This window comes from Gastrolobium bilobum, unplaced genomic scaffold (assembly GCF_033153095.1).
Source record: "Gastrolobium bilobum isolate Gb01-03AN ecotype WA unplaced genomic scaffold, APGP_CSIRO_Gbil_v1 utg8825, whole genome shotgun sequence".
NCBI lineage: Eukaryota > Viridiplantae > Streptophyta > Magnoliopsida > Fabales > Fabaceae > Gastrolobium > Gastrolobium bilobum.
In genome coordinates, this window is record NW_026899710.1 from 28,106 (window position 1) to 90,243 (window position 62,138).

At 37.9% G+C, this 62,138-nt stretch overlaps 2 protein-coding genes across 3 annotated transcripts; one reads left to right on the forward strand and one right to left on the reverse strand.

The window, feature by feature from the left end:
* Positions 1 to 28,303: 28,303 nt before the first annotated feature.
* Positions 28,304 to 30,621, reverse strand: LOC133292807 (uncharacterized). Of its 2 annotated transcripts, XR_009748976.1 has the most exons (3): positions 29,665 to 30,621; positions 29,383 to 29,458; positions 28,795 to 28,891 (listed from the first exon to the last, which is right to left on the reverse strand). XR_009748976.1 is itself a non-coding variant. In XM_061491256.1 (2 exons), the coding sequence occupies exons 1-2, from the start codon at positions 30,558 to 30,560 to the stop codon at positions 28,819 to 28,821; spliced, it is 969 nt and encodes a 322-aa protein (XP_061347240.1). In that variant the 5' UTR covers positions 30,561 to 30,621; the 3' UTR covers positions 28,304 to 28,818. The 2 variants fall into 2 exon arrangements, 1 of the variants encoding a protein (XP_061347240.1); XM_061491256.1 differs by lacking the exon at positions 29,383 to 29,458 and having other exon boundaries at positions 28,304 to 28,891.
* A 16,130-nt stretch (positions 30,622 to 46,751) lies between these two features.
* Positions 46,752 to 47,294, forward strand: LOC133292810 (uncharacterized). The gene has a single exon (XM_061491259.1). The coding sequence runs from the start codon at positions 46,752 to 46,754 to the stop codon at positions 47,292 to 47,294; it is 543 nt and encodes a 180-aa protein (XP_061347243.1).
* The last annotated feature ends 14,844 nt before the right edge of the window (positions 47,295 to 62,138 follow it).

Genomic DNA, 62,138 nt, shown 5'->3' on the forward strand with positions numbered 1-62,138 from the left:
GTCTTGTGTATCACTCGCTACACAGCTCGATTTAGCAAGCAAGTTAGCGAGGAGCTTGTATTTGCTCGCTGAATCGAGGAACTCAGCGAGGAAGGTAAAAATCTAGGCAGTAGCTACTGTCATATGTGGAATTAGCTCGCTAGATTGCTTGCTCAAGTGAGCAATTCAGCGAATATGCCGTTTTATTGGCCTTTAATTCCATTGGTAATATGCTACCAAGGTGGGAAACCATTTGACTCACTAGGACACCTAATTGCACACTCGTAAACCCCATGTTTGGCATAACTTGTTATACACCATTCCATGGAATTATTAGATCTCATACATACTTCCTAGGCATTAAGCCATTTATTTATCACATTGCTTGCATGTCAAGTTATTGAATCATGCATTCTTCAATTTAATCATAACTTACATAAATGCTTAAACTTACACACTTACGTTCTCAATGTCTCGACTTCATATATTATGTACTAAGAGAGAACATCCTCAAATTTGATGTCTCATCTTAGACATTGTTCCTTTCATTATGCATTCTTCATTTTACACTCTAAACATATAAACTTAAGGCATTTGCCATTCATGTTTAAACATAAACATACCTTCTTTGTACTTGTATGATACAAGTAATAAATTCTTGTACACATACTTTTATTTTACATGATCTTATTCATGCATTAATAACAGGAAAATCATTATTAAGCTTAATATCTCAACTTAGATCAACATCATTCTTGTTGGTTACTATACAATTTCTTTAATGTTCCTATTTCTTACATTATCCATGATAATTCATTATCAACATTTTACCTATATGAATGAACATGGTCATAATAACCCACACTATTGAGTCTTGAAAATATAAGATGATTATGAAGTTGATAGTAAGTTTTGCAAATTTGGAGATAAGTAAGCTATTGATGCAAGTTTTGATAAGTTAATCATGTGATTAGCATAATAAAGTGAGTAAGATTACAATTCATGCCAAATAAGTCAATTAGGACCCAAATGGTATTATTAGAAAAGTTTGTGGATCAAAGTCTAAATATGTGAAAGTTTAGGGATCATTTTGCAAATAGGCAAAACTTGATTTTGATGTAATAATCAAATAGTTTAGAAAAATCTATGGGTTTAAAGTGGTCTTCAATTTAGTTAATTGTGATTGGAGAAATAAATAAAAATAAGTCAAAGATGTAAAAAAATATGAACCAATAGAAATTATTTTAATAGCAAAAGTCAACAAAACACGTTATAAGACACCAGTGTGTGCCTTATGTAACACCCCATTTGCAACTGCTTTGTTAACAAACATATGGTAACAAATGCGATAGCATCTTAATTGATTCAAATAGCGGAAGACTTCATGTAAGTATCACAATAGTTCTCTAGAAACTACGTGAGTTAACTTTTTCCTTTATGTTCACATTATGTAAATTACCATGCAAACTTATTTTTCTAATTATTATAAATTGTACAGTCTCATACTTGCATATCATCCATACTTAACAAACTCATGATCAAATCATTATCTAAAGATAATGACAGATACCTTTTCTGACATAGTTTACAGACAACATAACAGTTGTATATTGGACTGACAAGAATCAAATTTCCACAATTTATCTTAAAAACTGAAATCCAGAAAATCCAATACATAATTATCCATATTAATGGCTTCAGAATCTGTCCATAGATTCTCACTCAATTTGACTCGGAGCCATTTCTTATCAAACTTAAAACTTACATACATAAAACCTGAACATATCAAAATCCAAACATATAACTGCATAACCTCATATATAGATATTTCTCTCAAAACATATACATAACATGTTCATTATACATGCACATATATCCTCATACCAAATATATGCAGATGTACAAAACTACATCTGCCTCTCAAAGTACATATCAGATTGTATATAGATAGATGACCATAGCATATCATGCTCTCAAAACTAAACAATCATCCACTGCTCAAAACACGAAATATGCATATATATAATCTCCAAACTAAAAGACTAGCTAAAAACTCCTGCTATTTTTGCTAACCATCTTGAACATGTCTCTTACCCTTTGAAGGCTCACCATCCATTGGAGCACCTAAAAAACATGTCCCCAAACGGCGCAAGATATAAAATCTTAGTAAACTCAAGGTTTATGGAGAGATTCTCCGCCCATAAATTCACTTCTTGCATGAAAGGTTAGAACACATAGTATAGCAAAAAACATATAGCTTAATTCATCAAAATCCTAAATACACAACATCATACCAACAGATCCTAAATACACAACTTCTAAACCATTTCCTCATCATATAGCTTAACTCGTACATATCAAAATCTTCTACAGGTCTTCTCGTAGGATAACAACCTGAAATTATACCTCAAACATCATATTACTTCAAAGTACTGAATCCTAAACATTTCTTGGCGGATTCTACAATAACCATACCCTTAAGATTTGAATATGATTACTATGTTATGTAAGTTTTAAAAGATAAGTAAGTCCTTAAGAAAGATGTGATCAGTTAATCATTAGATTAACATGATAAAAATTATGGGAATACAATTCATGTCAAGCAAGTCAATTAGAATCCTAATGGTAATATTTGAAAAGTCTATGGGTAAAAAATTAATTATGTGAAAGTTGAGGGATCTTTTTGCAGTTAAGCAAAACTTGGCCCAAACTTGTTTTAGATGGTGTAATTAAATTCTTTAGGAAATTTTATGGGATTTAAGTGGTCTTAATTTAAGTTAATTATTCTTAGAGTTAAAATTAGGTCAAAGTTTAAGTAAAATCAACCAATAGAATCATTTATAAGTTAAATGTGTTGAAAAGTTAAATTTTGTGTGCTATAAGTCATTTAACTTTCTTTTTTGGATACAAGATGAAAAAATAAAAACAAACAGGAAAAAATAAAAAAGAACAACCTAAGCACAGAGCCTAGGCTAGTGAGTTCCTGTGAAGTCACTCTACAAATGATGCAAACACTCCTGAGGTGGAAGATCTAGAAGCTGAACGTTCCAAGAGAAGTTGCTAGCATAAGCAGCTAACCAATCGGCCACCTCATTCCCTTCATGATGGATATGAGAAATAGTAACATTCCAATCCTTGGCCAGAAGCTCCCTGATGCGACTAATCAAACCAGAAGATGGGTGAGATTGGCTACACCCCTTATGGATCAATTGTTGAGCAGACTGAGAGTCTCTTTCTAACCACGCATTTCTAAAACCTTTGCTCCAAGCTACTTCTAGACCCACCAATAGAGCCCATACTTCTGCATTCAAAGCTGTTTCGCTACCCAGATTCGTACAGAAACCAATAACCCAATTACCCGAGCTATCTCGAAGGACATCACCACAGCATGAATGTAATCCATCAATTGAGCTAGCCCCATCAACATTTATCTTAATGTAATTCAAAGGAGGAAAGGACCAAGCTATAAGTTTCTCCGTTCGAGTTGTCGACTACACTCGTGTCACCGAGAACGTCTCTTTAGCCAATAGAACATTATCCTTATAAGACATAGCTACACACAATATAGCAAAAGGACTACAACTAGAACCATTAACAATAAAATCATTCCTATATTTCCATAAAAACCAAGCTATAATACCGAAAATTAGCTGCCATTGCGGATCACAGCTCCAACGATTGGCACCTTTGATATTCTACATAATCCACTCTTGAAGATCCAAATTCACAAAATTATGCAATCAGTTTTGGTCTACGAGTAACTCCCAAACCTCCCTAGAAACTTTGCTGACCCTGATAGCATGAAGAATCATCTCTCTATCAAGGTTGCATCTAGGACAAATCTCGATTGATGAAATTCTGCACTCGAATCTTCTGTAGTTTTTCATGAGTTTATTCCTTAACACTAACCAGAGAAAAGTTTGAATTCTCTCTGGACCATCCCATCTCCAAATACAATCCCAAGGAATGCCGATATTTGTGGATTCATTATGAGTGAGAACCCTATATGCTGTTCGAACGGAGAAAAGTCCATAAGAAGATTCACCTCAAATAACTCGATCCTGGCTATCCATCGATAGGGGAGGCACCAAATTCATGACACGCCTATTGATATGATCCGGTAACAAGTATTGGAATTGATCCCAGGCCCATTGACCAGCTTCTTCAACATAATCTGCAACTCGAAGATTTATAGCCTCATTAGGAACTTGACTCAAAACCTGCTCAAGAAGAAGACTGGTGTGCCTCTGGCAAGTGTGGTTTTTCAAGTTAAAATTGATAAGAATTGAGTCATAAAAGAGCATATTTAAATACATATTTGCTAATTATATTGATTCTTTCTTGGTCAATAATATTTCTCACCTATTGATTGTGTTTTTACAGGAAAAAGAAATAAAAATTATAAAAAGCCTTTTAACGCAATTCCAGACGGGTGTAGCACACTACAAATTCCAGCAACATGGCGCGGACCGGCATCACACTCGCGCGGATCCGCGCCAGTTTACGAATGTGAAGCGGACAATTGCAAGTGGCGCCTAGTGACGCCAAAATGGCGCCAACTAGCGCAAAAAATTCATGCTACCTAGCGCCACATGAAGCCAACTGGCGCCACTTTCCGAGGGAATTGCACCGGTTTGTCATTCGGACAGAGGCGTGGCGCGGAGTGGCGCCACACCGACGCCAACTGGCGCCGGGTTGCGGGAAAGAAGTACCGTGTTTTCTTAAGGGTATTTTTAGAAGAAGGAAAAGAGGCTTATAAATAGGATCCTTATGAAAAAATTAGGTATCCAGACCTAACCTATTGAAGAGAGACGACGGCGGTGCTCAGAGATGATTCTGCAGATCAAGTTCTTCTTCATCTTCTCTTTTAATTTTATGTTTTTATTGAATATTGGATTTTTAGCCATGATTATGGTTGGCTAGTTTACTTTTTATTGTAGTTAGGGTCACAAACCTTATGTGAACCCTTGTTACGACGGATTGGTTTACTTTTACTCGTTTATATAAATTGTCTTTATCTCTATCCTGTGCGTATTTATATTCTCTTTATTAGAATTGATCAATCTGATAGTTGAGGATAGTTTGAGGGTTAGAACCCTAGATAGGAATATTGGGGTTTTCATCCTGAAAGGGGTAGGATAACAGTTCGTATGCATGCTACGAATAGATGTGTATTGAATTGCGGATGCCTAAATTATTGAGTTCATTACTTAATACCATGAGGAACATTACAAGGAATCGGGTTTCCAATTGGGTTTAAAGGATTAACCTTGCAAGGAATTGAGGGTTAACTATTAATATTTTTTAGATAATAATTTATCCGAGTAATTTTATAATTGAATATTGTAAATCAATCCAGAGTAAGAAGTGAGGATCATATGGTGAGTGTATCCTAGCTACAATGTTTTTATTGAATATTGGATTTTTGCTTATTCTTATGTTTATTCTTCAAGATAAAAATTCAAAAATAAGTCTTTACTTTTAATTTTACTCAAATCGACATTATTTGTCACAAACAAACCCTCTTTGAACTCCTCCAATCTTGAAAGGACTATTAATTGATATACGATCACAATCCATGTGGAGACGATACACTACTTATCATTATATCACTTGTGCGACTGGTATACTTGCCGGTGAGAATCAAGTTTTTGGCACCGTTGCCGGGGATTAGCGTATCTTTTATCAATTAATTTTGATTTTTAAGATTGGATTTTTATTTTATTTTTATTTTTGAATTCTCTGTGATTCTAAAACAGTGCTACTAATCCCTTTTCTGAGTTGTATGCGAGGTAAAGAGCCGGAATTTCCACTTAACTTGCAGATTACAAAAACAGAAAAGAGGAACAGAAAACTTGCTCGGAAGAAGCTTGAATTCGACGAGTCAGCAATTCTGTCTGAAAAAGTACACAAGATGGCAGGGAATAATGACGCGGACAATCCACTCATGGACACCATTCTGACGCCACTATTTAACAGGCCCAATTCAAGTATTGTCCATCCTGAAGTTGGCAACAATAATTGGGAGCTCAAGTTTGATAATATTCGATTGGTGGAGAGAGCTCAGTTTGGTGGAGAGGATGATGAAGACCCTCATAGGTTCATAAACAGATTCCTGATGATCTGTGACTCGACTAAACATCCTCAAGTGTCCAATGATGCAGTCCGGCTGAGACTGTTTCCTTTTGCTCTTAAAGGAAAAGCTTTGAATTGGTTGGAGAGTGCCAAACTGTAGCACTTACTGAAGAGTGCAGTGCCATCATTACAAGGAAATTTCCTCCTAAGCTTCGTGATCCTGGGAGTTTCAATATTCCTATTGAAATTGGGAACACTAAAATTGGCAGAGCATTATGCAATCTTGGGGCTAGCATTAATTTGATGCCCCTTTCTGTCTGTAAATCCTTGGGGATCACCGAATTGAAGCCTACTTTGGCATCTCTTCAACTTGCTGATAAGTCTTTAAGGAAGCCTAGTGGTATTATTGAAGATGTTCTTGTTAAAGTGGACAAGTTCATCTTCCTTGCTGATTTTGTGGTGTTGGACATGGAAGGGGGAAACTGAGATGCCTCTTTTGCTGGGTAGACCTTTCTTAGCTACATCTCGTGCAATGATTGATGTTGAAAATGGGAAGCTCGAGCTAAGAATGAATGATAAGACTGTTACTATCAATGTCTTTGATTCTATAAAACAGTCTTCTCACAAAGACGATTGTTTTAGTCTTGAAGCACTGAAGGAGTAGGAGACTGGTTTGGAAGATAAAGGTCTCTCTTCCCGTACCCACAAAATTCTCAATGAAGATGATGACAAACCTGGGAGGAAACCCCAAGGGAGGCGTCATCCTATACTGAAGAAGGTACTGAAAAAGGAGGTGGTCAAACTTTTTGATACTGGATGGACGATGTGTGCGGATCACCGACAAATAAAGGCCTCAAAAAGAAGAGTCTTTGACAAGAGACACCGAGACTCTATTTCTCAGAAAAATCAATGCTTCAAAGAGTTCTTAACATGGCTTCATGGTTTGGACCAAATTTGGGAATGGTGGTCTCATACACTAAGGCATTCAGTACCACCGGATCCTCTATTTGCTGAGTCATCCCATGCTGCTGAGGGGGATGACATGGATGATTGATATTTCCTTGCTGACGGAGATTTTGTATATTAGTTTATTTTTCAGTTTCGTATTTTTAATTACTTTGTGTTGGTATATCTCTCTCTCTCTGATATTTTAATGTGCGCATTATAGTTATCCTATATGCCACTGTTTGTTCCATTGTGCAGGTTTTTCTTCTTTCTTGTGGTTTAATTATTGTTGAGGACAGCAATTCTCTAAATCTGGGAATGGTAGGCTTGCATCCTAGAATTGCAATTCTTCAATCAGGGGATATATTCTAACTTTTTTAATTTTCTTAGTTATTTTTGTAGTTATTTTGTGTGCTATATAAAAAAATAAAAATAATAGTGATCTGTTTTTCAAGCAATTCTCAGGTTTAAATGTGCTTATCTAGTTAATGTGCTTGACTGAATTTTTGGAAGTATGTTATATGAACTTCTGGCATGATATTGTATGGGCATGAGTAGATTTCATGATTGCTCATTTGTCTGAATTTTGTGCTTGAATGATTAATGATGCCTGATGTTTCTTTTGGAAGTCTAGCTTGACATCATAGCTGGTGAGGTTTTATGCTTAAACACTTATTTTATTTTGAGAGACCTCACTGTGATAGCATACTAGAACTTGCTCTGTTTCTCTGAGATGCATGCATTGATTGAAATGATTAAGGCAATTTTATTCTGTTAGCCATGGCCAGATAGCCCACCTGCTTGATTTCTCCATTGTTAACCCCTTTGAGCCTGAGCCTTTTTGTTCATAATTCCTGCTGATTACTTAGCCACATTCCTATTGTCTTACCTTTGTTGAGATTGAAATACTTGAAAAGAAAAGAAAAATCGATTGGGGTAAGTTTCATTGAAGCTAAGTAATATGTCAAAAAGAAAAGAAGAAATATAAAATATTTCTTTGAAATTTTTTGAAAGGGTCTATAGCAATGTAAAAAAGAAAAAGAAAAAGAAAAGAAGGTGGAAAATAAAAGGGATGGACCCCTGATCTTAAAGAATATTGGAGCTGAAATTTATTTGAGATTTGATTATTTTCAAGAATATATCAGTATTTCAATCTCAACTCATAATTTTAGTTACTTCCCATAAATTCCTACCCTTAAGCCCGGCCAAATTATATCCATGACAAGTCCTTTTGATCAATTGTGCATGTGTTAATGTTCCTCATCTTTAGGAACTTGAGAATATGACCAAGCTTATGGTAGTGTTATTGTTGTGATGGATTGGGTGATTGTTACTCCCCCAAACACTTGAGTGCTGAGCGTTATATGTTTATCTTGGTGAGGGGTGTTCAAGCTAGATTCTGATATTTTCATTTTCATGAGAATATAAGGCATTGTTAGGAGTTCTTTGCATTGATTCAGTCATGCTTAGCATAGTGATCTATTGATTTTCTGTGTGATGTTATGTTGGAATAGTTGAATATTTCCTGAATTGAGTCTTGTACATTGCTGGGGACAGCAACGTTTAAATCTGGGAATGGTTTGATGTGCCTCTGGCAAGTGTGAATTTTCAAGTTAAAATTGATAAGAATTGAGTCATAAAAGAGCATATTTAAATACATATTTGCTAATTATATTGATTCTTTCTTTGTCAATAATATTTCTCACCTATTGATTGTGTTTTTACAGGAAAAATAAATAAAAATTATAAAAAACCTGTTAACGCAATTCCAGACGGGTGTAGCACACTACAAATTCCAGCAACATGGCGCGGACCGGCATCACACTAGCGCGGACCAGCGCCAGTTTACGAACTGTGAAGCGGACAATTGCAAGGGGCGCCTAGTGGCGCCAAAATGGCGCCAAAAATTCATGCTACCTAGCACCACATGAAGCCAACTAGCGCCAAAAATTCATGCTATCTAGCGCCACATGAAGCCAACTGGCGCCACTTTCCGAGGGAATTGCACCAGTTTGTCATTTGAACAGAGGTGTGGCGCGGAGTGGCGCCACACCGGCGCCAACTGGCACCGGGTTGCGGGAAAGAAGTACCGTGTTTTTTGAAGGGTATTTTTGGAAGAAGGAAAATAGGCTTATAAATAGGATCCTTATGACAGAATTAAGTATCCAGACCTAACCTATTGAAGAGAGACGAGGAGGTGCTCAGAGAGGATTCTGCAGATCAAGTTCTTCTTCATCTTCTCTTTTAATTTTATGTTTTTATTCAATATTGGAATTTTAGCCATGATTATGATTGGCTAGTTTACTTTTTATTGTAGTTAGGGTCACAAACCCTATGTGAACCCTTGTTACGACGGATTGGTTTACCTTTACTCGTTTATATAAATTGTCTTTATCTCTATCCTGCGCGTATTTATATTCTCTTTATTAGAATTGATCAATCTGATAGTTAAGGATAGTTTGAGGGTTAGAACCCTAGATGGGAATATTGGGGTTTTCATCCTGAAATGGGGTAGGATAACAGTTTGTATGCATGCTAGGAATAGATGTGTATTAAATTGCGGATGCCTAAATTATTGAGTTCATTGCTTAATACCATGAGGAACATTGCAAGGAATTGGGGTTCCAATTGGGTTTAAAGGGTTAACCTTGCAAGGAATTGAGGGTTAACTATTAATATTTTTTAGATAATAATTTATCCGAGTAATTTTATAATTGAATATTGTAAATCAATCCAGAGTAAGAAGTGAGGATCATATGGTGAGTGTATCCTAGCTACAATGCTTTTCTCATTTTTACAAATCAATTCATTCTTATTCTTATTTTTATTCTTGAAGATAAAAATACAAAAACAAGTCTTTACTTTTAATTTTACTCAAATTGACATTATTTGTCACAAACAAACCCTCTTTGAACTCCTCCAATCTTGAAAGGACTATTAATTGATATACGATCACAATCCCTGTGGAGACGATACTCTACTTATCATTATATTACTTGTGTGATCGGTATACTTGTCGGTGTGGCGCCACTTCGCGCAATGCCTCTGTCCGAATGACAAATCGGTGCAATTTCCTCGGAAAGTGGCGCCAGTTGGCTTCATGTGGCGCTAGGTAGCATGAATTTTTGGCGCTAGTTGGCCCCATTTTGGCGCCACTAGGCGCCACTTGCAATTGTCCGCTTCACAGTTCGTAAACTGGCGCGGGTCCGCGCCAGTGTGATGCCGGTCCGCGCCATGTTGCTGGAATTTGTAGTGTGCTACACCTGTCTGGAATTGCGTTAACAGGCATTTTATAATTTTTATTTCTTTTCTTGTAAAAACACAATCAATAGGTGAGAAATTTTATTGACAAAGAAAGAATCAATATAATTAGCAAATATGTATTTAAATATGCTCTTTTATGACTCAATTCTTATCAATTTTAACTTGAAAAACCACACTTGTCAGAGGCACATCAAGGACCAGACCCTGGAAGCCATGGGTCTAACCAGAATGAAGATCTCTTACCATCTCCCAAAAGAATACGACTATGTGTCAGGATAAGAGTCCAATAATGAACAATACCTCTCCAAAGAGCAGAATTATTCTTTGAAGCCTTAGTTTCAGGAAGAAAATTTGAGCCCATATTGTATTTTACCTTCAGGATTTTAACCCACCAAGCCTCAGGATTGGTAATAAGACTATGACCAAGCTTCATGATAAAAGCCGTATTCATATCTCTCACTGATCGAATCCCCAGACCCCATCCTTTCTATTCCGGCTAACTTGATTCCAGGCAACAAGATGATAAGGAAGGAATCTGTCTTTCAATATCATCACACACACTACGGGGCAGAATACAAACCTGCATTAGGTAGGTAGGAATAGCATGGAGGACCGCCTTAGAGAGAGTGACTTTACCTGCAAGAGATAAGGAAGTATGACTCCAAGAGTTTAAATGGGTGTGTAAGCGGTCTAAGATGTAGGAGAAAGTTTCCCTCCCAACCTTCTGATGATGAAGGGGAATTCCAAGATATCTACCAAGATCAGCGGTCAAAAGATACGCCAATTGATTGCTCAAATCTGTAGCTTTAGAAAGACAAACATTTCGAGAAAAGAAGATTCTGGTCTTATTATGATTTACTCGCTGGCCTGAGGATGCACAAAATAAATCCATCACATATTGAATTACAGTAGCTTGGTCTTAGGAAGCCTTAGCAAAAAGAAGCAAATCATCTGCAAAAAACAAATGAGAGACTGGGAGGGCTCCCTTCTTAACAACAATCGGTTTCCAACTCTTCTTCTCCATATACAAAGTAATAAGATGAGCTAGATGTTCCAGACACAAGACAAAAAGATAAGGGGATAATGGATCCCCTTGTCCGAGTCCCCTAGTAGGATGGAATTCTTCTGTGGTCTTCCCGTTCCATAACACATTCATAGAGCATGACGTTGTGCACCACATAAGTCATTTAACTTTTGTAGGTCGATTCCTTTTCTTTTCTTCAACCATGATTAGCTCTTATTTTCTTCTCCAAGGTCGTGCCTCCGTGGAAGTATGAATGAGCTTAAGAGCTTGAGTTGTAGCCATTAAAATCTATAGCTTCTTTGAGAGAAAACATTCCTTGGAGCCTTAGGAAGATAATCTACCCTTTGGGTCCTTGCGAGGAGCTGAGTCTGTGGAGTTCTCTTCTCTGTTTCCATGTGACCATGATGCTATCTATGGTCATGAAGTGGACTGTTTTGATGTCTAATTGATGGGAAAGTGATCATTTGGTCTCTAAGAAGCTTTATAAGGTAATAAGACTATGATTCAGTGGTTCTTTCTTCAATTTTTAGTTTAGGTCATGGTATTCTTGGGCTGAATATGATGGTATTTTACCATCATTATGTGATATGGTTTGATGTCCATTAATGATGATTAAGCCTTGTCTTTGATTATTGTTGGAAAATTCTATGGAAAATGGATGACCTAAGATACATGATATGCATCGGCCTTGGTGTGTTAAAATATGTAGACTAAGTGTTTGATGTTTGGTCAAAGTGAAATTGAAATCATTGGATGAATTATTGATGATACAAGTGATGTAATATGGTTGGAACTTTGTAAGATAATTAGTTAACTTAATATGTTCAATTCAGCCATATGATCTGAAACACATGTGGAATTATGTTTTATGATGTTTATTGGTGTTTTTTTATGCTTAAGGATGGATTAAGTTGTATGGATCATGGTTGAGTCATGTTGAATTGATAAAATGCATAATTCCCTTGTTATGTCTAGGGTTCGGCCATGAGTATATTTATGAAGTAAATGTCTATTTTGTTGGAATTCCAATGAGGATTAAGGTTTATTAGTAAGTATTATGATGATTGGATGTCTTTAGAACTAAGGAAATTATGTAAAACCTGATTAGGTTTTGTTTGTGAAATTTCGGCTATGTTAAGGTTTATTATGAAGGAAGTTTATGTTATGGTTTGTAAGTGTAAGTTAAGGTTACTTGATGATCAAGTAGGTGTTTTATCAAGTTGTTATGTGAAGAAAATGAGTTAAGCTATGGTTTTGCATAAATGGTTGAATTAGGCCATTGTAAGTATTATGACCAAAATTTGAATTCATTTAAGTGCCTTGATGTAAGAATCAAGCAAGGTTATGTTTATGTCATGTAAGTTTAAAGCATGAAAACCTAAGTAAACCTAGGGTTAAGTTAAGTATGTTATTAGGTAAGATTCTTGGTTTATGTCAAGATATATTTATTGACTTGTGTGGTGGCATGAATTGGCATGAATTGGTATGAAATGTCTTAAATAAGGAAAGTATGTTTCTTATGGAATATTGGCTTGTAAGTCAATGGTTGTTATAAGATATGTCATTGATACACGATCATGTTTGATTAGTTGATCTTGACGGTTAAGGATACTTGGATAGTTTTTGTGACGTACGAGCAAGTTAGAAGGAGAGCTATTTGCAGGTAAGTTTTTGGTTTAAGGAATTTTCTCCTTTATGTTTTTTCCACCATAATCAATTGGATTGTGGTTCTGATATGAATATAATGTGATGAATGTAGATAAATAGTTGCATTCCTAATACCACTTGTAACACCCGGCCACTTCAAGAATCAATGACTATCCCCACATACTAACACGAGACTTTTCAGCGTGCTTTTTCCTCTCTCGCACTCTTCCCGGGAAAACTTCCCAGGAGGTCACCAATCCCAAAATTTTCCCAAGTCAAGCACGCTTAACTATGGAGTTCTTCCGTTCCGGGCTACCGAAAAGTAGATGCATCTTGTTAGTATCAATTAATTCTTAGAAGTTACCCCAAACTGTGTAGTCTCATGCCTGCTCAGTCATTGGAATCTCTCTCTTTCAGGTGTCGACTCGATTCATTCATTCATGTATCGCCCCGCTGAAAGCCTGTCAGAAGTCGCTCCTTGTCCATGCCCTTTCGCACTGGCGATCACTCTCTGCCCTCGTTAGCGCTTGGGATGTTACAAGGATTCCCAGCTTTGAGTTCGCTTCTGTCTCAATTTTATTTAGCTCGTTCGCCTCCTCACTCCAACGAGCTCGCCAGCGAGAAGAGTCTTGATTTCAGCATGACCTATATGTTTCAAGGGTCAACTCTCACATGTGTGGCACACCAATTGGGTACCTAATAGATATGGAAAGGCAACCACTAGCCCAACAAACTAGGGTGCACTTATATCCCAACAATCCTCACAATTTAAGATACTTATACATTGTCAACATGTAAAAGTAAAGTACATAGGCAATGGACTCCAAGTCATGCAAAATAGGCATCCATGCCTTTTTCATCATACATGCATAAAGTCCATAATTACAAATGTTCATGTACATCAATATTCCCCAAAATATAGACATTGGAACTTAGCTATACAACATACTATGATCAAATCATTGGCTCCCTCCAACAACAAGAGACACCAAAGGGAAATGAGCATAGACATTGTATGCATGTATGTATGTATAAACTAACTGTCTAATATTCCTGCTAGTGCCTCGCACCGTCCTAACAATATAAATGATCGTATCCTAGCCATCATTCGTGGTAAACATACCTTAAACAAGACGCTTAGGACAAAATCCAAAGGCCAAGAGAACGGTGTATGAATTATGCAACTGTGCAACATACCGTATAAATTACACAAGGATCCCCCTTGCCACATACTCGTGTAAGAATCCCTCTTACACCACACAATAGGCATCACACAACATGTATTATATTCAATCTATTGCACAACAATATAAACCAAAACTCACACGAGTTTGGTGAAATAGTAAAGGGATAAATCTCAAGGTCTGAAAGTTTACATCGGAAGCCTAACACCTCGCATTTCTAAATTATATGTGAATATATTAAATGAGGATTAATGGGAAGGATTAGTGCAAATCCTGGAAATTAGGCTAAAATACAAGGAAAGGGTAAAACGGTAATTAGTCAAACACACAACCCTAGGAAAGAAAAATTGAGTAGGAGGTCTCAAATGATAAAAATAACCCTGAAAATGGATTCAGAACGAAAAATTGAGTGGATAGGCAAGTTTCAGAAAATTCAGTGAATAGTGTTTTTACCGGGTAAAAATACTGGGGTACAGTTGCACCGTAAAACGTGCCGATTGAGTTTTGAGCTTTAGGTTTTGAATACAAGTTATAAATGGTGTATAGGACTAGGAAATATGATTTTTGATGAAAATTGACGGAAATTAGTAAGTTTGGGGAAGCGTGCCTATGGCGCACGTAACAGCTTAAAACTGCATTTTCTCCGAACGATCGAAAAACTCAGGATTCATCTGATCAAGAGTAATTAAAGGACAATGGTTAATGTTAAAAATTAGAGTTTCTAAATAGGTTATGAATTTATGAACGTTTAGTGGAATCAGAGGGAAATTCAAATTAGTTTAAAATCGCGTGAGGTGGCGGTGACACCCACCCCACTTAAATCACTTAAGCCACATGGCATAGCACTATTCATGTTCATCTTCCCCTCCCTTTCTCTCTCTCAAAACCAAGCTTCCACCCTCCATGGCCAAAAAATTGCTTGAAACTTCAATCTCTCATAACTTCATCAAATCTTAACCGAATCGAGTGATTTTTGTCTTGAAATTCGATGGAAACCACCACCCGAACCCATCTCACCGATTAGTTTCCCTTGAATCCCTCTCTATTCTAAGAAAAGAGGAAAAGACAACCACGAAATTGGGGGGGGATTGGGGTTTTGTTGTTGTTGCTCAAGCTTTGCTTAGGGATCAATTAGAGGAGCCTTTGTGACTTATTTGTGGGTTAGTTTTAACACTTTTAATGGTTAGATTGAATGATTTATTCTCATGAACCCTAAAGGGGCTTTGGATGATTTGTGTTGTTAGAGAGCTCAAATGGAAAATGTGTATTAGATGATTATGTCTTAGAATGATGTGTTAGAGCTAGAAATGCAATTAAAATTATTGATGAAAATGTGATTTTAACTTAGGAAATTTTGGATGATGCCATGACTTTGTGTTTTGGAATTGTGTTAGGATTGTGTAATTGGATTGTTGAATAGTTGTATGATGTTATAATGAGATTGTATGTGATGTGGAATAATTGAATTAGATTGAAAGTCTCTTGGGGTGCACCTATGATGATTTCGGCCAAGAGAAGGAAAATTGGGAAATTGAGCTTGTGAAATTGTTGGTTGATGTGTTGTGTGATTAAATGGTAATTAGAAGGGTTGTGTGATGTTTGGATGTGTTGAAAATCAATGGGAAAAATGGTTGGACTATGTAAAAATGGAAATTGTGCCTAGAGCGAATTAATTGGCAAAATGACGTTTGGATGATGTAGGATGCGAATTGGCACCTAAAATGACATTGGGGTAACCTTGGGATGCTTAAGAAAAATTAAAATAAATCTTTGGAAATTATTTTGCAAAAATGGCCTTGTTTGGCCGAACCTACATAGTGGGAGGTAGGAGATTTTGATGTTTTGGATTTTGATAGAATTGTCGTGTTCTGACGATCCGTATATGGTCGTTGTAGGTTGTCGTACGTAGATTTGAACCCCGACCCATGAGCTCGATGGATTACCCTTGGTCCCGGACCAAGTGGGATTGAGGTGAGTAATTGGAACCATGCTTGTATAATTGGTAACTTGCATGTGTTGTATGAATTGTAAGTAATTGGGAATGTCCTCTGTGTAGGCATTTCTGTTGAGAAACGAGCTCGGAGAATATAATACTTTGGAGCTAAGAGGAGAGGACTATACAGGTAACCTCTTGGTACTAGGGCTTGATCCCCTTGTGTGTTCCACCATGCCCGTTGAGGGTGATGGTAGGAAGTGTATGTAAGTAATGTAGAATAACATGATCATGCATGTAGTATGTATGTTGGTACATAGGATGTACCGAGTCTCTGGACAGTAGACAGTTTGCCTTCGGGCGTTACAGACTTCCACTGGATATGTCTCCGAGAGGGAGTTCCAGTTGACCTAGGGTCGTGGTGTGTGATCCAGATAGGAGCACACTAGGAAGTCTCGGGTGTATATGGATGGAGGGGTGCCTTGGTTGGATGTTCTAGGAACACGCCTTGGTTGAGACCCGTAGGCTTATATGCCGAGCCATTAGGCTGGACGTTGGGTGGTATTGGCATCGATCATTCCAGCTTCGTCGTATTTTGTATCCCTATGTTCCCCGGTTTCTCTAAATCCCTTGCTTTATCCTGTTTTCAAGATGTTATTTTATGTTATTTATATGCATCGAAGGGAGCCATTGGGCGGAATATTCTCCGGAACCTCTGGGTTACTGAGATATATTTGTATATCTCACCCCGTCTTGGGGGCTTTATTTCAAGAGGTAGCAATGGTGCAGGAGCGGCAGGCAAGAAGCTCGTAGGATGATTAGATGGAGGATTATACATTTTTCTTTTTGGTGGCCATTGGGCCTAGGCTAGACTTAGGGCATGAACATTGCATATGTATTTAGGAGGAGATTCATTGTCATATTTGTTCATGTCATTTTGCCTAAGTCCAGTTGTATATGTCATTTTAAGGTTCATGCTTTATGTTGTAATTGAAGGTTATGAATTGTAATATGTAATTGAGAAGTTGTAATTGTACATGTATACTTGATGTAATATGATGAAAGGGCAATAGGCCTATTTTAGGATTACTATTATTATGTGTATGTTTAGAAAATGCATGCAAATCGACATTGGTAATTGAAATGTGCTAAGTGTAATAAAGTAAGCAATATGGTATGTATTGAGTAAATTGATATAAACTGTGAAGGGCTGTAAGAGTCTCAAGGCATTGTTGGTCCTTGTATGTGCCACCCTATGATTATTAGGTACAATTTGAGGTCTTAGATCACTTCGCAAATTTGGGGATTTTTGTAAAAACAAAGGAAACTCTGGCGAATTTTCTAGAAATTGGCATAATTTAGGAAAACTTTGGGAGAGCATATCTCCCTCCATAGAGGTCCGATAGGGACGTTCCATACGCCGTTTTGAAGCTTGAGATGTCCTCTATCTTGTGGTAAAATTTGGTAAAAATCTGGGTTGGAAGTAGGCCTGTAGGAGGCAGAGAACGCGGACTGTTTAGTGGGCTACTGCACATTGGGCAGTTCTAGACCAAGTTTGGGAAATTTATTCCCGCTTCATTCCTTGGTCAAATTAAGTGTATGATATATCAAATTGAAGCTTGAGGTGTCTAGTTTGTTGTATAAAAATTTGAGAGCAATTTGTTAAGTGTATTTTCTGCAGTAATTCGTTGAGTGAGGGATGTTTGGAGCTGTTTTGGGGTTGGCTGACAGCTTTGCTTGTCCAACTTCAAACAGCGATATCCGGAGCAAACGAGCTCTAAATAACTCGTGTGATAGCTTCCTAGAAAGTTAATTGAGTGTAGAATAACATATCAAAAGATGGGAGGCTTGTAGAATGCAGTTTGTCCACAGAAAATTAATGACCGAACTATGTTCGGATAGGTAGAAAACGCAAAAGTGAGAAATTAGCTAAGTGAGTTTATGGGAACCCCTTAGTGACTTGTAGGAAGTCGAATATGTTATAAAATTAGTTTAAATAATTATTCCGCAAAGAGTTTACAGTTACGGTCAAAACTTTTATTTATTACGCCTTTTATTGTTTTGAATGTTCGCGTAATAAACGAAAAAAGTTTACTCGCATTTTTATAAATGAATTGTTGTGATTGTAACTGCACTTAATATCATAATTAATGTTAACAATACCGGTGTACAACGAGCTGTTACAGGAAGCCTCATAGCATAATGTTTTCTCCAAGCACCAAAATTCCACACCAAGGAATTCAAACCAACCTTTGCTCAATATCCAAAATACCGCAAGACAATGTGCTATGAATAATACATATTCACAAAGCAAGTTTGCAATCTGTTCTGGATAGCCCACTTACACAGGCCCAACCGTTAGGCCCAGCCTAAAGAGCCCTCTTCTAGAAGGCAACTTAGGGCTCCCCCTCTTCCCAAGGCACAAGGCTGCCCCTGCACAAGGGCAGGGGTTCAGCATGCCTAGCCTGAAAAGGCTAGGCTGGCTAGGTGGACCAAGTCCAACACTAAATACCCTCTCTCACATTGAGGAAGGGGACTTCTTGTTCTCCATTCAGCCTTTACGGTTGTGACCATGGAGAGCCACCTTAGCCACTTCCACACACACCCCCCCTTATGCATCATGGGAAGCTCCACTAGTGCTTGGTCTCTACTATTGTCACTATGGACACTCCCTATATCAACATACTTCACCCTATATGGGAGACATCTATGTACCACTATGAGTACACAATCAATCAAATGCAAACATATGAATATACATCTACATTCATACCCACATAGGCAATTCCATCATATAACCACAATGATTTAGGAACTTACCTACACTTGATTTCAATCAAGTTTCAACATCCATATTCATTGGCTCCTCCAATGCTTGGTCGACTAATGATGGTCCACGAATCTCACACCTAGAAACACCATGTACACCATCAATACAAGTCATTCACATACTTGTGACACAAGCAACACCAACACATAGGCATGCAATTTAAGGAAAACTAGGAAGATTATTCAAATGTTTTTCTAATCACATCACTGATTAAATATAACCCTAAGCATATTTTCCAACATACACTAAGCCTCAATCTCTCTCCAACATAATCTATCCACATTATCATAAAACCTTAACTTTGCATTTCAACTTAAAACACAAAGTCGTCAAGGATTCTTACCACAAATAACTCCACAATGGCACAAAGAAGGTCTTCCAATACCCAATGAGGCAATGCACTACCTCAAGCTCCTTGAAAATGCCACAAATTCGCCCCTTTCTCAAGCCAAAATCTCCACTCACAAGCCTCCACAATGGATTCTAAATTTAGAGTTGTATTCTCCTTGCCATTCTAAGCAACTTTTCTTCCAACCACAAGTGATTCCATCAAACAACAAGGAAGCTAGGTTTTTGGATGTTCAAAATGCTCATTAATGGCTTGCTCTCTCTTTTTCCCGACTTCTACTCGGTTTCCATCTAATTAATCTAACTTTCGCAACTACTCACTGCACTTCCTAAATTTAGGGTCTGTTTTGTTCTCTGGATTTGGCTCTTAGAGATATTTTTCCTTTTCTGTTTTTAGTAGCTCATAAGCATAACTCACCTTGTGGTGTGGATATGCGAATACTGTTAATGTTAGCTCTAATTTTCTTGTAATTTTTCTTTACTGTTGGGATGCTCATCACCTTATGGGTATAAGCTAAACTTTTCAAATGTTGGGTTGAGAAACTACCCGAACAACAAGTATTATTTGGATGGATGATTTACGGTTTTAAAGTGTTATTTTTCAGATTGTTCATGGTTATTTTATTCTTTTAAGCTGTTGTAGTTTGGCCAACTATTCGTGGTTTTTCGAGGAGCCATTTGCTGAGAAGCAAATGCTCTTGACCAAGCCTTGAGCACATGGGATTGAGTGAGAAATACACAATGAATCTCACTTCAGAACTGAAGGAGTTTCACTATGTAACATATAAATATGTGCTTCATGGATCCTTGTTCTACTTTCGTAGACATATGTAAAGTTGTTGAACTTTGGATGAAGAGATTTTTGAGAAATTAAAAATTCACATTCTGATGATGTTAATCTAAACCCGTTGAGTAAGGAACTTGGTAGTTGGTTCATCCTAATAATTCTTAGGAGGAAAGGAAATCAAAATCCAACTTGTTTTCTTACTATTTTTAATCGACACTTGTTTTTGTTTCCTCTATTTAACTACATTTTCATTTCTCTGTTCTAGATGTTACATAAAAAAAATTTAAGTTTGAAAAATAGATTCTCAAGTTAAGTTTTATTTAGATCATTTTCAACATTACTTAAATTCTGATTTTAACTAGAAAATCTTTCAAAAGCAATGTCATTCATATCTAGTTTTAAATTAGCCTTTTGTTACAAAATGATAGTGGCTCAATTGGTATCAAAAAACTGAGCAGGTGAAGCTAAGAACCTATGTTCAATTGTTCTCAATATCATCTTTGGAAAGAATTTAAAATCTAAGGGCATGTTTGGTGCATAGTATAGGATAAGGCGTGATAGTGTAAGACTTAATAGTATAAGACTTGATTGTATAAGACATGATTAAATTTTAATACTATCCAGCGTTTAGTATGGTATTGTATAAGATAATATCCTCCAATATTTTAAAAATTAATATATTAAAAAAAATTATTTTAATATATAAATATTGAAATGATATATTAGTTCTTGGGAATTGTACTTCTAAGCAATATTAATACATCAATCCCTTATCAGGCCTAATCCACCACTCCTATGCATGATTAAGTTATACATCGTTTTGATGTATTAAGAGATCATGTTGTATAAACTTATACTATACGATGGTCACACCAAACAACTGAAAATGTCATAACGTATAGTATAAATTTATACTATCAGACCTTATACACCACACTAAACATGCCCTTTATCTCATAACCCACCCCAAATCAGACTAGTCTCACAGCCATAAACCATTGAAATATCTCCCAAAAAAATTGGCCTTCTGTTTTTATTGTTTTTGATTTTAGTATTTTATTTCAGTTTTTGATTTTAGCAATTGCAATTTCTTTTCAAAGCAAAATGTCATGATCCCTGATGAAACGATAATCAAGTCTCAAATACGTCATGTCTTATATTATTTGTTGTCGCATATACTTATATGTTACTTGCATAACTGTTAGCAAAACAACTATATTTATTCACTTATGACGGGCAAACTGTCGGTGTAAAGGTTCCTAACTTAACTTTGTGAGTGGTATAGTAACGATCGAAACTCAAATCAGTGACCTTCCAATTATAAAAGAATAACCTTACCGCTGATTTAAGCACTCTTATGACTACCTCATATGTTTAAAGAAATCGTAAAATAACGCTAAACCCTTAAACAAAACATATAAATCAATGTTATAGAGAGATGGGTTAGGCGCGTTTCCTTCACGCGCGCGAAAGTTTTCTTTCTATTAGGGTTTTTTCTTCGTTGATTTTTGCTGGTGTCATGGGAGATCCAATGGAGATTAGGAACGAGACTTTGTCCATGATAAGACGAAGTACTAAGCGTACCAAAAGTGGTGATGAGATTCCAATCGTAGATCGTATGCGAGTCTCGATCAAGGAATTTCAGAAGGGAGAGGCTGGGTCTGCGAAGCCGCGATCGTTTGCTGAAGTCACTGGGGTGGAGCACGGGGTGTTGGGAGAGGCCACTCTATGGCTATCTGAGGAGGAAGAGCCTGAGGAGGAGCCTCTGGATCCGAATCTAGGGGCGATCTCTGAATGGGGCTTTCAAACAATTGTGAGGGAGGACGGATCGGTAGAGATCAGGAGTAATAAGGAAGCAAAAGCTCGTATGAGGCAGCGCTGGAAGAATGCCCTGATTGTGAAGCTCCTTGGCAAGAAAATTGGGGTAGGATTCATAAAGAAGAAGTTGGAATCATTCTGGGCAAGGGCAGGTAGCATCACTGTCGCTGATTTAGGGAATGAGTTTTTTCCCGTGCGATTCACTAGTTTGGAGGATTTAAAATTGGCCATCACTGGAGGACCGTGGGTAATCTTTGGGCATTATCTAGCTACTAGGAAGTGGGAGCCATGTTTTGATCCAGAAAATGCTAACATCCATAAGGTAGCTGCCTGGGTAAGACTTCCGGGAATTCCTCAAGAGTACTGTGAGTATCCTTTCCTCAGTCAATTAGGGACAGTAATTGGTAAAGTCCTAAAAGTGGACAAGACTACTTCAACTGGTGATCGGGCACGATTTGCTAGGGTGTGTATTGAAATTGATTTGGCTAAACCTCTGAGGGGAGAGTATATTTTGGATGGTTGTCTGAAGAAGGTAGAATATGAGGGGCTGTTTCTGATATGCTTGAGATGTGGTCGTTATGGTCACAATTCGGACTCATGCCCTGACTTTGCTAAACCAGTCCCTATGGCAAACCCTGTTCCAGTTCCTGAACAGCCAGTTGATATTCCTGGGGTGCAAGGGGTAGGACCGTGGATGGTGGTGCAACGTAGGAAGAAAGGTGGCCAGGGTACCAAGAAGGCTGAAGTAAGCTCTAATAGATCTTTTGGGGAGGATTTATCCAACAAGAACTCTAAGGTAGCTTCTAAGAAAGGTGTGTCAGTGATCAATTCTCAGAAGAGTATGCCTGTTAATGTGCCTACTGTGGTGCCCCCTATCAGTTTGGTGAATAAGGAAAATCTTTCCTTGGAGAGTGAGACTCTGCTTCAAGACCAGGGAATGAAGTTCTCAGCAAAGGCAGCTATGCCAGTTAGGAAACCTGTAGGATCAAAGCCTTCGGTGGCTAGTAATAGAAAGTTGGCTTCCAAGGCTTATGCAATTAAGGGCAAAGGGGTAACCCAACCTATAGCTCCTGCTGTAGCAGACAGTAGCAGCTCATACTTGAGGGAGCCTACTATGGATTATTCTCAGGGTCCTGTGGAGATGCAGAAAGGAAAGTTATGGGGAGATTCGATGATGGCAGTGGATGCATCCTTGGTGAAGCCTGACTCTAACCAAACAGAAGCTCTAAGGCACTCTGCCTTGTTGTTGGAGGAGATTACTTTGAAGGACCCAGACCCTCCTGATGTTGTTTTGAGTGTGACTACTAGTAAGATTGGAACTCAATCAGGTATGGAGGTTGATCTAGCTATTTCTTCTTCGGATTTAGTTTTGAATTGTGTGAATTCTGATGTTATTATAGAAGAGAGTAGTCAAGATAATCAGGATGCTGAACATGGTACGTTTGGGGAAAGTAGCAAGAACTTAGGAATCTTGCATCATCCTAACCTATCCTTATGAATATTTTGACTTGGAATTGTAGAAGTGCTGTAAATAACAAGTTCAAGAGCACCTTTAACAGGTTTAGGAAAAAATATGGGGCTGGAGTGGCTGCTATTTTGGAGCCAAGGGTGAGTGGTTATAAGGCTGTTAATATAATTAGGAGGCTTGGCTTTACTAATTATATTATCTCTGATGCTAAAGGCTTTGCTGGAGGCATATGGATCTTATGGGATTCTTTGGATGTACATATTTCTTTGATTAGGAAAGATGATCAGTTTGTTCATGTTTGGGTGGAATTTCCAGATAAGAGAGGTCTTTATTGGACTGCTGTGTATGCTAGTCCAAAAGAGGATAGGAGGTTTTTTCTTTGGGAAGATTTGAAACACCTTGGTAGGAACATGAATGATCCCTGGATGTTGTCAGGTGATTTTAATGAGATAGCGTCTGCTTCTGAAAAAAGAGGAGGTGCTCCAGTTGATCTTAGAAGGTGTAACAGATTTAACAATGTGTTGAACTCATGTGGTGTTATGGATTTAGGGGGAGGAGGTAACAGGTTTACATGGAAAGGGCCCAAGTTTCTTCACTTGAAAAGGATTTTTAAAAGGCTGGATCGTGTTGTTGCTAATGAGCTGTGGAGAAATTGTTTTGATCTAGCTGATGTGGTGACACTTCCTAGGATGTTCTCAGATCATTGTCCTGTGTTAATCCGATTGGAGATAGTTGAATCAGCTTGGAGGGAGAGACCCTTCAGGTTTCTTGCTGCTTGGCAGAAGGATCCAAGGTTTAGCCTATTTCTAAATTCTAACTGGCATTCTATTTCTAAACTTCAAGATAGTCTGCAATCTCTTATTCCTCAGGTGAAGGTTTGGAACAGGGAAGTGTTTGGTTTCATTGAGCATAGGAGAAATATGGTGACTGCTAGGCTGGAGGGTATTCAAAGGCTGTCTAACTCTACAGGGCATAGTCACTTAGAAGACCTGGAGGGCAAATTGAGAAAAGAGCTAGCTGAGATCCTGGATCATGAAGAGCAAATCTGGTTTCAGAAGTCAAGGGGTGACTGGATCAAGGATGGAGATAGGAATACCCGTTTCTATCACACAAGTACTTTAATCCGTAGGAGAAAAAAAAAAGGTCATTAAGCTTCAAAATAATTGTGGAGGTTGGGTGACTGGTGAGGAAGATCTGATTGAGTTAGCCAGAGACTACTTTCAGAATCTGTTCAAGGAGGAGAGGTCTATGCCAAGCTGGTTTCAAACCTGTTCCACTTGGCCTGTTATTAGTTTGGACCAGAAGTTGCTTCTATCCTTAGAGGTTACTGATGAGGAGATCAAGGAGGCCTTTTTCCAAATGCCTTCTTTGAGAGCTCCAGGGCCAGATGGTTTTCCTGCCTTGTTTTTTCATAAAAATTGGGGGTTGCTAAGACATCAGATTATTGGTTGTATGAAGTTTTATCTGCAACATCCAGATTAGATAAGGGAGATTAATCACACTCTGATTGCCCTCATTCCTAAGGTAGATAGGCCCTGTTCGATGAAACAGTTTAGACCTATTGCTCTATGCAATTCTATCTACAAAGGTTTGAGTAATATTCTGGCAAATAAATTAAAACCTCTCCTAGGTGACCTCATTTCACCTAATCAGGTTAGTTTTGTCCCTAAAAGACACATTCAGGATAATATTATCATAGTTCAGGAACTTATCCATGCTATGCACAGGATGAATGGAAAGAAAAGTTTCTTCTCTATGAAGATTGATTTGGAGAAAGCTTATGATAAGCTTGATTGGAGGTTTATCAAATCTGTTTTGGAAGACTTGAAGCTGCCTGGTGACTTCACTGATGCTATTATGGGATGTGTAACCAGTCCTTACCTTGAAGTGCTGTGGAATGGAGCTAGAACTCCTGGGTTTTATTCGCAGAGGGGTATAAGGCAAGGGGATCCCCTATCCCCTTACCTTTTTGTTCTCTGTATGGAGAAACTCACACATTTGATCTTGGATGAAGTGGGGAATAAGAAGTGGCTTCCTATTAGAGCTAGCAGAAATGGTCCCTATGTTTTACACTTGCTCTTTGCAGATGACATTGTTCTCTTTGCAGAGGCTTCTATCAGTCAATTGGAGTGTATAACTGGCTGTTTGGAGAAATTTGCTAATATGTCTGGCCAGAGTGTTAGCTTAGAGAAATCCTGCATTTTCTTTTCTAAGAATGTTGGACATGAAGCAGAAGAATTAATTTCTAGGGCCAGTGGATTTAAGAAAGTTAGGAATGTTGGTCGTTATTTGGGAGCACTTATGAGGCATGGGAGAGCCAAGAGAGATCACTATGCAGATGTTATTGCTAGAGTTCAAAATAGGCTCTAAGGCTGGAAGTCCAAATGCTTGTCTTTGGCTGGCAGAATTACTCTAGCCAAGAGTGTCATTTCTGCAATTCCTGTATACCATATGCAAAATAGTATGCTCCCTGATCATGTGTGTAAGGAGATTGAGAAAATCCAGCGTTGCTTCATTTGGGGTGATTCTGAGGATAAAAGGAGAGCTCGTTATGTGGCTTGGGACCAGATGTGCCTGCCAAAGGAGTGTGGAGGACTTGGTATCATCAACCTCAGAACCCAAAATGAGGCTTTCATGCAGAAAATTGCTTGGCAGCTCACAAGTGATCAAGAAAGCCTTTGGGCCAAAGTTCTTTTTGGTAAATATGGTAGAAGTCAGGATCCAAGAAGAAAGTTTTTAGCTAAAACAAGTGAGTCTCCCCTGTGGAAGAACATTTGTATAGCCAAAGAAAAGTTATCTATGAACTTAACCTGGATGCTAGGTAATGGGAAATCTATTTGCTTTTGGATGGATAGGTGGGGTGAGTGGCAGGATTGCTTGTTTAAGCTTGCTAGTACCAAACCTCCTGATTCAGACTTTGATTTGAAAGTCTTTGACCTTGTTGACCAAACATCAGGGGACTGGAATTGGGAGCTGATGGAGAAGTACCTAGATGAAGCCACTCTGTATAGACTGCGTGATATTTGTCCACCTACTTCTGTTAATGCAGAAAACTGGCTTGTTTGGAGAAGAAGTTGCCCAAGCAAATCCCTTGTTCGAAATGCCTACTGTCAAAGTTTTGACTCAACATTAGTAAGGATCAGATTTGGTCTAAGCTGTGGAAATGGAGAGGCCCCTATAGGATTGTTGTGTTCCTATGGTTGGCTTGCTTGAATAAGGTTCCTGTTAGAAGTATCACTTGTCATTGGAGTGGAGGAGAAATTTTATGCCCTATTTGTTTATCTCATCCAGAGTCAGTGATGCATCTGCTTAGAGACTGCAAAGGTGCTAGGAGTGTGTGGGAGGTGTGGTTTGAAGGAAGTATTCCTAACTCTTTTATTTCTGCAGAAGGACTTGATTGATTTAGGCTTAACATTGTTAAGCCCTTCTCTTCTAAGGCTTGGAATTCTTGGCAAGAAATTTTTTATGTTTCTATTTGGTTCCTTTGGCAATGGAGGAATGCTGTGGTCCATGACACTTCTTTCTCCTGGCCAAATGATCCTGTATCTAGGATTCTGTGCTACTTGAAGGAAATGAACCTGACTACTGGTGTTGATCCGTTCATAGTTGATAGCTTTGTGCCTGGTTTAGCCCTGGGAGGTCCAGATCATCTAGCTGAGATGGAAGGAATCAAAGTTTATGTTGATGGTGCTGTCAATAATTTTTCCAGAATTGGTGCTTGTGGTGGAGTCATCTGCACAACTAGTGGAGTTTGGCTAGGGGGTTTCGCATTCAACATTGGTCCCTACACCAGTTTGGAAGCAGAATTATGGGCAATCTCTCATGGACTCAAACTTGCTGTTGATTTACAGCTCTCAAATGTGTGGCTAGGCAGTGACAGCAAAGAAGCACTTCTCTGCTGTGATCCTAAGGCTGGTCTGATTTCATCCTCCCCCTTGGTGCAGAGACTGTTAAAAGAGATCCAAGGTTTCGACCAAATTAAATTGGAATTTATTCCAAGGCATTTGAATTGTTGTGCTGACAGTTTAGCTAAATTAGGCTTCATTAGTAGGGAAGGAGAGTTGGTGTTTTTTCACTCTCCTCCCACTAGTATTCTTCCTTTTTGGAATGAGCTTTGTAAAGAATTTTTGTTGGAGCATGTTTCTGTGAACATGCTTAAGCTTTCTATATAGTTTTTCTGGGCTAGGCCCTCCATTTTTACCAAAAAAAAAAAAAAAAACATATAAATCAATAAACAATGGCAAACATCAAATACCGTTGTTACCTCCTCAAGACCCAAGCTAACGAAGATTTACCCAGCAATTTCACTTATATTAAGCCACAGCATCTCAAAATCAAATTTCACCATTCCACTTTTGCTTATTATAGTACCTTCGCCACCACTAGTGCCACAAAATTGGCACTGTATCCCAACAGGAGCCCGCGATAGGAATTCTACAAAGCAGGCTGTGGTCGGCAAATCTCTACCACATTTCAAAACCCTCCAGTTTATTAAAGTAGTTTACAGCTACTATTTTTCCACCTTAGTTACATCTGATGGCATTTTAAGATTGTCATTACTTCTCTTTCACCTGCAACTCCCAAGCATGGCCAATGGTCCAAACTACTCAATAGTGGGCATGAGTTTACTTTCACTGTCTAAAATTCCAAAACTATTAAGTAATCTTAACAAGAGATCATAAAGAGTTAAGAGATTGTATCAATCCAAAAGAACTTACAATGATTCATAGATAAATAACAGAACTGGATGCAGCAATAATTATCTAAATGTGATTGAATATCTTCATTAATGAACACAGGAAACATTCAAAAGTTTCAACCACGTTGCCTCCCCAACTTCGCTATCATTGTTTATTCACTATGCCAGCAAATAGCCAGACATATTCTTGTATTCAATCAAACCCATTGATATACTCATACCTAACCTCACCGGTCTCGATTCAATCATTGACTCAACCTTCTCATCAACATAGTTAATAACAAGATTGGGATCAAATAATAAAGAAAATCTAATTTTGGAGAGCTTGAGTTAGTATCAGCATCATTGCCTCACACAGAGGTTCAGTAGGTTGGCAGTGGTTGAGATTGAAGAAGTGATAATGAAACAGTCTTGAAATGGTCAAATTTACCATAAGAGATTAAGTGTTGCGGCTGAATATGAGCTATTGAATTTTCATAAACTAAAATGGCACGGAGATAGCGCAAACTGGAGGAACTTCTAATTGCATTAAAAGCCATGTCCAACTCTGGCGAATCAGGGTACGCCACTAATAACTCTAACCTCATGCAAACTGGATGGTCCTAAACTGCATAAGATCCATGCCTGGCTGTGGAAAATTCAGTGAAAGTAACATTTGCGACTAATAAACAGATATTGTATCCCAAAAATCTCTATTAAACAACATTCTAAGGGACTACAAGGTTTAAATCATCCAATGGCATGTCGCAATTACATATTCTAGATGTTGCAATGATACAGTTAAAAAGGATAGAGTTTTTTATGGTCCCTGTTATACTCACCTTTGCTTGCCATTATCCAGAGGAAAGGCACATTCTTCTTCATAGAAGTTGATTCTGGCTTGAAATTTCCTGAATAAGGCTCATGATTATTGTTAACAAAACCAGAAAAATGCATAGGTTTTACTTCAGTTGCTATTGCAGAAATTCCCCACATAGCAGTCATCAGGATCTTGAACAAGGAATAAAATTCAATCATCAATTATTCATAGTAAAATTGGATTACCTAGCAACAATATAATCACCCAAATATCACCCCGTGATAATCTGCAATGAATAATCTGCTTCCCACTCTTCTCAAAATCAGAAACATGATTCCAATATTTTAAAGCCAAACCAGTAACAAAAACATAGATCAACGTAAATGACGATTGGATAAATTGATCAATTTTGGGATAGCTCAACTCTCAAAAGCTTATGCATGAATTAATATCTTCTACCAGTAAGCCCAAACAAAGAACATGTAATAGTGCATACGAGTAAGGCAACAAAATGCTAGAATCTTTGTTAAAATTTCTTAGAAAAATTATGACAAATTCATTTCCAAATCATATATACATGACCTTGAGATTCAGCTCATTCCTTCAGCCAACAAGCTTTATGTCCTGTTCCTATGTCTACTCAGTACAGTTTCTCATCCTAAAAAACCAATATTTCATAATTAAAAGATCTTGTAAAAGCCATAATAAACGCGGAATCAAAAATAGGAAAGAAATCTCAAAAAAACCTTGGTGAACATCGGAGTAATTTCTTTTATGGTTATTATTATTATTAATATTATTATTATCAGAAATGAATCATTTGAAGAAGCTCAGGAGCTGTGCCTTTGAACACATTCTTCTTACTCTTGTTCAAGCTCCTTAAAATGCTTCAAAGCACCAACCATATCTCCCTCCATGACCTTTATACGACCAACAAGCTTGCTGAAGAATCTGAGACAATGCTTTATATCTGCGTTCTCCCTCTCACATCTACACATTGCCACCTTAATACCCTTCAACAAGCTCTTACATTCATCAACCATTTCCAGGTACTCGAGTACACAATCATGATAGGCCTTGTTACAATCCTGGTCTTTTTCCAATATCTGTTCGAATCCAATCTTGACCAACTCCAATTCCTCGCTGCAGCTAAAAACCTGTGCTTTCAACACTTGCCAAGCTTCTTCATCATCAGTTTTCGTTTTATTGAAACTGTGCACAACAGGGACTTTCTCTTTGAGCTTCAAGTGCAAAATAGATTGAACATGATCTGGTTTACACCCCAGAAAATCATTAAGGCTGCTATTCTCATCCAATGCTTCCTGAATGGAAACTATTGAGGACAGTGATGTTATTGGCTTGTTGATAAACCTATTTCGAAGAAGGCCGAGAAAGAGAAACGCTGACGCAGCAGTTATTGTGGCAAAGGAGGGAACTTTACGAAGAGGGTCGAAAAATTGAGGATATTTGGCCTCTGGGTATTGGAGACTTTGCTGATGAGGGTCAAAGGAGGAAACTGTGGGAAGAGGGTTGAAAAACTGAGGAGTTTTGGCTTCTGGGTATTGGAGATTTTGCGGAGGAGGGTCAGATGAAGGAGGTGATGGTGACGATGAAGCTCTAATTGAAGATGATGGCGGTGATGACGAAGGTGGTGAGAGAAAGAGAGAAGAAGAGGTTGATGGTGTTAGGAAAGGACAATAGAAGTGGATCGACGAGCATAGGGGTTGGTGACGGTGGTGAAGGTTAGGAAGGGCCTCCATCAATGGGTATTGGGGAATTGCAGAATAAAAAATGGCCGCACTTTTTCGTGGGTTTGGTTCATTCATGAAAAAAACAAAAAAAAACAAAAAAGAAGAAAGAAGTTAACTTTTGGTCTTAAAACATTTATTTTATCATATACTTGGTTTTCTTTTTATAAAAAAAATTTATATTGTAACAATCGATTAAGGTTACTATCAATCAATCTCACCCTTAGATCAATTATATCGATCCAATGCTTATATATATTTCCATCTTTGTATGGTTATTGTAACAGCTTGTTGTACACCGGTATTGTTAACATTAATTATAATTATCATATTAAGCGCAGTTACAATCACAGCAGTTCATTTATAAAAATGCGAATAAACTTTTTCCGATTATTACGCGAGCATTTAAAACATAAAAAGGCGTAATAATTAAAAGCTGTGACTGTAACCGTAAACTCTTGCGGAAGACTTATTTAAACTATTTTTGTAACTCACATTACTTATTATAAGTTACTAAGGAGTTCCCATAAACTCACTTAGTCAATTTCCAAACTTTACGTTTGTACCAATTCGGACATGATTCACTCTTAATTTTTCTGCGACCAAACCGATCGCAACCAAACTCTCTTCTCAGATTATATCTTTGTCTTACTTAATTCACTTTTCAACAAGCTATCATATGCTCAATTCGGAGTTCATTAGCTCCGGTTAACGCCGTTTGAAGTTGGATATGCAATTAGCCAAACAACCCCAAAAACAGCTTCAAACCACTCACATTACTCGAATTACTGCACTCAATCCATTCAACCATTTGCTCTCAAATTTTTATCCTACAAACTAGACATCTCAAGCTTCATTTTGATATATCACAAGCTTAATTTGACTGAGAAACGAAGCGGGAATTAATTTCCCAAATCCGGTCCAGAATCTGCCCAGATGCAGTGGCACATGAGCAGTCCGTGTTTCTCCATTATTTTCAGGCCTAAGATCAACCCAGAATTTTTCTCAAATTTTGACAAAAGGTAGAGGACATCTCAACCTTCAAAATGGCGTATGGCACGTCCCTATTGGACCTCAATGAAGGGAGATATGCCCTCCCGAAGTTCGCCTAAAATCTGTCAATTCTACAGAAATTTCGCCAGAGTTTCCTTTGTTTTTCCAATAATCCCAAAATTGTAAACGATCATTTAAACCTCAAATGTACCTAATAAACACATGATAATACAGTAATAATCCAATGGGTGGCACACACAAGGACCAACAACGCCTTGGGGCACTTACAACCCAATCCAGTTTACAGTCATTAGGCATATAGTTCATATTATTCATTCTTAAGTAGTTGCAATCACTAACACCTTTTTCATGCATATTTTCATCATACATGTAATCATACCCTAAAATAGGACTAAGGCCCTTCCATCATAAATAGTCATGCGTCAAATATGATTACAATATTGCTTTACAACTTACAACTTGAAACTTAAACTTCAACTTACATTCTTCTCAATATTACAACTTAAATTCAAATGACAACATAACCAAATACATAACTACTAGACTTAGCAAAATGGCATGAACAAATATGCTAATGAAGCTCATACTACATACATATGAGATGTTCATGCCCTAAGTCTAGACTAGGCCACACGGCCAACAAAATGCAAAATATGAAGCACTCCTCTGCTCACTCTGCGGGCCTCTTGCCCGCTGCTCCTGCTCCACTGCTACCTCCTAAAATAAATGTCCCGAGACGGGGTGAGATATACGAATATATCTCAGTAACCAAGAGGTTCTGGAGAGAACTCCACCCAATGGTTCACTTCGATGCATATCAATAGAATAAAACAACCACTTTGAAAACGGGATATAGCAAGGGATTTAGAGAAATGGGGAATATAAAGAAACAAACTACGACGATACGGGACGGTAACCCCAATTCCACGTACGCCCTGAGCATATATAAGCCTATGGGTATCATCCAAGGTGTGTTCACAGAAACCACAACCATGATGCCCAAACCAACCAAAACGCCAAAGACATTCCTAGTGTGCTCCTACCCGTATCACACACCATGACACGCAGTCAACTGGAACTCCCTCCTGGAGACCTATCCAGCGGAAGTCCGAAACTGCCCGAAGGCTAATAAAACTGTCTACTGGCCAGAGACTCGGTAACGCAGTACCCATAGCAATAATGCATGCATGCCCATGTGTTCTATACTATTCATACACACTTCCTACCGTTGCCATCAACTGGCAAGGTGGAACAGAAAAGGGGAACAAGCCCCAGTACCAAGAGGTTACCTTAAGTAATTTCCTCACTAGCTCCGCAGCAGCTTATCCCTCAACTTGGTACACAGCAGAATGCCTACACAGAGGACATTCCCAATCTCTTATAATTCTAACAATACATGCTAATTTACAATTATACATGCATTGAACTAAATACATACCTCAATCCACTTGGTCCAAGACCAAGGGTAGCTCCCAGATTCAAGTTTCGGGATTCAAGTCAACGTACGACAACCTATACAATTACGTACATCCATCAGTACGCGTCAAATATCATCAAAACGCAAAATCACAAAAATCCTCCCCATCCTCCTTTGATGGTTCGGCCATTGAAGTGTAATTTTGAGATTTATTTTTCTAAATCTTCTTTCTCATTTTGTTACGTCTCATAAGGTTGTCAATAGGCCAATTCAAATGCCGGTTCGTCATTTTCGCGTCGAATTACATCAGAACGCGAAAACCGCAAAATCTGCCATTTTTCCCTTGGAGGTTCGGCCATATAGGTGTTAATTGGGGATTTATTTTTCTAAATTTTCTTTCTTATTTTATAACACTCCCTTAGGTTGTTTAGAGGCTAGTTCAATCGCCGTTTTTCCGTTTTACGACATTTACGCATCGTTTTGCGAAATATTTCACTTTAGGCTCATTTAGGTCTCTAAACACAATTCACTTTTCCCATTGATTCAAACACTTTCCAACCACAACACAACCCATCTAAGCACCATATAACTACACAAATCATCATCCAAATCATTTTTCAACATCAATTCCTCAATTTTTCCCACAATGGCCGAATTATACCCTAGGGAATCCCAAAGGATTTCCTTCCATTTTCAACCATTCCTCAACTCAACCAATCACATTATATCATCATTCTATCATACAACAACTCATTATCAACATCACAACACATTTTTCCAAAATTCCATGTCATGACCATCAAATTATTCTAAGTTAAAAATTATCACATTTCACCTAAAATTTTTATTGTGTTTCTAGCATTAATACATCATTCTAAGGCATTATCATCTAATAGACATTTTCCATTTGAGCTCTCTAACACAACGCATCATAAAATCCCTCTTTTAGGGTTCATAAACATAAATCAGAAATCAACCATTGAAATGTTGAAATAACTCACCCAAATGCAAGGCAAATGACTCCTCCTACACATACTCCACCATTGGAGCATTCCAAAGCTCCATGAACACCAAAATTCCCCTCCAAGTCACAGCTGAAAATGGGCAGGATCTCCTCCCACACGCGATTTCAAGGCTCAAGAAGGGTACCAATGGGTTTAGAAGGTTCTTCCCAACAAATTTCAACACAAGAATCAAGTGATTTGGTGGAGAAATGAGTGATTAATAGTGAGAAGAAATTTTTGCATAGTGATGAAGGGGGAGGGGGGCTGACTCGGGTTTGGTGAGAGAGAAGAGAGTGAGGGTGATGATGAATAGTGGAGTGATGAGATGTTTAAGTGACTTTCAACTGGGGTGGGTCCCACGCCACCTCACGCGATTCAAAACGCGTCAAAACTCTCACTAAACGTCCGTAAATTAAAAGCTTATTTAGAAACTCTAATTTTTAACATTAACTATTCCACTTTAATTAGGCTTGATCAGATGAATTCAGAGTCCTCCATCCGTTCGGAGAAAACACTGTTTTTAAGCTATCGCGCGCGCCGTTGGCACGTTTCCCCAAAATGACTTACTTTCATCAAATTTTATCAACAATCATATTTCCTACTCATTAGACCATTTGTAACTCATATTTGAAACCTAGAGCTCAAAATTCTACTGGCACGTTTTACGGTTCAATCGTAACGCGGTATTTTTACCTGCGAAAAACACTATTCACTGATTTTTCTGAAACTTGCCTATCCACTCAATTTTTCGTTCTGAACCCATTTTCAGGGTTATTTTTACCATCTGAGACCTTCTACTCAATTTTTATCTTCCTAGGGTTGCGTGTTGGCTAATTACCATTTTGCCCTTTCTTTATATTTTGGCCTAATCTTTAGGATTTTCACTAATCCATCACTTGATTGCTCACTTAATATTTTAATTTCTTGATTTAAAATTGTGAGGTGTTATAATTATGATTTCCTATATTGATTATTAGTAACATGATAGTAACCCTAATTAGTGGTTACAATATCCTACCCAATGTTATTAAAATCGACCCAGTCATTGACCCGGTCGAGATACTGGGTCACTGGTTCAATCGCATGACCCGGTAATTATATATAATTTTATAATTTATATTAAAAAATTAGAAACATACTCAAATATCTAAAAATATAAAAATTTCAAATATTTTGATATAAGAATTAATAAATCACATATTATCATCCAATAAAAGATCAAACAAAAATATAATGATCGCGATATGGGGCTTTAGATTCAGAAAGGTATATGTCTAACTATAAATTAATTCAAAATTTTCTGCATAGTACATAATTGAGATAATATTAGTGTTGGTAGCTTATGTAAGTCAATAAAAAAAATATTCAAATATGTCCATTATGATTTTTTTTGGAAAAAAAAATTTTGAAATTTTTTTTTGGACTGGGCCGAGTCACTGGTTAACCGACCGGGTCACCGGTTTTTTATGAAAATCAGTCGGGTCGGTCCGATTTTAATAACTATGATCCTACCTCATACTTTTAATTAAAATAATCAATTATCTTATATCATAAAATTATAATAATTAAAAGTATATTGTAATTTAAAAAAAAAACAATAAAGTATATGCTAATTTAATATAATTTAACTAAAAAAGTTTAGGTCAAATAGCATTTATTATTTTAAAAATCATCTTCCACTATTAAGAATATGTTTGGATAGGTTTCCATAAAAAGAGCTTTTTATGCCAAGCTTATTCAAAAAGTATTTTTTACAAAAGTTAAAATTATTTAGATCTTTAAAAAAAATATTTAGTTTTTGAAAATAAAATTGATTTTTGATTTCTGCTTTTTTAGAAGCTAAATTTTTTAACTTACAAAAAGGTAGGATTTTGACTTTTTTATTGAGTTCGATTTTTTAAAAAATAAGGCATCCAAATACAATTTTTTTTAGAAGTATGTTTCTCTGTTAAAAAAATAGTTTTTGAAGAAAAAAAGTTCATCTAATTGAGCCCCAATTAAATAAATTAATCTCTTTTTACTTTTCTTTTCTTTTTGATATACCTCCTTTTGCTTTAACTTTGGAACAATTTGACATATTTGATATTTTAAAGACAAAAAATATGTATATAAAAAAAAAACATATGTCTGACATCAATCCACCACAGCCGTGTCGGCATCACTTTCGATCGTTGACAACCATCCGCTACAACCCGCCACCTACCTCGTTGTCACCGCCCTCCGCCCGCCACCCCAGCTAACACAATTACATGATAATCATCAGCGCAAGTCTGATCACAAGCCCAAGTCTAACGAAGTCCAAGGCCCATTATTCCAAATGCAGTAACTACAATAGTCTCAAACTAATCACATGCAACCTAACTAGTATATACACGTGCCACCAATCATGAGAGAATAGCTAATAACTGACTTCTGTTATGTGCAGTTCATAAGTTAGTTAGTTTGTTATAAAAGTTTCTTGATTAGTTAGTTTATGTTACCTTCTCTCTTAGCTTATGCTTTCTTTGGTAAAGCTTGTACTCTAGCTTGTATATATATACATTCAATGACTCTTGTAATTCATTCATTGATTCATAATAATACTTTAGAATTTTCCTGATATAAGATTTTCTCTCTTCTTATATGGTATCAGAGCTCACACTAGCTCTGGTACTTTGCCTCCAAAATTTCTTCCTTATGTGTTAACAATGGCAAATCTTGGTTTGGATTTCAATACAAATATGTCTTATTGTTCCTCCACCCCAACTAAAACCCTTCCTTAGTTCTGGATTCACCACTTTTAACAGAAAACAACTATCATACCTGGGCGAGGGGTATGATAGTTGCTTTACTCTCGAAGAACAAGCTCAGCCTCATCGATGGATCTCTTGATCCTCCAGCTACTGATGATCTGATCTATACTCAGTGGCAGCGGAGCAACACTATGGTAATGGCATGGATCCATAGATCCATATCTGATTCGATTGCAACATTAGGGAAATCATACAGTAAGTGAATTCTTCACTCAACTCAAGACTATGTGGGATGAGCTTGATGTAACATCCCGTGTGCACCCGGTGTATTATCATCAGAATGGTATTAAGCGCAACATATTTAATTGAATAAATGCGGAAGCTAAACTCATTAAAGCGTGGATAAAATTTTTCCATTCTTTATTAATTGAAATCATCACTTGCATGCAAGTTAATTACATATTATACATGATTCGTTCCACTTTCTTTACATATTATACTTGATTCGATCCACTTTCTTACTTATAATTTACATATAAGCTTACTTATCCATTTCATAATCCAAATCTTACAAGAGAACATCCTGAAGTTTATTGCCTTCTATTTACCATTAGTTACTCCATTATAACTACTTCATTCTTCGTACTTACGAATACCAAATTAAGGCTTTACAACTCTTTTTAACATGCGTCTTTTCTCTAAATAAATTCCTTTAACCTTTCGATTTCTATTTGACTTAAACCATTATTAAGCTGTTAATTATGGTTACTCATTCAACTTACCACTAAACACATAGGGATTTGTTATAACAACTCCCCTAAGATCTCCTTAGCCTTGATTTATTACATAATCTTCATAGGATACAAGTTACACCATTAAAATCTTTAAAGAGAATTGTTAATGCCACTGCTCAGGAGAGTATTCGAATACTTCCCGAAAAGTATTCGAATACTGTCCGAGAATATAACACCACACAATTCTAAATTATATATTAATATATTAAACATGGATTAAAGGGAAGGATTAGTGAAAATCCTAAAAATTAAGTTAAAATACAAAGAAAAGGTAAAACGGTAATTAGCCAAACACGTAACCCTAGGAAGGTAAAATTTAGTAAGAGGTCTCAAATGATAAAAATAACCCTGGAAATGGATTCAGAACGAAAAATTGAGTGGTTAGGCAAGTTTATGAAAATTCAGTGAATAGTGTTTTTACCTGGTAAAAATATTGCGGTATAGTTGCACCGTAAAGCGTGCCGATTGAGTTTTGAGCTCTAGGTTTGGATATAAGTTATAAATGGTATATACGACTAGGAAATATGATTTCTGATGAAAATTGATGGAAATTAGTGAGTTTGGGGAAGCTTGCCTACGGCACGCGTAACAGCTTAAAACTGCAATTTCTCCGAACGACCGGAAAACTCCGGATTCATCTGATCAAGGGAAATTAAAGGACAATGGTTAATGTTAAAAATTACAGTTTCTAAATAGGTTATGAAATTATGGACGTTTAGTGAAATCGGAGGGAGTTTTGAATTAGTTTAAAATCGCGTGAGGTGGCGGTGGGGCCCACCTCACTTATGTCACTTAAGTCCACTTGTCATGGACTATTCATCATCACCAACACACCCCCTTCTCTCTCTAAAACCCGCGCCCACCCCCCTTCACTATAGCCAAACCCTTTTGATTTTCTTTCTCTTCTAACTTCATCAAAACACAACCAAATCAAGTAATGTTTGTCATGAAATTTGTTGGAAATCACCATCCAAACACAACCATGGTAGTCTTGAGCCATGAAACTTCCTAGATTTTGAGAAAAAACCTCCCCCCAAACCCGCGACCTACATGCTTAGATTTGCACTACTGGAGTTGTTTGGTTCTCCAATGATTCAGTATGTCGTGGAGGAGTCTTGGGCCAAGCTTTTGAGTAAGTTTCAACACATTCTATTGGTTGGATTAATTGATTAATTTCATGAACCCTAGAGTAATTTTGCATGAATTGATGTAGTTAGAGAGCTCAAATGAAAATTGTGTATTAGATAAATATGTCTTAGAATGATGCTTTAGAGTGATAAATGCAATAAAAATTGTTGATTAAATGTTTGGTAACTTAGGCAAATTTCATAGTGGAAATTCAAGACTTTGTGTTTGGGATTGTTGGTAGAATTGTGTAATTGAGTTGTTGAGTATTTGTATGGATGAATTATGATATTGTATGATGTTTGGTAAGGTTTAATTGAATTGGATAACCGTTGGTAGGTGGCCATGGAGATTTCGGCCAAAGAGAGGAAAATTGGGGGGTTTATGTTGTGAAATTGTGTGGTTGATATGTTGGGTTGTTAAATGGTGTTTTGAGGTGTTGGGAGGTGTATGTGTGCATGGAAAATAAATGGAAAAATAATTGGTTTGTGTGGAATTGGTAATTGGACTTAGAGTGGAATAAATGGCAAAATGATGCTAGGATGGTGTAAAGTGGAAAGTGACACCTAAAATGGTGTTTGGGTAGCATTATGATGCTAAGGAAAAATGAAAAGAAAATGTAAGAAAATATTTTTAAAATTAACACATGTTTTGCCGAACCTACCATGTGTAGGGGAGAAAATTTGACGTTGTGTAACTTTGGTGGATTCACCGTGTATATATGATCTGTATATGGTCATTGTAGGTTGCCTCCCGCGAATTTGAACCCTAAACTGTGAGCTTGGTAGGTTGCCCTTGGTTCCGAACCAAAAGGGATTGTGGTAAGTATTTTGGAACCATGCATATGTGCTTGATAATTTGCATGTGTTGGTGAATGGAAAGTAAATTGGGAATGTCCTTTGTGTAGGCATTTTTGTTATACCTAGCTCGGGGATTTATTGCTTTGGAGTTGTGAGAAGGTAATTATACAGGTAATCTCTTGGTACTGGGGTTTGATCCCCTTGTGTGTTCCACCATGCCCGTTGAGGGTAATGGTATGAAATGTATGTGAATAATATATGATAACATGATCATGCATATTGTATGTGTTGTGGTACATAAGATGTATCATGTCTCTGGCCAGTAGACTATTTGCCTTCGGGCGTTACGGACTTCCACTGGATAGGTCATGAGGGAGTTTCAGTTGACTTGGGGTCGTGGTGTGTGATCCGTAGAGGAGCACACTAGGAAGTCTTGGGTGATTATGGATGAGTGGTGCCTTGGTTGATGTTCTGGGAACACTCATTGGTTTAAAACCCGTAGGCTATATGCTTAGGCTAATAGGCTGGACGTTGCGTGGTTTTGGCATTGACCATTCCAACTTCGTCGTATTTTGTTTCCCTATGCTTCCATACTTCACTAAATCCCTTGTTTTATTCCGTTTTCAGATGTTATGTTATATTGTTTATATGCATCGAAGTGAGCCATGGGGTGGAGTATTCTCCAGAACCTCTGGGTTACTGAGATATATCCATATATCTCACCCCGCTGTGGGGACTTTATTTTAGGTGGTAGCAGTGGTGTCGAGGCGGCGGGCAAGAAGCCCGTAGGTTGAGCATAAGGATCCTACTTATTTTGCATTTTGATGGCCATTGGGCCTAGGCTAGACTTAGGGCATGAACATTGTATATGGATTTAGGATGATGTATATTGTCATATTTGTTCATGCCATATTTTGCCTAAGTCTAGTTGCATATTTGTTATGTTCATTTGAGGTTTATTTCATTGTGTGTATTTGGAGAATTTATGGCCTTATGATTTACATTGGAGAATTATAATTGTAATATTTGGATCTTAGGTAACATTGTATTATGTAATATGATGAAAGGGAAATAGGCCTATTCTAGGATGTGAATGATGATTTATGATTAAAAGAATGCATGCAATTGGACCTTTGTGACTCTTGTTATATCTTGTTAGAAAGTTAATTAAGTCTAGAATAACATACTAAAAGATGAGAGGCTTGTAGAATGCGGTTTGTCTGCAGAAATTAAAAGACCGAACCATGTTTGGATTGGTAGAAAACGTAAAAGTGAGATTTTAGCTAAGTGGGTTTATGGAACCCCTTAGTGACTTGAGGGAAGTATTTATGATATAGAGATAGTTTAAATGATTATTCCGCAAATATTTTACAGTTACGGTCACATCTTTTTTTTATTACGCTTTATTATTGTTTTAAATGCTCGCGTAATAAACGGAAAAAGTTTACTTGCATTTTTATAAATGAATTGTTGTGATTGTAACTGCGCTTAATATCATAATTAATGTTAACAATACTGGTGTACAACGGGCTATTATATTTTATTGTATCAGAGTAGTTTTACTAGGGAACTATGATTATGTATGACTGTATTTTGTGTTGCATAGCTATCTGTGAACTGTTTATGATTAATGTATATGTGATTCCTCAGTGTGGGTCTGATCAGCTCATTCCTTTGTGTTACATGTACAGATATCATGAGTAGGGCTCGAGGTCGTCGTGGAACTTGAGGTGCAGGTCTTCTAGCACCAGATCCAATTACTGCAGTTCTGAATGCTCTGCAGGAGGAGACTGCTGCCAATAGAACCATGATCGAGAACCTGATGACAAATAATTAGGATATGATGCATGCCTTCATGAATGAGATAAGGGCAGATAGAACTCGGCACAGGAGGAATGATTCTCCTCCATATACGGCTACGGTGACTCTTACACCTACGCCATCTGGTACACCTTATCAAGAGGGGAGTGGGGCTAGTCGTCATTCTGGTGAGGCTAGTCGTCATTCTGCTGAGGCTAGTCACCATACTACTGATCCTACTTATATTCCAGAGCCTTCTGTGGATCCGACTGTTGTTGCTCAGTCCTTTAGGGTTGCTGAACAGTTAGTTGCTGGTAATGATGAACAGAGGCTCATATATTTCTGGAAACATAAGCTGCCAGCATTTCAGGGGTCAAGGGACCCGAAGGTAGTTACCACCTGGTTAATGGGGATGGAGAAAATATTTCAAGTAATGAGGTGTCAGGATCCCCAGAGACTGATGTATTCTGTATATATGCTTGAGGGAGATGCCCACGAGTGGTGGTACAACACATCTCGTCCGTTCACTATTCAGGGAAAGGAATTGACATGGACTCTATTTGAGAAGTTATTTCATGAGGAGTATTTTGCCAAGGATGTCCGGGAAGCTAAACAGGGTGAGTTTGAGAAATTGGTACAGGGTACCATGTATGTTGATGCATATCTGGCCAAGTTTAATGAATTGGTCCAGTTTGCAAATTATGGGGGTGTTTTGCCTACCCCGGAATTCTTGTCTGCTAAATTTCGGAGAGGCCTAAATGAGAAAATTGCCAAGAGGATGTCTAATACTGCTGTTAGGAATTTTGCTGATCTGGTTACCCAGTGTAAAAGGGTTGAGACTGTTTATGGCAGGTACCCGAAGTCTAGTTCTTCGAGAGAGCAGAAAAATAGGAGGTCCTTCTAGAAATAATAACAGAGGTGGCTACCATCAGAATAATAATAGAGGTAGGGGGTTGCAGGTAAGGCAGCCTCCGGGTCAATTCAAGAGAGGTGGTGTAACATCCCGCATCATTTAGGAATTTAATTAAAATGTAAGTAGGAATGTGAATACATAAAATGAATTCGTATTCCATGTAAGTGATTAGGGTATGATTAATTTTAAGCATCACATGTGGAATTACATGCATGCACGCCGCATAGCCCTAAGACAGCATGCATGCTTGCCACCTAGCACTACTCCTACTTGCATGCGTGACACCTCACCCCATCCTTCCCTTGCATGACCGCCATTTATCACTTCATTTGGACACTTGGTTCCACTTCCTATCTTCGGCCAGGTCCCTTGCTGATTGAGGGATTGTTTCTTCATGTATTAAAATAATTAGATACCCTTTTTATCTCCTTCCTAGGCGTTGGCTAGTTGAACCACAAGGCTAAGTCATTGTGTCCCACGTAAAAGCATACACTTTTTCTCATCAGCCTCAAGTCCGTGAAACATCCAAGAAGAATTCAAGGAGGTAAATTGTATTCCTTTTCTTTCCTCAGTCGTACAGTCATCAACCCACTTCCCTTAACCTCCTTTCTACCGCAAACACAGCCAGGAGGAAACCATAGAAGAAGTTTCGATTGCATCTTCCTTCCTCATCCTCATCTTCCCTAAGCTGTGCGCACCTTAAGGGGAAACCAAAACACCAAGACTACATTCTTTCCCCTTTTTCCTTGCTTCGGTCGTGACACCCTTCAAAGAGGTGAAATGTTGTTTTCGCTGTTTCTTATTCCCTTTCATGGATCGGTTCTGATTGAAATTCCAATTGCATGCAATGGACCAAGCGGTGATTGAAGTCTTCTCTACCTTGCATGCAGTTGAGACCGGTCTTTTGGAGCCTAGGAAAATGATGGGGCTGCTCTCTGCTCGGCTGTCATTCTTCGTGCGCTCAAGAACGGGTGAGTGGGGTTTCAAAGTTCTTGTTTTCTCTACACTGTTTCGGTTGGAATAGAGGTTATTGGAAGTGAATTCTGATGTCACCCTTTTATCTATTTCGGTTTACAATCATGTTAGGAAGTAGTCTATTTTCCATCTCTATTAATTGTTCGTACCCTTGTCTCTGTTCATGTGAACCTTGCTGTATGCATGTTTTGAAATAGATTCCTGGACAAGCTGGGAGAATGGTTTATTGTTGTTCGTTTGACTTTTGCTTAAATAAAAAAATAAAAAATAAAAAATAAAAATAGATTCCTTTGCATGTATGGAAATCGGTGAAGATAGCATAATTAGGAGTCAGTTTAAGTCTTTAATTTCCATCCATGTTCAGCCACTGTTTCTGTTTAGTTGAATAATCCTTGAATCTAATGCATGCAAGCCAAACCGATTTGTGAGCATATAGATAAGTTCTATTATGAAAGTATTGGACTGTCTTAGGGAGGCTGTAATATACACCTAGTTCTGTATGTATTAAATTAAATTATAACATGCTCATCAATTCTTCTTAGCGCACCATTAGGCCTTGTAAGGGTGATTAGGTGATGAAATAAATTTGGAACACTTAGTTCTGCCTAAACCGAACCTGCATGTACACGGGGCTTGGATTTTGTTCGCCGTAACATATTGATATATTAACTTGAGTCAGAAAATTTAGCTAGTATAGGAGCAATGAAAACCGGTTACCTAATAAAATTGGAAGCATGGGAATTTGTTGGTAAATTATAGGAATTGCTTGAAATAAATTCTGACTCGTACGTTCTGTCTAGGTGCACTAAATTCCTAGAGTGTGGTTGGGTCTCTTGCGGTTTTGGGTAATAAGCACCGAGGTAAGTGTTAGGTGGTATTACCTAATGTGACTATTAACTAGTGTGTAGAGTTGTGAAATGTTGCTCACATGTGCCTCATGATTATCCTGTGAAATATTATATGAATGTTCTGACTATGGACTTGACATTATGGTAATTTTATTATGAGATGGAATTGTTAAGTGACAGCATAAAATATATGCTATTATGATGATGATCTAGTTATGCATATACACCTCATAATTCATTTGTTTCTTGTTTGTGTGTAAAGCATATCATGACATACATGCACAAATTTAATGCTGCTCATGGATTAGAATATTTATATAAATATGCATACGTTTGAGCACACATCATATAGGCATCCCTTCGGTACTAGGGTATGAGACACTTGCCTTCTGTCCGCATAGGCCACGGTTGGAATTCACCTTTGAGGAGCCATCATGGAATATCCACTGTGTATGTTAGTACGTGCACGACGGTGCTATGAACGTACAAGGAAATGGCGTTATATACGCACTAACAAGGAAATGGCGTTAAATACACACTATTATGACTATTATGAATATACATGGCCATGGCGTTATATGAGCAATAAGATGATGATTAACAGCTGTATGGAATTTTACTGATGATGCGACTGTTTTGGAATTCTGTGGCTAGTTTAATATTGTTGCATTATTGGTTTTGCTATCACACTACTGAGATTTTTCTCACCCCTTTTGGGGCTCAATTTTTATAAAATTGCAGGAGGACGAAAAAGCATTTGATGACGTTATTATTTGGATTTTTGCTGTTACCTGCTGCTGTTTGGATTTCTGCTGTTAACTGTTTGTCTGTTGTATGACTGTATTATTGGAATATTTTGGGAAGTTTGGAATACTGTTGGAAGCATTATTTGGCTACTGTTTTAAGATTTTTATAATCAGTTAGGACTTTGGAAAAATTCTGGAAATGTTTTGTGAAAACTATTTCTGAAGGTTTTGAATGCAGTTTTATAAACTGTTTTGTGAGCACTTTGCAAGTTATATTTAGTGGGGCTACAGACCTCCGAATTGCTTATGATTTATATGCGCGTGAAGCCCCACATGTCTAGTTTTTAATTATATAAATTTTACAATGAAATTCTGAAAGCACGATTTATTATGATTTTTGCACGAAGACAGGTTTTTCAAGAAAATGATTATTTCAGCAAGCCATATATTTCTCTAAGTTTTCACACTGTTTTAATTTCTTCTGACCTGATTTGAAAGACAAAAAAACGAAATTTCAGAATTTATTCGTAATATTACGACTCTAATCAGCTTAGCAGACAACTCCCTTGGATACATACAGGGGAGGGTGTCACACTAAATGGTATCAGAGTAGTTTTGGTTCATGGTGTCTGTTTGCTTGTTGAATTGTTTGCTGCTTGCTGAATTGTTTGCTGATTGTAATTAACTGTTACATAATTGTTGTTTACTGTATGATAAGATGTTTAAATTGTTAGAAATATATTAATTGTTATATTTAGACTGTCAGAAATATGCTCTGATAGGGACAGATGCATTATTAACTTATCTGAATTGAACACAAGTATACTTGGGATTGCTGTCATGAATAGCTTGCAGTGAGTCTGATCAGCTCATTTCGTGGTATTGTGAGTGCAGAAACATGGCAGGTACCCGCGGTTCTACTCAGGGAAGAACTGGTAATGCACCTGACGACCTTATCACTACCGTCGGGGGGTTGGCCACTTTTGTCCAAAACATGAGTCAAGAGTGGAGAGAATATCGGCATCAGAATCCGAACCAACCCCAGATGCAGGACAATGCTAAGGAAATTGCCAGACGGAGGTTGAAAGACTTCCGAAACTTCCAGCCACCTACATTCGAAGGTGGGGATAATCCTGAGGCTGCAGCAAGATGTCTGCAGATGATCGAGCATATATTTGAACGTGTGGGATGTCCGGAAGCTCAGAAGGCTGACTATGCATCATAGCAGCTGACTGGTGAAGCTTTGACTTGGTGGACTAGTGCGAGGGCTCTGCTGTGAGCTCAGAATATTAATCTAACTTGGGCTGTGTTCAGACGGGTTTTTCTCGACAAGTATTTCCCAAAGGCTATGAGAAGAATGAAGCACACTGAGCTGCTGTCACTAAGGCAGGATAACATGACTGTTAATGAGTACATTGCTAAATTCGGGCAGCTAATGGATCGGAACATCTATGACGAGGAATGGCAAGTGGAGAAATTTGAAAGTGGACTGCACCCAGATATCCGCAAGCTCATGCTGACTACAGCTAATCGTACTCTGCCTGAATTGATTAATCAGAGTCGGCAAGCGGAGGAAATTATCAATGAAACAAGGAATCATTCTAAACAGCCGATGCAATCTCAGGGAGGAGGTAAAGTTGGCCGGTTCTTCAGGAGGATCACCGGAATAAATAGGGGCAAGGGTCCGCAGTGGCAAGCTCAGACTGGAAACTTCAAGAGGAATAATGCTCCTGGTCAATCATCTGCCGGACGACAGGGTTCCAACGCTTGTACTAATTGCAGAAAGAATCATGCTGGAGTCTGCCGACGTGGAAGCAATTCATGCTACAGGTGCGGTCAGCCAAGACATTTTGCTTCTGATTGCCAACGGAATGCTAACCAGCCTCCTACTCAAGCTCAGGTGTTCACTCTTGATGCAAATGAAGCTTAGAAGTATCCTAATCTAATTCGAGGTAATGTAATTTTGAATGGCTATCCAATATCTGTTATCTTTGATTCTGGAGCATCAGGTTCTTTTATAGCGAAACACACTGCTATGAGAATAGGCATCACCCCAGCTCCGTTACCTTATGAGTTACAAATCAGTACTCCTACTGGAGGATCTTGTACTGCATCAGAAATCTGCACAGGTGTTATTTTGCAATTTGAAGGAAACACTTATACAATGAATTTAGTGGTTCTACCGGTATTCAATTTTGAGGTGATTATCACTATGGACTGGTTGACGGAGAACGGAATAACATTGGACTGTCGAGCAGGGAAAGTCATAGTTCCTTCGAAGGATGGTAATTTTCAGCCTTTTTCTACTATTTCTTTATTACAAGTTAGAAAAAAGCTCCTTCGGGGAGCTGAAGGTTATCTTTTGTTGATTGAGTCTGAGACTTCGGTTGACAACCGAATTCAGAATGTTCTTGTTGTTAATGAATTCGAGGAGGTGTCCCCAGATGAAATTCCTCGATTACCTCCTCATCGGGAAATAGAATTTCCCATTGAACTTATTCCCGGAGTTGGACCTATTTCCATTGCTCCGTACCGTATGGAACCTTTGGAACTTCGGGAGCTGAAAAAGCAGATATAAGAGCTGCTGTCAAAAGAATTCATCAGACCCAGTACCTCTCCATGGGGTGCTCCAGCAATTCTGATTAAGAAGAAGGATGATAGTCTACGTTTGTGTGTGGATTACCGTCAACTGAACAAAGTGACAATGAAGAATAAGTATCCGCTCCCCAGGATCGATGATTTGATGGACCAACTGAGAGGTGCCAGAGTCTTTTCCGAAATAGATTTACGATCGGGATACCATCAAATCTGGGTCAAACTGAAGGATATTCCGAAAATAGCTTTTAGGACTCGTTATGGGCACTACGAATATCAGGTGATTCCGTTCGGACTGACAAATGCTCCAGCGGTATTCATGGATTATATGAACCGCATCTTCCGCCCATTCCTGGATCAGTTTGTTATTGTGTTTATTGATGACATTCTGATTTATTTCCTCAATGAAGAACTGCATGCGGAACATTTGAGGATCGTTTTACAAATCCTTAAGAAGAAGCAATTGTATGCAAAGTGGTCGAAGTGTGAGTTCTGGCTTAGTGAAGTCCAGTTTTTGGGCCACATAATTTCAGCAGAAGGTATTGTTGTGGATCCCAGCAAGGTTGAAGCAGTAATGAATTGGGAACGACCCAGGACCGTCACTGAAGTGCGGAGTTTCGTGGGACTGGCAGGTTATTATCGTAGGTTTATCCAGAATTTCTCTCAGTTAGTACAACCTCTCACTCGTCTCACTCGGAAGGATATGCCTTTTGAGTGGACTGACGCTTGCGAAGAATGTTTCATAGAGTTAAAAGGTAGACTGACGAGTGCTCCGGTGCTTACTATTTCGGACCCAACTAGAAAGTTTGAAGTATATTGTGATGCATCTCTAAGAGGACTTGGGTGTGTGCTGATGCAAGATAATATGGTCGTAGCTTATGCCTCACGAAAATTGAAGCCACATGAGGAAAACTATCCTACTCATGACCTGGAGTTGGCAGCCATAGTGTTCGCACTAAAAATCTGGAGACATTACTTGTATGGCTTGCAGTTTGATGTTTTCAGTGATCACAAGAGTCTGAAGTACTTGTTTGATCAGAAGGAGCTAAACATGAGGCAGCAGCAATGGATGGAATTCTTGAAAGATTATGAGTTTGAACTTAAATACCACCCAGGCAAGGCAAATGTGGTAGAATTCGATCCCCGGCAACGGCGCCAAACACTTGATAGCGACTCGGCAGTGCACCGGTCGTAATAAAATGTACTGAGTACGCGATCGTTCCCACGAGGATCAGAATTTCAAGCACTAGTTCGCTAATTGCGTTTTAGTTGGACAATCAAAGGTTTGGTTTGAGAGAATTTAGATGAAAAGAGTTGTGGTTCAAAGAACTTAAAATAAAAAACAAGTAAAGGCAAGCAATATGAAAATTCAAAATTAAAAGGATGAATGAAGATGATGTTTGATTAAGATTTAAAACAAGTGTAGTTAAGGTTTCGACTTCCCCCAATATCCTCAATATGTTATGAATTTAACAGTCAAGAATCTGTTTCTTAATATATTGCCAATCAATTTTTTCTAAGTTAATTAGGGCTCAATTCCTTGTTACCATAAATCTATGTAATCTTGAAAGAACTCTAGTTGCTCGATTATTCCCCAAGAAAACATTCATTAAGATCAAGAATTACAAGATTGCATAATTACCTTATGCCTATTCCTATTCCTATTCCTAGATCACAAGGATTATGATAAATTATCAAGTCAAGGTTCATGCACCAACATCCCTATTGTCATACAATTCCCCAAAATCATTCTATAAGGAACAAACTCATAGAAAACATTAAAAACAGATAATTTATTCAATTATAAAAAGAACAGGATTCAGAGACAATTTAATTCATCAACATAAAGATTCAATTGGGTTCCATCTACCCTTAACTACATAAAAGACTACTCTAGCATACTGAATTAAAAAGAAATAATAAAGAAAAGAGAACCCCAAGCCTCCATTGGTGTGATGTTGACTTGGTTCCTCAGTGTTCCAGCGCTCCGCAACATGATTCCTCCTTCAAGCTCTTTGTAATTGTCAATTGGTTTCTGAATTGGTGATTTTGGTATGCTCCCAAGCTCCTTATTTATAACCATAGGTGTTGTATCCCTCATTAAATCTCCTAATGAATCCATATTAGATTTGTATTTGATTCCATCTTTGTTTCCTTTTTTCATGTAATATCTTGGAGATTTGGTTGATGAATTAGAGCTTCAAATCTTTGTTGTAACTTCATCATATCTTCCCATTGGAGTTATATCTTTTTCAAATCAATGTTGAGGTGTTTCCTCTTTATATCTTCATAGAATCTGCTTGCATATCTTGATCAAATCTTTCCTGGAGTTGGCTTGAACGTGTGTGGACGTCTTAGCGTGATGTAGCGCGCTAAAATGTTCTTGATGTGTATTCTTTTCTGCCTTCACACGTTTTGGCGTCCATTAGCACGCCAAAACGTGCTCTTCGAATGGTTTTGGTTGTTTTCTGGACGTTTTGGCTTGCTGTTGTGCACCAAAACGTTCTCCTCCAGGGGGAAATGGTGTTTTTCTTCCTGTTGTGCGTTTAAACATGCTTCATGGACGCCAAAACGTCCTCCTTCAGCTGGTACACACTTGAAATCTTGCTTTCTTGTGGCTTCAACTCAACTTGATGTCTTCTTTTTGTTCCAAAATGCTATAATGTGTCAAGAATCTGTTTCTTAATATATTGTCTTCTTTTAGCAAGATTTACAATTACTGTAACTTTACAGCATAAAACCCTAATTTCCATGCAATTCATAACATCTATCAATCATAATTAAGCCTAAAAACATGGTAAACCAAGGGTTTATTAGGTTGTAAGAGCACCAAGGCATTGCTGGTCCTTGTGTGCCACCCATGATTATTAGGTAAAATTTGAGGTTAGAGAACACATTTGCAAATACGGTATTTATTGGAAAAAACAGAGGAAACTCTGGCGAAATTTCTAGAAATTGGCAGAATTTAGGCGAATTTTGGGAGAGCATATCTACCTCCAAAGAGGTCCGATAAGGACGTGTCATACGCCGTTTTAAATCTTGTGATGTCCTCTATCTTTTCTTAAAATTTGAGAACATTCTAGGTTGCACGTCGGCCTGTAAAAGGAAGTGAGCACAGACTGCTCATATGGCCACTGCACTTGTGGCTTTTCTGGTGCGAGTTTGGGAAATTTATTCCCGCTTCGTTTCTTGGTCAAATTAGGTGTATGATATGTTAAATTGAAGCTTGAGGTGTGTCTATTTTACTGTACCAAAATTTGAGAGCAATTGGTTTAGTGTATTTTCCAGAATAATTGATTGAGTGAAGGCTGTTTGGAGCCGGTTTGAGGTTGGCTGGCTGATTTGCTTGTCCAATTTCAAACGGCGATATCCGGAGCAAACGAGAACTTTATGACTCGTGTTATAGCTTCTTAGAAAGGTAATTAAGTCCAAAATAACATACTAAAAGATGAGAGGATTATAGAATACGGTTTGTCCGCAGAAATTAAAAGACTGAACCATGTTTGGATTGGTAGAAAACGTAAAAGTGAGATTTTAGCTAAGTGGGTTTATGGGAACCCCTTAGTGATTTGAGGGAAGTATTTTATGATATATATATAGTTTAAATAATTATTCCGCAAAGCTTTTACAGTTACGGTCACAACTTTTATTTATTACGCTTTATTATTGTTTTAAATGCTCGCGTAATAAACGGAAAAAATTTACTCCAATTTTTATAAATGAATTGCTATGATTGTAACTGCGCTTAATATCATAATTAATGTTAAAAATACCGGTCTACAACGGGCTGTTACAGAGAAGTAATCAAATACTTTTCCAAGTATTCAGATACTTCTTTGACAGTAGCTAAAATCCATTCCTGCCGGGAAGTAATCGAATACTCATTTGATTACTCCCTAGATAGAGGCCATATCAGCTCTGCTATGCTGCACAATAGGGTTTTTAATCCGTACAACTTCCATACAATTCACCTAAGGGACTTTCATTTATATATAACTGACCTAAGCCATTTAAAGACTTTAATTACTAAGTCCATTAATTGAATAAATGCGGAAGCTAAATGATGCTCACCGGCAAGTGTACCGATCATTCAAGTAATAAAGTGATAAGTAAGTTATCGTCTCCACAGGGATTGTGAGCGAATATCTTATAAACTTCCTTTCAAGATATAAAACTCAAGTGATTTGAAGAACAATAGAAATCAAAGACAAAGACATATTTTTGGATTTTAAGATAAGAGAATGATGCAAAATAATTTGGATAAAAATATGAGAGATATTGCAGGTAAGTACACTCGCCCTATAATCCTCTCTTTTTACTACGGATTGATTCACAATGCTCTATTAAAATAAACAACCAAATAATTTATCATCCAAACAATTATTAGCTAAACCCCAATTCCTAGCAAATATAGCCCTTTAATCACAATTAAAACCCCAATTCCTTGCAATGTTTCAATTGAGATCAAGCATTACACAGATAAATTAAACGTTTGTAATAAAAAATGCGTCTATTCCTAGCACGCATGTTAATTATTATCCTACCCCCTTTCTGGACCAAAACCCCAATATTCCTATCTAGGGTTCTAACCCTCAGATTATCATTCAATACTAAACTGATCAGATTTAATATAAATGATAAGCAATACGCACAGAGTAGGCATAAATCAATTAAATTAAAGAGCGAAAAGTAAACCAATCCATAAATAAACAAAAGGTTCACATGGGTTTGTGACCCTAGCAACAATAAAAAGAGATCTAGCCAACCATAGTCATGACTGATCTCGAAAAATAAAACATAAACTAGAAAAGACGAAGAAGAAAAACTAGAAGAAATCTGAATGGATTGAAATTCTGAATTGTCTCCAATGTCTTGGAATGGTGGCGGACCACCCTTTAAATAGGCAACTGGTCAATCAGGTTATAATCTTTGAATTTAATTTCATTAATTTTTCATTTTAATCATAATTCCACAATTCAAGGACAGCATTTATGACGCCCACGCTATCAGCGCCAAATCCGCGATCCGGTCATAATTCCTGAATTTATTCTGATTAATTTTCCGTTTTTCATCATAATTCCACAATTCAAGGATTGCATTCATGACGCCCGCACGAGCAGCGCCAAATCCGTGACTCCACAATTCAAGGACTGCATTCATGGCACCCGCACGATCAGCGCCAAATCCTTTCCTTTTTTTTTTTTCAAATTTCGAATTTCTTCACCTTTTAACCTAATTTCTGTGCAAAGTCTCCTATTTATAAGCCTCTTTTTCTTCTTCCAAAAATACCCTCGTGGAATCGCGTCAACAGGCTTTTTATAATTTTGTAATTTTCACTTCTTTTACCTGTATAAACACAATAAATAGGTGAGAAATATCATTGACGTAGAAAGAATCAATATAATAAGCAAATATGTATTTAATTTTCTCTTTTATGACTCAATCTTATCAATTTTAACTTAGAAAACTACACCTGCCAGAGGCACATCAAATCATTCCCAGATTTAAACGTTGCTGTCCCCAGCAATGTACAAGACTCAATCCAGAAAATATTCAATTATTCCAACACAACATCACACAGACAATCAATAGTTCTTTATGCTAAGCATAACTGAATCAATGCAAAGAACTCCTAGCAATGCCTTTTATTCTCATGAAAATGTCAGAATCTAGCTTGAACACCCCTCACCAAGATAAACATATAACGCTCAGAACTCAAGTGTTTGGGGGAGTAACAATCACTCAATCCATCACAGCAATAACACTACCATAAGCTTGATCATATTCTCAAGTTCCTAAAGATGAGGAACATTAACACATGCACAATTGATCAAAAGGACTTCTCATGGATATAATTTGGTCGGGCTTAAGGGTAGGAATTTATGGGAAGTAGCTAAAATTGTGAGTTGAGATTGAAATACTGATATATTCTTGAAAACAATCAAATCTCAAACAAATTTTCAGCTCCAATATTCTTTAAGATTAGGGGTCCATCCCTTTTTATTTTCCACCTTTTTTTTTAACATTGCTATAGACCCTTTCAAACTTTTTTTTTCAAAGAAATATTTTATATTTCTTCTTTTCTTTTTGTCATATTACTTAGCTTCAGTGGAGCTTACCCCAATCGATTTTATTTTCTTGTCAAGTATTTCAATCTCAACAAAGGTAAGACAATAGGAATATGGCTAAGCAATCAGCAGGAATTATGAACAAAAAGGCTCAGGCTCAAAGCGGTTAACAGTGGAGAAATCAAACAGGTGGGCTATCTGGCCATGGCTAACAGAATAAAATTGCCTTAATCATTTCAATCAATGCATGCATCACAGTGAGGTATCTCAGAATAAAATAAGTGTTTAAGCACAAAACCTCACCAGCTATGATGTCAAGCTAGACTTCCAAAAGAAACATCAGGCATCATTAATCATTCAAGCACAAAATTCAGACAAACGAGCAATCATGACTACTCATGCCTATACAATATCATGCCAGAAGTTCATACAAAATATGTTTTCTATGATGAATCAGTCAAGTTAACTAGGGGAAGCATATCTAAACCTGGGACTTGCTCAGAAAACATTTTCCAATTTTGTTTTTTTTATTTTTTTTAAATAAAGAGCACACAAAATACTAACTAAAATAAAAACAACAAAAGAGTTTAGGATATCTCCCCTGATAAGAAGTGCAGTTCCAAGGTGCTTTCCAAAAGCCCACCATTCCCAGATTTAAAGAATTGTTGTCCCCAGCAATAGTCAAACCAAAAGATGGATGATAAACCTGCACCATGGAACAAAATGTGGCATATAGGATAAACTATAATGCGCACGAATAAGCATCAGAATGTTGGGGAAATATACAAACTTAAAACAACAAAATACTAAAAAGAATAATAAACTAATATACACTAAATCTCCGTCAGCAAGGAGATATACTCAACCCTCCATGTCATCCCCCTCAGCAGCGTGGGATGACTCAGCAAATGGAGGATCTAGTGGTGCTGGATGCTTTGGTGTATGAGACCACCTTTCCCAGATTTGTTCCAAACCATGAAGTCATGTTAAGAACTCTTTCAAGCTTTGATTTTTCCGAGAGATAGAGTCTCGGTGTCTCTTGTCAAACTTCAGCTCCCGGTGTCTCTTCCAACTCGTATCAAAGAGTTTCACCACTTCCTTTCTTAGTACCTTCTTCAGTATCGGATTACGCCTCCTTTGAGACGTCTTCACCTCTTTGACATCATCTTTTAGAGTTTGAGGAAGATCCTTCAATTCCACTTTTGAGGTTTCATCTTCCTTGTAATCATCTGCTTTTCAGGAACCTCAACCGCTACATCTTTTTCTTTCTTTACGACTTCAAAACTAAAACAATCGTCTTTGTGAGAAGACTGTTTTAGAGAATCGAAGACGTGAATAGTAACGATTTCATCATTCATTTTTAGCTCGAGCTTCCCACTTTCAACATCAATCAGTGCACGAGATGTAGCTAAGAAAGGTCTACCCAGCAAAAGAGGCATTTCAGCTCCCCCTTCCATGTCCAACACCACAAAATCAGCAGGGAAGATGAACTTGTCCACCTTCACAAGAACATCTTCAATAATACCACTAGGCTTCCTCAAAGACTTATCAGCAAGTTGAAGAGATGCTAAAGTAGGCTTCAACTCGGTGATCCCCAAGGAATTACAAATAGAAAGGGGCATCAAATTAATGCTAGCCTCTAGATCACAAAATGCTCTGCCAAATTTTGTGTTACCAATTTCAACAGAAATATTTAAGCTCCCTGGATCATGACGCTTAGGCGGTAACTTCTTTGTAATAATAGCACTACACTCCTCAGTGAGTGTCACCGTTTGGCATTCTTGCAACTTGTGCTTTCTTGACAACAAATCCTTCATGAACTTGGCATAATTTGACATGCTAGTCAAGGCTTCAGCAAAAGGGATATTGATATGCAATTTCTTGAATATATCAAGAAACCTTCCATAATGTTGCTTCTGATCCTCCTTCTTGAATCTGTCAGGATAAGGTGCTATGGCTCTCACATATTCAGGACTCAGCTCAAACTTCTTCTTTTCAACTGGCTTCTCCACTTCAACAAGTTTTTCAATTTCTTTTTCTGGCTCCTTATAACACCTCACAATTTTAAATGAAGTATTTAAGCCATTAAGTGTGTAATCAAGTGATGGATTAGTGAAAATCCTAAAGATTAGGCCAAAATACAAAGAAAGGGCAAAACGGTAATTAGCCAACACGCAACCCTAGGCAGATAAAAATTGAGTAGAAGGTCTCATATGGTAAAAATAACCCTGGAAATGGGTTCAGAACGAAAAATTGAGTGGATAGGCAAGTTTAAGAAAAATCAGTGAATAGTGTTTTTCGCGGGTAAAAATACCGCTTACGATTGCACCGTAAAACGTGCCAGTGGAATTTTGAGCTCTAGGTTTCAAATATGAGTTTCAAATGGTCTAATGAGTTAGGAAATATGATTGTTGATGAAATTTGATGAAAGTAAGTCATTTTGGGGAAACGTGCCAACGGCGCGCGCGATAGCTTAAAACAGGGTTTTCTCCGAACGGATGGAGGACTCTGAATTCATCTGATCAAGCCTAATTAAAGTGGAATAGTTAATGTTAAAAATTAGAGTTTCTGAATAGGCTTTGAATTTACGGACCTTTAGTGAAAGTTTTGACGCGTTTTGAATCGCGTGAGGTGGCGTGGGACCCACCCCACTTGAAAGTCACTTAAGCCACCTCATCCTCTCCACTATTCATCATCTCCTCACTCCCTCTTCTCCCTAAAACCCGAGCCATCAGCCCCCTCCCTCCTCTCCATGCAAAAATTTTCTTCTTCCCTTTAATCACTCAAATCCTAACCAAATCCAACAAAGTTTAACTAGAAATTTGTTGGAAATTGTCTTCCATAGCCATTGGTGGCCTTGTTGAGCCATGAAAGTGAGAGGATTTTGAGATCCTCCCCCTCAAAGGCCGCGACTCACATTGAAGGTTGGGTGTTCATGGAGTTTTCAAATGCTCCAATGGTGGAGTATACTTAGGAGGAGTCATTTGCCTTGCATTTGGGTGAGTTATTTTAACATTTCAATGGTTGATTTGTGATTTATGTGTATGAACCCTAAAAGAGGGATTTTGTGATGTGTTGTGTTAGAGAGCTCAAATGGAAAATGTCTATTAGATGATAATGCCTTAGAATGATGTATTAATGCTAGAAATGCAATGAAAATTTTAGGTGAAATGTGATGGTTTTTAATTTAGAATAATTTGATGGTCATGACAAGGAATTTTGGAGAAATGTGTTGTGATGTTGATAATGAGTTGTTGTATGATAGAATGATGATATAATGTGATTGGTTGAGTTGAGGAATAGTTGAAAATAGAAAGAAATCCTTTGGAATGCCTTAGGGTAAAACTCGAACCTTTGAGGAAAAATTGAGGAAATTGATGTGAAAAATGATTTGGATGATGATTTGTATAGTTATATGATGCTTAGATGGGTTATGTTGTGATTGGCAAGTGTTTGAATCAATGGGAAAAGTGAATTGTGTTTAGGGACCTAAATGAGCCCATAGTGAAATATTTCGCAAAACGATGCGTAAATGTCGTAAAACGGAAAAACGACGATTGAACTAGCCTCTAAACAACCTAAGGGAGTGTTATAAAATAAGAAAGAAAATTTAGAAAAACAAATCCCCAATTAACACCTATATGGCCGAACCTCCAAGGGAAAAAGGGGGGATTTTGCGGTTTTCGCATTCTGATGTAATCCGACGCGAAAATGACGAACCGACACTTGAACTGGCCTATTGACAACCTTATTAGACGTAACAAAATGAGAAAGAAAATTTAGACAAATAAATCTCAAAATTACACTTCATTGGCCGAACCATCAAGGGAGGATAGGAAGGATTTTTGTGATTTTGCGTTTTGATGATATTTGACGCGTACTGATGGATGTACGTAATTGTATAGGTTGTCGTACGTTGACTTGAATCCCGAAACGTGAATCTGGGAGTTACCCTTGGTCTTGGACCAAGTGGATTGAGGTATGTATTTAGTTCAAGGCATGTATAATTGTAAATTAGCATGTATTGTTTGAATTATAAGAGATTGGGAATGTCCTCTGTGTAGGCATTCCGCTGTGTACCAAGTTGTGGGTTAAGCTGCTGCGGAGCTAGTGAGGAAATTACTTAAGGTAACCTCTTGGTACTGGGGCTGTTCCCCTTTTCTGTTCCACCTTGCCAGTTGATGGCAACGGTAGGAAGTGTGTATGAATAGTATAGAACACATGAGCATGCATGCATTATTGCTATGGGTACTGCGGTACCGAGTCTCTGGCCAGTAGACAGTTTTATTAGCCTTCGGGCATTTTCGGACTTCCGCTGGATAGGTCTCCAGGAGGGAGTTCCTGTTGACTGCGTGTCTTGGTGTGTGATCCGGAGGAGCACACTAGGAATGTCTTTGGCGTTTTCGTTGGTTTGGGCATCATGGTTGTGGTTTCTGTGAACACACCTTGGATGATACCCATAGGCTTATATATGCCCAGGGCGTACGTGGAATTGGGGTTACCATCCTGTATCATCGTAGTTTGTTTCTTTATATTCCCCATTTCTCTAAATCCCTTGCTATATCCCATTTTTCAAGTGGTTGTTTTATTCTATTGATATGCATCGAAGTGAACCATTGGATGGAGTTTTCTCCAGAACCTCTTGGTTACTGAGATATATTCGTATATCTCACCCCGTCTAGGGGCATTTATTTCAGGAGGTAGCAGTGGAGCCGGAGCAGGGGGCAAGAGGCCCGCAGAGTGAGCAGATGAGGCTTCATATTTTTCTTTTTGATGGCCGTGTGGCCTAGGCTAGACTTAGGGCATGAACATCTCATATGTATGTTGTATGAGCTTCATTAGCATATTTGTTCATGCTATTTTGCCTAAGTCTAGTAGTTATGTATTTGGTTATGTTGTCATTTGAATTTAAGTTGTAATATTGGAAGAATGTAAGTTGAAGTTTAAGTTTCAATTTGTAAAGTGTAAAGCAATATTGTAATCATATTTGATGCTTGACTATTTATGATGGAAGGGCCTTAGGCCTATTTTAGGGTATGATTACATGTATGATGAAAATATGCATGAAAAAGGTGTTACTGATTGCAACTACTTAAGAATGATTAATATGAACTATATGCCTAATGACTATAAACTGGATTGGGTTGTAAGTGCCCCACGGCGTTGTTGGTCCTTGTGTGCGCCATCCATTGGATTATTACTGTATTATCATGTGTTTATTAGGTACATTTGAGGTTTAAATGATCGTTTAAAACTTGGGGTTATTGGAAAAACAAAGGAAACTTTGGCGAATTTTCTGTAGAATTGACAGATTTTAAGAGAACTTCGGGAGAGCATATCTCCCTCCATAGAGGTCCAATAGGGATGTACCATACGCCATTTTTAAGGTTGAGATGTGCTCTACCTAGTGTCAAAATTTGAGGAAATTCTGGGTTGATCTTCGGCCTGAAAAAAATAGATAAAACACGGACTGCTCATGTGCCCCTGCACCTGAGTTAGATTCTGGACCGGTTTTGGGAAATTAATTCCCGCTTCGTTTCTCAGTCAAATTAAGCGTTTGATATATCAAAATGAAGTTTGAGATGTCTAGTATGTAGGATAAAAATTTGAGAGAAAATGGTTGAATGGACTGAGTGCAGTAAATCGAGCAAGGTGAGTGGTTTGGAGCTGTTTTTGGGGTTGTTTGGCTATTTGCTGATCCAACTTCAAACGGCGATAACCGGAGCTAATGAGCTCCGAATTGAGCATATGATAGCTTGTTGAAAATGGAATTAAGTGAGACAAAGATATAATCTGAGACAAGATTTTGGTTGTGATCAGTTTGGTCGCAGAAAAATTTAGAGTGAAACATGTCCGAATTGGTAAAAACGTAAAGTTTGGAAATTGGCTAAGTGAGTTTATGGGAACTCCTTAGTAACTTATAATAAGTAATGTGAGTTATAAAAATAGTTTAAATAAGTCTTCCGCAAGAGTTTACGGTTACGGTCACATCTTTTAATTATTACGCCTTTTTATGTTTTAAATGTTCGCGTAATAATCGGAAAAAGTTTATTCGCATTTTTATAAATGAACTGCTGTGATTGTAACTGCGCTTAATATCATAATTAATGTTAACAATACCTGTGTACAACGGGCTATTACATTTTATGGTATCAGAGCAGTTTTGCAAGGGAACTCTGATAAAGTAGTATTGTATCTTGTGTTGCATAGCTATCTGTGAACTATTTATGATTAATGTATATGTGATTCCTCAGTGTGGGTCTGATCAGCTCATTCCTTTGTGTTACATGTACAAATATCATGAGCAGGGCACGGGGTCGCCGTGGAGCTAGAGGTGCAGGTCATTTAGCAGCACCAGATCCTATTACTGCAGTCCTGAATGCACTGCAGGAAGAGACTGCTGCCAATAGGACTATGACCGAGACCCTGATGAAAAATAATTAGGATATGATGTATACCTTCATGAATGAGATGAGAGAAGACATGGCTTGACATAGGAGGGATGATTCTCCTTCATATACGGCTACGAAGACTGCTACCCGTACGCCATCTGTTACTCCTCAGCAAGAGGGGAGTGGTGATAGTCGTCAGTCTGGTGAGGCTAGTCACCACACTACTGATCCTACTTATATCCCAGAGCCTTCTGTGGATCCTTCTGTTGCTGCTCAATCTTCTGGGATTGCTGGGCAAGTGTTGGCTGGTAATAATAAGCAGAGGCTCATCTCTTTTAGAAAGCTTAAGCCGCCATCATTTCAGGGGTCAAGGGACCCAAAGGTAGTGACTACTTGGTTGAGAGGTATGGATAAAATCTTCCAAGTTATGGAGTGTCAGGACCCCCAGAGATTGTTGTATTCTGTTTATATGCTTGAGGGAGATGCCCACGAGTGGTGGTACACTGCATCTCAGCCTTTCCTTATTCAAGGGGAAGAGATGACTTGGGCTTTATTTGAGAGACTGTTTCATGAGGAATACTTTCCCAGGGATGTCAGGGAAGCTAAACAGGGTGAGTTTGAAAAGTTGGTACATGGTACCATGACTATTGATGCTTATGTGGCAAAGTTTAATGATTTGGTGAAATTTGCCAATTATGGGGGTGTGATGCCTACCCCTGAGTTTCTTTCTGCTAAATTTCAGAGGGGTTTGAATGAGAAAATTGCAAAGAGGATGTCTAATACTGCTGTGAGCAACTTTGCAGATTTTGTGACCCAGTGTAAACGGGTTGAAAGTGTTTATAATAGATATCCAAAATCTGGTTCTTTGAGGACATATGCTCCTCCCGGCAATAATAACAGAGGTGGCTACCATCAAAACAATAATAGAGGTAGGGGGTTGCAGGTAAGACAGCCCCCAGGTCAGTTTAAAAAGGGTGGTGGTCAGAGAAGTGGGAATAATGAGAGAAATTCTGCTCCTCGTTGTGATAAGTGTAAGAGGTTTCATCAAGGGCCTTGTACTGTTAATCAGGTGACTTGTTTTAGATGTGGAAAGGTTGGGCATTATGCCAACAATTGTAATAGCAATACTGGGCAGGCTGCGAATCTGCAGACCTTGCCATCTGCACCTACAGTTGGGCGTGTTTATACTACTAATGCACATCAGACGGCGAAGGCGCCGAATTTGGTAAAAGGTACAATTTTCATTTCTAATATTGATTTATCTGTTTTATTTGATTCTGGAGCTACGCACTCGTTCGTGGCAGAATATGTAGCTAAGGGGTTGGGATTAAAAATATCACGAATGATTCCCCCTATGCGTATTACCACGGCTACAGGAGAGGTTAGTGATTCTTCCTTCATTTGCAAAGAGGTCGGGTTTGTCTACGAAGGCAGGGGTTACACTATTGACTTAGTTATATTGCCCCTGGCCTCTGTTAATTTGATATTGGGCATGGATTGGTTATCTCAAAATTGTGCAATGATTGATTGCTGTGGCAAGAGGTTGATTTTATCTCATGAGAAGCCCTCGGTTACTCCGTCTCCCTTTTTATCTATGTGCAATGCTATTAAAGCCTTGAAGGCTGGGGATCAGGGTTATATTTTCTTGGGTGGTCTAGTGGGTGGCAAGGAGATTGAAATTTCTACGATTCTGGTGGTTAATGAGTTTGCGGATGTATTCCCTGATGAGATACCGGAATTTCCACCTGAGAGAGAGATTGAATTTTCTATTGAATTGTTGCCCGGTGTGGGGCCTATTTCATTGGCTCCATACCGGATGGCGCCACTTGAGTTAGCTGAGTTGAAGAAACATATTGAGGAACTGTCTGCAAAGGATTTTATTAGGCCAAGTGTGTCCCCGTGGGGAGCATTGGTGATTTTTGTGATAAAGAAAGATGGAAGCATGAGACTGTGCACTGATTACCGGAAATTGAATAAAGTTACGGTTAAGAACAGGTACCCATTGCCGCGTATTGATGACTTGTTGGATCAGTTGAGGGGTGCCTGCTTGTTTTCAAAGATTGATCTCCGGTTCGGATACCATCAGATTCGGATTAGACCGGAGGATGTGCCTAAAATGGCTTTTCGTTCTAGATATGGACACTACGAGTATCAGGTGATTCCATTTGGGCTTACAAATGCCCCGGCAGTGTTCATGGACTGCATGAATCGTATTTTTAAACTGTATTTGGATCAATTTGTGATAGTGTTTATCGACGACATCTTGATTTACTCTAAGAACAGGGAGGAGCATAGTGAGCATTTGAGGACTGTGTTATAGGTGTTAAAGGATAAAAAGTTGTATGCGAAGCCGTCAAAGTGTGAATT

Coding starts and splice junctions, on each gene's coding strand:
- LOC133292807 (XM_061491256.1), bottom strand. CDS start 30,560: ATGGAGGCCCTTCCTAACCTTCACCACCGTCACCAACCCCTATGCTCG. Junction 28,892..29,664: donor TTTAAGGAGCTTGAACAAGA/GTAAGAAGAATG, acceptor AGCCTTATTCAG/GAAATTTCAAGCCAGAATCA.
- LOC133292810 (XM_061491259.1), top strand. CDS start 46,752: ATGAGAATAGGCATCACCCCAGCTCCGTTACCTTATGAGTTACAAATC.